At 35.7% G+C, this 72089-nt stretch overlaps 4 protein-coding genes across 12 annotated transcripts; 3 read left to right on the forward strand and 1 right to left on the reverse strand.

Annotated features, from left to right (window-relative positions):
• Nucleotides 1-3328: 3328 nt before the first annotated feature.
• On the reverse strand, nucleotides 3329-8271 carry LOC140832925 (protein tesmin/TSO1-like CXC 2). Of its 5 annotated transcripts, none has more exons than XM_073197231.1 (10): nucleotides 7909-8271; nucleotides 6972-7019; nucleotides 6151-6763; nucleotides 5426-5910; nucleotides 5174-5248; nucleotides 4888-5068; nucleotides 4707-4802; nucleotides 4557-4623; nucleotides 3983-4127; nucleotides 3329-3894 (listed from the first exon to the last, which is right to left on the reverse strand). In XM_073197231.1, exons 1-10 carry the CDS (start codon nucleotides 7911-7913, stop codon nucleotides 3546-3548), a joined length of 2064 nt encoding a protein of 687 aa, XP_073053332.1. In that variant the 5' UTR covers nucleotides 7914-8271; the 3' UTR covers nucleotides 3329-3545. The 5 variants fall into 5 exon arrangements, with proteins under 5 accessions (XP_073053332.1, XP_073053329.1, XP_073053330.1 ...); XM_073197228.1 differs by having other exon boundaries at nucleotides 5426-5907; nucleotides 6859-7019; XM_073197229.1 differs by having other exon boundaries at nucleotides 5174-5242; nucleotides 6859-7019.
• A 5343-nt stretch (nucleotides 8272-13614) lies between these two features.
• On the forward strand, nucleotides 13615-26466 carry LOC140831346 (uncharacterized). The gene is made up of 2 exons (XM_073195099.1): nucleotides 13615-13859; nucleotides 23169-26466. Exons 1-2 carry the CDS (start codon nucleotides 13615-13617, stop codon nucleotides 26464-26466), a joined length of 3543 nt encoding a protein of 1180 aa, XP_073051200.1.
• Nucleotides 26467-43318: 16852 nt separating this feature from the next.
• LOC140832926 (serine/threonine-protein kinase 52-like) lies at nucleotides 43319-47073 on the forward strand. The gene is made up of 7 exons (XM_073197232.1): nucleotides 43319-43662; nucleotides 44016-44404; nucleotides 44949-45070; nucleotides 45420-45625; nucleotides 45700-45874; nucleotides 45969-46103; nucleotides 46645-47073. The coding sequence occupies exons 2-7, from the start codon at nucleotides 44032-44034 to the stop codon at nucleotides 46849-46851; spliced, it is 1218 nt and encodes a 405-aa protein (XP_073053333.1). The 5' UTR covers nucleotides 43319-43662; nucleotides 44016-44031; the 3' UTR covers nucleotides 46852-47073.
• Nucleotides 47074-57665: 10592 nt separating this feature from the next.
• Nucleotides 57666-62536, forward strand: LOC140832927 (type IV inositol polyphosphate 5-phosphatase 7-like). Of its 5 annotated transcripts, none has more exons than XM_073197236.1 (14): nucleotides 57666-58260; nucleotides 58353-58441; nucleotides 58551-58638; nucleotides 59193-59261; nucleotides 59463-59568; nucleotides 59656-59760; nucleotides 59858-60602; nucleotides 60681-60874; nucleotides 61016-61124; nucleotides 61214-61362; nucleotides 61472-61720; nucleotides 61879-61971; nucleotides 62120-62301; nucleotides 62450-62536. In XM_073197236.1, the coding sequence occupies exons 2-11, from the start codon at nucleotides 58412-58414 to the stop codon at nucleotides 61689-61691; spliced, it is 1815 nt and encodes a 604-aa protein (XP_073053337.1). In that variant the 5' UTR covers nucleotides 57666-58260; nucleotides 58353-58411; the 3' UTR covers nucleotides 61692-61720; nucleotides 61879-61971; nucleotides 62120-62301; nucleotides 62450-62536. The 5 variants fall into 5 exon arrangements, with proteins under 5 accessions (XP_073053337.1, XP_073053338.1, XP_073053336.1 ...); XM_073197237.1 differs by having other exon boundaries at nucleotides 58358-58441; XM_073197235.1 differs by having other exon boundaries at nucleotides 57666-58441; nucleotides 62436-62536.
• Nucleotides 62537-72089: the final 9553 nt, after the last annotated feature.

Genomic DNA, 72089 nt, shown 5'->3' on the forward strand with positions numbered 1-72089 from the left:
TCAGACAGTTGAGGAAAGGACCACAGCCTCCCCAAAGGCTTCTGCTCTCAGTACTCCTGCATCTCCAACAAGGCCCATTCCGTCCTCATCGCTACTATCTGTACATGAACTGGCTTCGATCGAAGAAGTCATTGAGTCGATTGTTCCTACAGTCTCTACTACTCTGGAAGTAGCACCGGCTACTTCATTGTCACCTTCTGCTTCTCCGACCCCAGTGCACCATTTAGCAGAACCAGATGCTTCTTCTTTATTGCCAAATTTAAAGATATTTTCTGCTGCTCATCAAGCAGAAATACACATTCTTCTGGATCAGCCTTCTGTACCTTCTACTGAAGAACCATCAGACTCACAGGCTGTTATTGCACCAACGGAAGAAATTTTGGCCTCTGACTTGGCCGTTCCCGCTGAAGAAATTGTTCTTCCACTGGTTGCTGCTGAACCTACTGTCTCTACACTTCCAGAAGAACGCACAGCAGACCCTGGTCCTTCTACTGCCTTGATGGACACTAATCTTGTTTCTACTGCGTTGACTATCTCTCATCCTGTTCTGACTGAAACGAACTCTCGTCTTGCTGAGATTAAGCAACGCATGCTTGCACGAACTCCCTCCCCGGAATCAGATGCATTTAACCTGGAATTTCAGACTGAGTCCCTACAACGGGAACTCAACAACATCTCTGACTTAGTGAAACGAATGTCCTGTGAAAACATTTCAGAATTCAGTGGTGCTCAATCTTTCAGAGAACGAATGGGCAAACACATCTATAACACGGCGGAAACCATGGAAAAGATGTATGCTGAAACCGTCGTTTTCAGACAGGCTATATCGAGAACTCACGGTACCATCATGCTTACTCAAACTGATATACTCAACCGAATCACTGAGCATGATGATCTCTTCCGATCACTTTCTACTTCCGTGGAACTTATGGATGCCAAGATTGACTCTCAAAATCAATCTCTCACTTCACTGGATAATCGCATCTCTTCTCAAACTCCATATCTGGAGATGCTAACCGATGGCATTCAAAACATATCCGGAAGACTGAACGACCTCTTCGCCCATGTAGTTGCGGCTGATGCCAAAAAGGGGGAAGATAGAGGAGATCTAGCAGGAGCCAGACAACCAGAAGATGAAGCTGAACCATCAAACAGAAGACTTCAAGAACCTCAGAATGAAGAAGTCATCTACAGGGACATTGAAACTGATTGATCATTTTCTTTGATACTTTATTGACATTATTTTTTTGTTTAAATGATTATCTGCTTTATTTATCAACTTTCTACTGTTTAGGTTTTGGCATCACCACAAAGGGGGAAATTGTTAGACATGAATTTTATTGTGGCGATGATTAACTAAAACCAGCAGACCAGAACAGTAGACTAACTTATCAGAAGCTACTGGTCTAATAAAACTAAACCAGTAGAAAGGATAGTAATACAAAACCAGTAGAGGAAGTTTCCTAACGTTGCTATCTTTATTGTTACCGTTAAAGAGTTCCTAGTACTAGTATTAATTGCAGCATTAAATACTATACGCAGTCATTTAATGCATTTTACCCAATTAAGTATGAAACAAGACTGATTGTTTTATAGCTTTTCTGCAGGAACTTCTTTTGGTAATAAAGCTGATTGTATCAGTTATCTGGAGACATCCTCTGATTGTGAACGTTGAACTCAGTCGATTATATATACATGGATCAAATCCTTATACGACACGACACTTCACATAATATCATCTTTCAAGGAACAAAGCTATTATCTCTTATCAGACAAATCTCGAAATTCCTTGAGTACTTAAAAGTTCAACACAAAGAAAAGTAGCACACGCTTCATAGCTAATATCTGATCTTTCGAAGATCATCTTGTGCTACTGATTCTTATACTCTTCACAATCTTTACATCACTTATACTTTATCAGGAAGAGTCTGTAATCTGAAAAGAGTCTTTTCAGAACTTTGTGTTTCGCATTTTTGTGAGTTGAGAAACTAAGAGTTTCAGTAGGCCAATGTATAAGTCCTTCTGAAGTGGGTGTGTACAAGAGTTGTACTGTAATATCCAAAGTCTTTTAGTTATACCTTCTGGAAACAGGAGAAGGGGAGACGTAGAAGAGTTTATCTTCGAACTTCCATAAACAACTGCTGCCTACTGTTTTATTGTCTTTCAACTACTTCATCAGATTGTTTCCTCACGTTTTATTGTAATCAGGTGAAAGTATACGCACAAGATAAACTACTATCCCTAACAGGATTTTAGTATCTCATCAGAAAAGAAAGAAAAAAAGAGTAGAGTTTATTCACCCCCCTCTAAACTCAACTTCGATCTTCAACAAATAGCTCTTCCGTTGAATACAATAAAACGAGTCACCTATCATAATTGGGCTAAACAAGAGTTGGTTTGGCCCAACAAAACGCATAATGGAAAGCGACTTCATCGGTCTGACCAACTCATACGGTAAAACTGAGTTAAATATATTTAATTATTTGTTTAAAATAATTTCTTGTCATGATAATTTTTTAGTTTAACTAATTTTTATATGAAAACTTCAAATATTATATTGTTATTAAAAATTGAAAAGTTAATTTTTCATAAGACTTTTATGATAATTAATTAAAATAATTATTTAATTAATATAATTTTTGAAATTTTTAAAATTTATAATATTTTATGAGAAATTTTATTTTTTAAACAATGTGTAATATGATTTTTTTCTTTTAACCGTATCGGTTCCATTTCTATTTATCTCGTGGAATCGATTTCGGTTCCCAAAAAACAGAACTGATCTGCTATTTACAGGGCAATTCTGAGTTGCTCAATATTAATCTCACATTCTCATGTGTTTCCTTCCAATCATCACTCAAGCCAATAGGGTATACAAAAATATTATCAAAGAAACAAGGTTCAATATGCTATGATTGATCAACCAACGATTCAACAATAAACGAGGCTCAATATGCTATGATTGATCAACCAACGATTCAATCGATCAAGCATTATAGATTCACATTGACTCATACTATCATTTTAATTTAACTAATACCATATAATTCAAGTAATTCTACAAATGACGTGCTCAGATCACATCAAACAAATGTTACCCCTCGTATGTTGCTCGATAATAACATATCTTATTATTTTTTAAGGCGGTTGGAGGACGACTGATACAATGCAACAATTATATCTTTTTTAAGATATGAAAACTACATACAAATATCAGGTATGCCTGATAACTAGTACATAAGGTGAAACACATCAAGTATTCTTGCAAGTCTCGAGGAGTAACTATCAAATAAAATCTAATATTAGCAAAGAAATTATAATGCAGGGATATTTGTACACACAGCCAATAACTAATTGATCTCTTGAATTACAAAAATTGCAACTCTTACAAAACTTGCCGGTACACCAAGCAAAACAAAGTAGAAGCTGTTTCTTGAAAAAAAGCAACAACACTACTATACAATACACAAAAAATCAAGCCCACTTCCATAACTATAAGGATAAACGAATCATTTCCTCGATCAATCGGCTAAAAACAGATCATCTCACTGATTAGAGGTGAGACAAGGGAACGAAGGAATGGACTGAAGGACCAGCTTTCGACTACTCCTGAAACCAGGAGAAGACATGTGTACACTGTGAGGAGACAAAACTCTCTTCCGGTTGGGAGATACTGACTTGATACAAGGAATAGACGATGATCCTTCTTGAAGAAACTCGGGAATGTCATCTTCTCTAACCATTTGAAGTCGCTTATCTAAGCGTGATGGGATTTGAAAGAAGTTTGGTCTCCGTAGTATTTGACTGGCGTAAAAGCTAGATGAGGAGCTGTTATAAGGGAAAGATGATGCAGGTGTTTTCTTGTTTGATAAATATGGAAGTTGAACTGATTGCCTGGAATTTTATGCAAGGAATGTGGTGTTTATATAGAGTAATAGTATTGATAAGGGTAGCCAAGATAGTGAGTTGAGTGTTTATGTACCTTACGGCCTGTAAAGACGTTGGAGTTGTGTAACCCAAGTTTTGCTCGAGTTCGGTCTTCTGCAGACTTCTGCCGAGCACACTTTTCTCCATGAGGTTTGTTTCATCTTCTTCAGAATCAGCTTCCATGGTTGATAAACAAGGTCCTGATTTTGAAATGTAACAAATGTTTCAAAGTGATAATAACTTTATTTTGGGGAGATCAAAGTTATAATTCTAAATAGGACATGAATTCCTGTTCTATCATTTTTTTAGTATTCGGAATCGGGGACTCTCTCTAGACTCAAAGACCAAATAAATGGCGTCATTCAGGAGACCAAAAACACAGCTGTTGCTTACACCGAATTTGAGAAACCCTCTAACCGGGAATCCACCCATGGTCTTATGCACACCACGAAGTTAAGACGGAGCATTTGTCGTTGCACAAAGACAATGGCAGATAGTAACAATACGTTTCATATGTTTTAAACTCAACTGAAGTGCTTTGTCTCGATTGTTATGATGTGTATGAGACGCAGAACAATTGCTGATCACACGAAAGCAAACATACCAAAGTAAAATATTAGTGCACTTACCGTCCTTCATACCAAACGTGTTTTTACAACGTTCACATCTGCAATTAATGGAGCATCCAACCCCACCCTAACAAAGTTTCATCGTGTCTCAGTACAAAGTAAAGAAATATACGTAAAGTACTGATCAAATAGGCATAAAACGTAAACTACCTGATAGCATTCACAATATTTCTTGAGGCAACCCGATTTTTTGCAGTTGCATCCTCTTTTATGTCTGGCTGAAGCAGGATTTTTGCTCAGGTCTTCCTGTAACGAACAGTTGGACGAAATATGGTAAGGCATCAAATCACCTAGCGAGAAAGATCGAGACGAGCAAAATTTATTAACTAACCCATGATTCGGGCAGGGAATTCGAGGCCTTGATCACCTTGGGAGCAAAAGCAAGGGGGTTTCTTGTTTCAATCTGCTTTCGGGTTGCAAGGACAGTGTCTGTATGGACAGGTTTGTTGAAGCAATCTATACATGCACATGGCTCCATGCAGAAAATGCCAGCAGCAAAGCATTCACAGTACCTGTGTCGAGAAGATTAATTAAATAAAAATATTGTGAACACAGGGTAATATTCGATTGCAAAATGTTTGCCGTTGGAAGAAATGGAGAATATTTCAAGAACTTACAGTTTTAAGCATTTTGACTTCTTGCAGTTACATCTTTTGCAGGCTTCACCATCTCCTGGTCTTTCCGACCTACACCTGAGAATTTATTTCGTCTTGTGGAAAATCCCAGAAACAAAATTCTCTGAATTTGTGAAAATCTACCAAGAAAAACTTGATATTTTCTAAAAACACAGAATCTCAACTATAACTCGAACGATTCGCTATGCCAGAAAATTTCTAAAAACACATAAATGAACAAACAAGCACGCATACCTTTTCCTCTTTGGACTATTTTGATTGATCTCTTCAGCTGCCATATATCCAGATACCTGGCCATCATCTTCCATAGGCAAAACAACATTTTCGAGAGTATTACTTTCCCGTTTCAACGAGGCAAAATCCGATGTATAAGTTTGAAATTCTTGATCAGCAACCGAGGAATTAAAATTGACAGATAAGCAAGATCCAATCAGTAATCTCCGAGAATCAGAAGCTTCATTCTCGTCAATTTTGTAGTCCTTGTGAGCTGCTGCAAGACCATTTAGGTGCAGGCCCGTGTTACGTAAAATACACCCGGAAGACTCGTTTTCCATATTAATTGATACCAAATGCTGGTCACTTAAGAAAGTACTGCCAGCTGATTGTGGCAACATGGAAGAATCAGAACCACCAATGTCGTCCAAATGGTTCATTTGGCTTTCTGGCGCCCCAAAAATGAGACAGCGTCTTCTCATTCCATGGTAAGAAACGGAAATCTGCTATAAGAATAGGTTAAAGAAATTACATTCTAAAGAGAATATCTTAAATTTTCAAGAAACATGGGTAGGCACATCACATGTCTTATATTCAAGGGAAAACATATTCAAATACATCAGTTACAATGGCCAAGCAACATCAGATGCTTGGAAATGAACCTTCAGAATTGAAACTCATGATACCTGAATCAAAATTTAGTAGAACTAATTTTGAGTCAGAGTTCAAGCACTTAATTCTTTTACCTCGTTATCCTTCTTTTCATTTGAATCGATCCTCGATGAAGTAAATATATCATGGGGCTCAGTTATTTCCAAAACCTCAATTTCTTCATCAGGCAGAGTAGCCATATTCTCTGCTTCACTTCCTTCTCTGAACATTGCTCCTAGATCAGTTGGTTTATTGTGTAACAATTTATGGTTTGGTGATTCAAATTTTAAAAGATGGGGATCATCAAATATCAGATTCTCCCAACCACAAGATACGACTTCTTTATTTTGATCTGTTTGGCATATCTCCTCAAGATTCGCTTCATTTTCACATAAATCCATTCGAGAAGGCTTCTGTATGAATGGGAAAAGTGTTGGTGAATTTGTAGAGCACTCTTCCATTTGTTCGACTTTAATATCACACCTAGGACTGCTGCACTTATAATCAAAACCATGTGCAAATTCTGCACCAATCTTTGATATATCATAAGATGGATCATCATCAATTTCACCAAGAAATATCCTGGAATCCGGATTTTCTTCTTGTTCTCCCAATTTCTCAGAAGTATTCTCAGCCATCCTGTTTGTTAGCACTGTGCTCCCATCATCAGAAGAAAACTCAAACTTTGATGAATCTGAAAGCTGACGCCTGGAAACAAGGAAATGTTTAAACAAGATAGGCTTGCCAGGGACATTATACCAAAGGAGAAAATATGTAATATTATGATCAATAGGACAAATTACCATCGAAGAAATCTAGATCTCGAGAGTGAACCAACATGAGGGGAAGTAAAAATGGACGGAAGAGACGTAAAAGTAAACGGATTGATCGTCTGAGTCATATGTATGGACTTAACTGGCTTGATAGGCGAAAGACTGTTGAGAAAATCGAAAATGGGAGACTCCTGCATGCAATATGGATGTCGGATCATTGCCAAAAAATTGTACCAGACAAAACCATATTGGAAGGCCATTAATATATACATCTCTTTTAATTTGCATTCTTACAACGAATGAAACAACAAAAGCAAGAATATGCTGACAGTAATACATGCAAATCTGAGAAGACATATTTAATCGAATATCACTGTGATTGATGAAGCCAGGAAATCGATTTTTTAATCTTCTAAGCGCCTTAATTATGGACAGTTGAGAGATGTACAAGAATGTAGAATAAGGAATTAAATAATAAGGATCATAAAACAGATCAATCTAAAACCGAGGAAACATAACCAGTTTGCTAAAATATGTCAAGAAAGCTAAAACATTACAATAACTCAGACCAGATTCTCCAAACATATGGAGAAAGCAAACATTATAATCAACTAAAATCCCTATTGCCCAACACCAAGAACTAATGAAAAACACTGCCAAACAAAATAAAAAAAATTCGATTCATAAACTATGCCTGAAAAACATGTCAAAAGAAAGGACTTTCACCAAGCATATGAATTTATTTCTCATAATACTCTTCCATAAGCCGAAATTTGAAAATATGACCAACCAAGATAACATTGCTACACTTGTATTGAAACTCAATCACACAAACTAACCACACAAACAAATAAATAGATAAAAAACATATCGACATAATCTGGGTAACATGCATAACTGATCAAAGACCAAAGAACACCATATTTCCAGGAACAGAAAACAAAAACCTGCCACAAAAATTACTCAAAACCCACTTCAGAATTCCAAATTCAACCGAAGGACAAACCCATCAGCAAAAATGAACCATACGTCCATACCAACAAAAGAAGCAATCTTTAAGACCCAAAAGCAAAATCAAACCTCATATTTGGTATAGCAATTCTTACTCCTCTCTGGAGTGTCCATCGCTATTAACACCCTTCTCCCCTTCACGCTCACTCTGTTCTATGTTCACTATTTCTCAGGTCTCACCACCATGCGCCGAGTTCTTCTGTATATATATACCAGTGTATTGTATATATCTATGTCTATCCCTTTTTTAAGGCCCTGTGTTTAGTTCGCTTCATACCCACACAAAATTAATGCAATAGTCCCTCGCAAGACAGAAAGAAACAAAAAGGGTCAGATCGAAGAGGATCACATTCAAGAAGAAGCGGGAAACAGGCTGAAGAGTGCAGTAACTCTGTAATATCGTAACAGAATTTTTATCGAGAAATGCACGGACACGGGGGAGAAATCCTCTACTACAATTCTGTTCTAAGGGATTATATATTTTACTCAAACAACATCGTTCGCAAAAATTATTAAAAATTGAATACGTTAAATATCATATATGAACAAAAGAAAATTTATTATTGGTTAAAAATTTGATTCATCAATTTTTTTTTAAAGAGTAGTCTCTTGAGACAGTTTCACGAATCTTTATCAGTGAGGACTCACAATAAAAAGTAATATTCTTAGCATAAAAAGTAATATTTTTTCATGGATGACTCAAATAAGAGATCCGTCTCACAAAATACGATCCGTGAAACCGTCTCATATAATTTTTTGTCATTTTAAAAAACAAATCAACAATAAATTGTATCTTAAATACGATAAATGATTAAAATATTGATGATTTTTAAAATTAAAAAATAGATGAATGGAATGTTTTATATGTGATTTATTCTATTTTATTTATGCATGATGTTTAATGCATTCCAAACGAAACTTATTTGAATAAAGAATAATACTGATTTGAAACACTAAATGTAGCATAAAATTTCGTCCCAAGACCCGACCTGATCACCACACACACATTCTACACACTAGTAAAATATACGCACATGTTGCATGTGTTATTATTATTTTTAATTTGATCAAATAATACTAAACAATTTACACAAAATTATTTTCGATTTAGAAGAATTGTTTGATTTTAAAGAGAATTTTTATTTATATTTTTTTCTATGTAAAATATGGAGTGACTTGAGGAGGTTTTTAGTAGGGTGAGAAAGATGATTATAGAATTAAATATATTGGTGTCCTCTAAGATAGTTACTCTAAGGATCTCACACTTAATAATATAGGAGTGTGCCTCATGTGAGACCGTCTCACGGATCTTAATCTGTGAGACGGGTCAATTCTACCCATATTCACAATCAAAAGTAATACTTTTTCATGGATGAACCAAATAGGAGATCCGTTTCACAAATATGACCTGTGAGACCGTCTCACATAAATTTTGCCATAATATAGTATACATAAACCAAAAATTTTAGTTAAACCGCTGAAAGATGGAGATAATACATCATATATATAATCTCTGATCTTTTGAGAGAATTTTATATTCGACTCAGTTAAATACAAAAGAATTGTTATAAACAAAATGAAAAGAGAGAATATCAAAAAAATGTTTTAATTATAACTGAGAACTTTACAAATAGGCATAGCAATAAAATATGATTGAGATATTAATCTTAACCAAAAATTTATTATTATAACCATCTATATTTAACAATAATCAAGTTATTGCACCGACACTAACAAATTTTTCCTTTCATTTCATTACTTAAAATATATATTATATTGTTTCAAAAAATATATGAAATAAAAGTGAAATATCTCTTTTTATAATGTTTGTCTTTTATATTATCAAATTTCAGTTTTAATCTGTTATATTTAATTTTTTACTTTTTTTAAAAAAGAATTATTTTTTTACATGTTGGTGACGCTGATACGACGCCAACATAATTATGATATAAATAATGTCACATCAACATTAACAAGAAAAAATGACTATAAAATTTCCAAAAACAATTGAAACATACAAGATTAATATATCGAAAAATTTGACAATATAAGAAATCAAAATCGGAGAGAGACATACATATATACATACATAATCAAAAGAAACCAAAATCGCAAGGAGAAATTAATTTAGGCTCACATCATCTTAAAAGAATTACCAATCATTTTTATAATATTTGGTGTGTGTCATGGACTAGCATTAAATTGAGCACATATTTTATGCAATTTTAGAGAACCTCCAACCCAATACTTGTGAAGGTTCGCTCGAAACTCAACTACATTAATAAATGAAGACTTCAATTAATTTAATATGGCCAAAATTTCCATAAATAATACGAATCCTCCACACCTAATATAGGCAACCAACATAAATCATATGACTTACACACACAATTTCTTCAATGCATCATCCCAAGTCTCGTGAACTACTTACATAATTCATTTATTGTCACACCACACCTCATTATTAATTACTAACAAAATTTATAATTAAAAAAAATATTAATTTCGGACACCATTTATTATGCTTCATGCATTAAACAATTTTGATGTGATGAAATCTATAATTTACATGAAGAACGTGAATAGATTTCTTGAAATTGTTGTGGTATTTATGGATGCGGATCATATTTTATCTGCTGCGACAATTAGGTTTCAATGTGATAGATATACAGATTATTATATGGCTTATAAAGACTGATAAAAAATCCTATGAGACGGATATCGGATACGACCATTGTATGTATGGACTGAGTCGATCTGTCTCATGGATATAAATTTATGAGATCTTCTATCTCACAAGAGATATATCTAAATCTTTTTTTTTGTTCAATAATTTTTTTATGTAAAAAGTCAAGAGATTATATTAAAATGAAAAACTATATAGATTATTTTTTTGATAGTTTTTATAAAAAAATTGATTAGGTCTCATGTGAGACCGTCTCACGGATCACAATCTGTGAGACGGGTCAACCCTACCCATATTCACAATAAAAAGTAATACTCTTAGCATAAAAAGTAATATTTTTCATGAATTATCCAAATAAAGATCCGTCTCACAAAATACAACCTGTGAGACCGTCTCACACAAGTTTTTACCAAAAAAAATATGGTGTTTCGTAATAAATTTTGGGTGATGAGCGATATGCTCATTAATTTAAAAATAAACTTCATTTGGATAAAGATTGAGATAATTTTATATAATAGTGAATTTATAATTATGTTTCTCACTAAAATTAATTAGTATAGATGTGCATACTTAATAATAATAGTATTGATAATATAGTCACGAGATAGTATGTATATTTGTGTAGGTTTTCCAATCCTACTCATGCAAGCATCACTGCATGACTAGAAATCTCAGCATATATCAGTTTAGATACATTTCAGATCCTGCTCGAGCACTTCATGTTAAATCTGAGTAGGATCTTGATATTCTCAAAAAAACGATATTAAGTTTTTTATACATGTCAAGATCTTGACGTGTAAGTAGTTTTTGTACATATATGATCGAACAAATCGTGAAATTGATCCGATCATGAAGAAACAAGATTAAAGTGTACCTGTGTATTAAGATGTTCGAGTTGCATACATCACCACAATTTCACTTGACATTTATCGTAATGAAAAACGGCTTAGGTAACAGTGCCTGCATTATCATTCATGCCTTCGGTAATATGCGACGAAATCAGAATCTAGAACACTGACTCGATGGAACCAATGGGCTTTATGCACTAAAAAGCCCAAAAAAGAAAACTATTAAATTTTCAAAGGAACAAAGTGTAGAAAAAGATAAAGCAAAGTCAAAGGAGGTAAATTTGTAATTTATTTATAAATAACATTTCTTATCCACTTTCAAGAATATTTTAAATTTCTAAACATATTTATTTATCTTTTCCTTTATTATTAAATTTTTAGACGTTATACAAAACTACTTTTGGTTTCTTGGTGTAAACACCTTTTAAATACAAAAAACACCTCAAAAAATTACTAAAACACTCAATTTTTATGTTATAAAAAAGTATCATAAATGTTAAGATAAAATTAGAATATGAGTTTTGATTATCGCAAAATAAAATGATTTAATTTGGTCAAAATTAATTAATGCAGATATTTGAACAAAACTGAACTAACAAAGACTATCGATAATTCGCCTCAAGCGATATGACCATTAAGCTGACAAAGTGCAGTTAAACTGTGCTGATACAAGATGAAATGGACGGAAAATTCGATGCTGCCCGTGCAGGCACTGCCTGCACGGGCAGATCCAAGGGCCAGAAAATTTCTGGCCCATTTTATTTTATTTTTTTAAAAAAATTTCACCCCCCATGATTGAATCTTGACCCTTGATTGGGTGTGGGGGCACTGCCCCCACACCCAGGATCGACTTTACCGAAATGGACATACATGAATAGACAATTTGAACTATCTAATTTAACCGATATGATGCACATCAATAGTAGTTCAATTCTGAATAAAGTTGTTTGCATTATTCTATAGCAGAACAATCAGTTTGCAAACTGATATAACAACATTCTATAAAGATAACAGACAATTATCTCCAAGTATATTTCTAAGTTATAAATCAAGACAAAACAAAAGACATGTCGGTTACCTATTTCAGCTAGTGTCCAATAAATTTGAATTAATCGTTACTATTTTCAGAAACATGACAAGGAAACGTCGCACCCTCTGCACAACTGTCGGCTACCCAATAAATCTATGAGTACTGTATATATTTATTGAAGTTGGTGACCAACACCAACAAAAAGAAATGCATCAAAATTGAAGAAGACTACTGATTCATCGATTATCATTGACATTCCTCAAATTCTCAGTATCTCTCAAACATGTTTACTTTAAGTTGATTTGTACACACACAAAGTTCCATCAGATCAATTAAGAATCATATTGTGCACACTTTGTTTCTCAAAAGATTTTTTCAGAACATATTGAGTTAAGAGAATAGTTTGCAGGAGTTTTAGCTCAAAGGGTTTGTGAACCAAGCTGAAGTGAGTTTATACTAAGGGTTGCACCAATCAAATCTTCTAGTGGAATTTTTCCGGAAACAGAACAAGGAAAGACGTAAAAACTTAGTCTTAGAATTTCCATAAACAAATCATCGCCTCTATTTATTTTCAGATATTTTATGTGCAGAATAAGTTTTTATCTTAAACGATATGTCGCACTTTAATATATCACATGTACTTGGTACTTTAAGCTATTTCCAAACTTAGTATTTTAGTATCTCGTTTTACTTTGTTTGATTGTAATATTAACTTGAGTTTTTAACACGGTTTAAATTTTGCATTATTTGCTTAACAATTATTCACATCCCCTCTAAAGTGTCACTTTAGATCCTAACAAGTGGTATCCGATAAGTTTTATTTCGATATCTGAATATCTGGTATACTCGCATGGCTTCCTTTAACTAAATCTCTGTGTTTTCTACAGAATATGATGGCGGAAAAATTTGAATGTATGCAAATCTATCATATGATGACATGTGATATGTCATCACAGATAAACCAACAAAGATAATGAAAGCAAACACAATTGTTGTAACAGAATGTGCTCATCAAATTGTAGAAAAGCCAAGGATATTAGCATTGCTGAAGAAAAAAAATCCAAACTGGATAATGTGGCCAAAGATACCTTTATAAAACATTATATAAAAATATGTTTAATAAACTTAAAACAAGTTCAAATACCAAAGAAATCAGGAAAAAACTAACTAAACTTTGTGAAGGAATTAACCAGACTAAGGAAAATAAGTTGATGGTGGGCATTCAAAAGTTCGGTAATATCAAGATGAATGCTGGAGATACGATGAATGAATTTGATGAAAACAACATAGTAATCGAGCTGCAAGCTCTTGTGAAGACCATTGTCATGCGAGAATCAAAAAATCTGAATGAGCTAGAGTTGCATGATCGGTTTACTGATATGAAGGTTTATGAGTTTGAATTGAGAACCAGAAATGAAGAAGAACCATCAACCTCTCATCCAAAAAAGCTCTTGTGGTAGAAAAAGAATCTCCATCAAAGTTTGTTGAGTTGAAAAACTTAGCAACGATGTCTTGTCACTGCTTGTAAAGAAATTTAAAAAAATTATGAGGAAGAATCATACGAACTTTCAAAATTCCTATAAGAAAAATTTTTACAAGAAAGAGTCAGATTCTTCTGATCAAACTTGTTATAATTGTTGAAAAACATACGACTTCATTAATGACTGTACCAAACCGAAGAAGGATGAAAATAAGTCATCTAAAAGGAGGACAACAATTGAGAAGAAATCCTTTGGGGAAAAAAGAGAGCAAAAATTGTTTCCAGCCAAAGAGATCAACATCAAGTGAGCTGGTTCGGATCCGGAGACCACCAGCTCAGAAGATCCATCCAGTGAGATCGATTGATGAGGAGTGAATCAAGTACCTAATGGAAAATGATGACTTTGAATCTAAAAATGATGAGGTATTTGGCTTTACCTTAGAGAGTTCACACAAGATGACTTAATCATTGCACTAAATGAAATTGTCATAGAGTACAGAGCACTTTCGCAGTCGTTTGATGAAGTCAGAGCAGAAAACAAGTGTCTGATAGACAAGTTTGTAAGCTCAAGTTGTGAACAACTTAATAAGCTAAATAGTATTAAGACCGAAATTACTATGCTAATGAGCGAAAATGAAAATATTTTATTTGAATTCCAAGTAATAAAGATTGAAAATTAAATATTGAACAATTTGGTCAACACTTGAACAAAGTTCTCTGTTTCACTTTGAAAACTGCATGAAGGTCAAAAGCAAACTGGTGACAAATCAGTCTTAGGCTTTGATATATGGTAATGGTTACAACACTTCTGAAACAAATACTCAGTTGTGTTTAGAGAAAGACATATCTAAACTCATAGATTTTGTCATATCCAACACAATATATGAACATTTATAGCCATAAAAAATTTTTGTTAGTAAGTTTATCAAAAGAACAAATAAATGTATCGTGGGCTTGGGTATGTAAAACCTAAGAGTTATAAGTCAATTTGGCTCAAAAACTTACTAAGGAAGAATGTATGACCCTCAATCCAAATTAATCTAGTTTGATAAGAGACATATCAAACAGAACTCTATGAAGGTTAAGCATAATCATTACTAAAATAGCAAACTAGTTTAGAAGAGATATATGTTTTCTGATCCGAAGGAAAGGCCTAAATAGGGTCTTGTTAAACATTCACCACACGACATCAATAAGATTTCAACATAAACATACACCATATTGGAGACACACAATGGAAACTATGTTAGGATAATTCAAGCGTGGTTCTGAAAAGACTAATATGATCTGCACTAGAAGAGATATGAGTACCAAAATTTATTTTGATATGTGATTTCAGGTAAGTCTTACTGAGCTATTAAAGAAGTTCATCTGATATTAGACATTGGATGTTCAAGGCACGCGACAGGAAATTGAAAAATGCTATATGAAATCATTGATTATCTAGGTCTCAAAATCACATATGTAGATGATTCAAAGGGTAAATATGTGGGTAAAAGTAAGATTATCCATAATAATATTGCCATTAATGATCTAATTTTGGTTGAAAATATCGATTATAATTTAATTAGAATAAGTCAATTATATGATATTGGATACATTGTGGAATTTCATAAACACACTTGCACTATCAAGAATCTAAATGGTAAAACCATGCTGATAGGTAATAGGACCGGTAATACATGTAAAACAGATTGATATGTTGAAAAACATTTGATCCAACATGCTTTATTGATATTAATACTAGTAAGAATTGGTTATGGTGCAAAAGGTTAAATCATTTGAATTTTAAGATCATCGCTAATTTGAGTAAGAACAACTTAGTATCCAGACTGCCAAAGATTGATTTATCAAACGAAAAGATATGTTCAGCATGTCCGATTAGAAAGCAAGTTAGATCAACCTTCAAAAGCAAAAGATGTACTACATCAGCTCGCTGTTTGTAACTGCTCCATATGAACTTGTTTGGTCATATATAAGTAATGAGCTTAGGGAGAATGAAGTACACCCTGGTGATCATCGATTATTTCTCAAAGATATGTACAAGTTATCTTTTTGAGTTCCACAAATCAGAACAGTTCTCAACTTATAAAGATCCTAAAGCGCTTATATAATGAGAAAACCCTTGTGGTCGACAGAATTAAAATTGATCGAGGAACTGAGTTTACCAACATATTACTTATAATATATATGGAGGAAAATGGAATCAAGCATGAATTCTCTGCTACTAGATCACCTCAGTAGAACGGTGTTGCTGAGAGAAAAAAGATAATACTCAAGGAAGCAGCTCGAACCATGTTAGAATATTCTGGGATATCAAAACACTTTTGGGCTAAAGCCATAAACAACGCATGTTACATGCAAAACTGATGGATGATCAACAAAAAAGCATGGACAGACACTTTATCAAATCTAGAATGTCAATCAACCTGAAATATCATATTTCCCAATATTTGGTTGTAAAGTGTTTTATTCATAACAATGATAAAAAAATCATTTAATTGCTTCTGATGTAAAATCAGATACTGGAGTACTCTTAGGACTCAAATGTTATCGTGTTTTCAATAAAAAGAACTCCAACTGTTGAAGAAACAGATCATGTAATATATGATGAATCATCTGTTGTTCCAAATGCACACAATGCGCTCTTGAACGATATTACAAATAGAATGGAAATAACTAATTTTCAATGTGAAAGTGACGATGATAAACAATTGATAAGATCAAACAATTTGCATCATGAACCTAACATTTCTATCAATCAAGCTGATGAGGACATTTAGATAATACTTGAAAATCAAGGTGAAGAGACAATTGATCAAGATGATAAAGTTCAAAATCAAACTGGGCATGTTCCAGAATCAGTTGATCCAATTCAAAAACGAGATCCTTCTACTAAAAATCCAAATCCTCTTGGACCATGCTATCGGTCGAATAAAAATTACCCAGCTGAGCTGGTCATAAGTAACTTGTAAGCTCGATTAAGAACAAGGAAACAAATAATCGATGAATTTTTGCATGTTGTCTTTATCTCACAATTAGAATCTAAGAAGATTGCTGAAGCTTTAATTGATTCAAATTTGATAGATGTTAAGCAAGAGAAATTAAATCAATATGATATAAACAAAGTAATACATCTAGTTCCCAAAACATCAGATCAATATTTCATAGGTATCATATGGGTTTTTAAAATAAATTAGATGAAAATGGTAATCTAATTACAAACAATGTCAGATTAGTTGCACAAGGATACAAGGAAGAATAAGAAATGTATTTTGATGAATAATTTGTACATGTATTCAGATTAGAAGCTAATATGATATTTTTTGCTTATATTGCTTTTAGAGACTTTAAAGTGTGTAAGATGGATGTTAAAAGTGTATATTTAAATGGATTTTTATAAGAAGATGTGAATGTAGAATAACCTCCTGGATTTGTGAATCATGTATTGCTTAATTATGCGTTTAAAATAGACAAAGCCTTATACGACTTGAGCAAGCTCCTAGAGCTTGGTATGAAACCTTATCCAAATTTTTAATTGATATCGAGTTAACCATCGGAACAGTTGATAAAACTTTATTCAAATTCAATAAAGGAGATCACATTTATCAGTTCAAATTTATGTTGATAATATTAGTTTTGGGTCAATTAACCCCAAACTCTGTGAAAAGGTCTCCAAGCTAATGTAGGAAAAGTTTAAAATGAATTTGATGTGTGAGCTGACATTCTTCTTCGTATTACAAGTAAGAAAGCTTGATAATGGAATTTTCATAAATCAAGCTACATATACCAAAGAACTTTTCAAGAAATTTGGAATGTAGAAATGTTATGTAACTACTACACCTCTGAGATCATCAATCAAACTAGACAACGATGAAAGTGGACTGACATGTTTTCTTACATGCGACCGTATATACGCTCATTTTATTTCATAGACTCTAGTTACTATTTTCTGATCATATTCACCATCAAATTTTCGTATAAAAAATTTATTGGCCTCAAATTTTTCTAACTCTCGAAAAATGTCTTCCTATACCAGCAACGCTCTTCAAATCAACTTTGATGGAGTTTATCAGCTGTTGGATAATAGCATGGTCACCATGTTCAAATCTATGGAGGCTATCGACTGAAAGGATTCCGTGTAGTGCAAACTACCTCTAAGAGGAGGGCTTATCTCAGTTATTAGCTTTACAAGTTCATGGATGAAGCTATAAACTGGACAATAAGTGAGCAGACAATCTCCATCAACCAACATTTCTTCACATAGATCTTTGTTCTACCCACAGAAGGAATTATAGAATTCAATAGTCTTTCAATTGCATTCATTGAATAAATGAAGGTGAAGTTCTCATTGCATGGTGCCCCTCTTATATCTTTCAGCAAGAAGAAATAGATGAAGATCTAGTACAGGCTAGTCAATGATATTGTGGCCAAAGTTGGGTCATTTGATGGTTTCACCATAGAGCGGCTGGAGATGATGATATCTATCACTAAAGAGACAAAAATAAACTGGTCTGCCATTGTGTACAACATTTTGATAGCCATGTTCTCCCTTCCAGGCAAGCAACATCACTCCATCTCCCTCCCTGCACTCTCACTAGGTGCTTACTGAAAATTCCATTGTCGTATAAAAGTCAAATAGCATCAACTCGCATGATGATTTTCTCAAAGTCAATAAGGAAGTGGTCGGAAAGAATAAGAAGAAGAATAGTTAAGCACAAACTGGTGGTTGAAGTCTCTGAATCAGAAAGGATTGATTCAGATCAAGAGAAGCTCTCATTAACAAACGTTTTCTCCCCATCTCTTGAAAAAAAGAAGAGAATTAAGAAAAATAAGATGATGAAAAACTTCTATGAACCCATCAGACTAGCTCTCATTCCAACTGTTCCAATAAGCAAAGTTTTATCCGGTTTCAAATTTTTTGAAACCAACACCACTTTTTTTACCTCATATTGACTCAAAAGAAAAAGGCAAGGGCATTCTAGTAGAACCAGCCAAGCCGTCGTCAGCAGTTCAAACCAAAATCGATTTGGCAATGCAAGAAGTGGAAAACAAAGTACAATCTCAGCTTAATAATTTTGATAAGTGGGTGCCCAAAAGAAAATTTGGAAATTACTCGAAGATCAAAACTCTAGAGAAGTTAGATCAAATGATCACTCAAGAGAATCAAATTTTTGGAATGGATCGAGAATGTGATCCCGGAAACAATAAAAAGAAGATAAATTTTAGCAATGATGCTAATAGAAAGTGGTCTGAGACTACTTTTAACCAAGAAAAGGAAGAACTTCAATCCACATGACCCAACAACTTATGATGATTCTGCAGTCATAAGTCAATTGGAGATGGATGCGCATGGGCTGTCCATGAGAGTGAAACTCATGAGCACAAAACTAAAGTTGTCCCTTCCTATTGAAGAATTTCAAGAAGAAATCCCATCAGAACAGATGGATTTAGAGCAACATACTAAATAGTTAGAACAATCAAAAGAACAAATTTATCATCTCAAGAGCTGATGACTGATTATGTTCCTTCTCAAGTTTCAACGGTTCAACAAATAGCTGTTATATAGATTGAAGAAGCTCTTACAGATCAATCTCCTCCAAGAGATTGGGAACCCCATATATAGATTTAAGAATCTCTTACAGATCAATCTCCTCCAAGAGATTCTGAACCCCAATAGCAATAACAAAATAAAAAGCTCATATTATTTCCATCTCACAACAACCTAAAATTGATCAACAATTTGGTGGAATGAATGTTGAAAAAACTCAAGTGGCTTTTCAATAATCTGAGGCACTTCAGAAGCTCCTTTGACCACAATAGCAAAAGTGCTACCGTCCCTTGACAACAATGATTGCCCCTAAACTAGTTCAAGTCTATGCTCCCCAGATTACAGACTCAACAATTCTCATTACCTTTCCTCTAGGAACAAGTTGTGACAGTAGAGTCCGCATTTGATCCTTCCTCGCCAGTTCCACCACAACAACCAGCAACATAACAAGAAAAAACTTCTCAGCATATACCATCTATTAATGATCTCATATTAAATATGTTTCAAGCTCAACCACTTATTACCACCCATAAGTTACCAGCGGAAGAAGCAGAAAAAAAACTTCTTTATATAAAAGGACACCTCCGTTGAAGAAATCCCTGCTGACCGTGAACCTATATTTGATCCATATTTCAGTTCACAACAGAATTTAATAGAAATCGAGTTGCCTCTAAACTCGTATGTGCAATCACATCCAAAGTTTCAAGAATTTGATCTAGGTGACCCTTTGCAGATGATTATGCTCCACAAAATATGAATTTGGTTAATCAAAATATTTCAAACATTCAGAATGAGATAGCTGGTCGCAGGATAGATCAAGTGGCAACTACTTTAGATATTGAACTCTTCAAGTCCAAGATGAATGCTCATTTTCACTGAAGTCATGAAAGTTTGTGTATCGACACATGATCCAAATATCTGACCTCAAATCATCGAAGATCAAATGATGATATAGTCTGCAGGATTGACAAGCACGAAACTGTGCTGACAGGACACATATAGACTCTTGGCAAGCAGATTTCTGAAGTTGTTCACTACCTTCAAAGAGGGAAGGGGTAATGTCAAAAAGAATAAAACGCCCAAAGAATCAGAAAAATCCAAGTATTGTTCTCGTTGTCTCAACACAAGAAATCACTTGGTTGTGGTCAAGAAAGTTCTGGTCGTGGTGGTCATCACGGTAGCTCAAGTAGAGGATATAGGCCAAACCACTCTTATCATCAAACATTATGCAGAAGATAGATCAAGATACATAAATTTATTTTGTTTATATTTTACTTTTGATTAATCTTGCACAATATTACTTGCATAACAATTTAGTTTTGACATAACCAAAAAGAGAAAATAGTTAAGATAAATTCTGAATTTAAGTTTTGGTGCTCACAAATTAAACTCATATGACTTGGTAAAAATTAATGAATACAAATCTTTGACCAAAACTAAACCGACAAAGACTATCGGTGATATGCCTCAAGCAATCTAACCATCAAGCTAAAAAAGTGCGGTTAAACTACATTAATAAAATATGAAATGGATATGCAAAAACAGACAATTCGAGGTGTCCAACTTAACTGATCTGACGCACATTCACATTAGTTCAAGTCTAAATCATAAATCATGTTGTCCGCATGATTCTATAGCATAACAGATCATATCGCATACTGATTTGACAACATTCTCTGAAGACAATAGATAATTATATCTAAGTATATTTCTATATTTGTCAGGCAAGACAATACAAAAGATCCGTTTGTTACCCCTTTCAGCTAGTGTCCAAGAAATTTGAATTAACTGTTACTATTTTTGGAAACACGTCAAGGACATGTGGTACCTTCTGCACAACTGTCGGCTACCCACTACATCTTTGAGTAACATATATATTTATTGATGTTGGGGACCAACACCTATATAAGAGGATGCATCAGAATTGAAGAAGACTACTGATTCATTGTTTGATTGAAATATTAACTTAAGAAGTTAACACGATTTAAATTTTTTCTTTTTTTTGTTATATTTGCTTAACAATTTATTTACTATTCTTTGTGTGTTTGGTTGAGTGGATTAAATAAGGATAGATTAATAGTCAAATATTTATCGTTAAAATTTTAAGATGTTTTAATAATCATTTTGACCCGATTTAAGATCAAATTTTATTAATCAAATAGTTATCTATAAAATTGGATCTTAAACCGGGTCAAAATGATTATTAAAACACCTTAAAATTTTAACGATAAATATTTGACTATTAATCTATCATTTTTTAATCCACTCAACCAAACACATCCTTACATTTAATCCTAACAATAAGAGTCTATTTTATTAAATTGGTATTATCTATAACTAAATATCTTATCAACTTTCAAAAATATTTTAAATTTTTAAAAGTATTGATTTATTTTTTTATATATTATTAAATTTTTAAATAAAAATAATTAATTTGAAAAAAACAAAACAAAAGTTATTATATTTAGACAATTATTTCTAATTGTGCAAAAAACGCTAGTGTATATAACACAAACAGACAAACACAAAACGAGAGATCGTTGGAAAAGAATAATAACATTCGAGATGCATTTCCAAAATTTACAGAGATAATTTGTCACAACAAGATGTGACCTCAAACATATAGCCTAGGTATGAATTTTCAAAATAATTCGGGTTCGTCTATTTTTTTTTAGTTTTCGGGACAATAATCGTTTCTCCCTCGAGAAATATTTTATATGAGATAAAATGTATGCTTGATTTTATTTGGTCGACTCTCGCAAATCTAAGGTTGATATCAATGACAGTATATTTATTTCATATTTACTCCTCAATAGTTTTTCTTTTAAAATCACATTTATAATTTAATTTGACGGCATAAACTATTTGGAACTCTTACTGCAATATGATCGAACTATCTCATAATGGACAAGTCTAAGGCCTTGAAAGGAATTGTTGATTCCACATTTTATTGATATTTTATTTTTGCATTTCTAGATAACATAAATGATTTGTTTCCTTAGAAATAGATACTCATTTTATGGGATGATTTATAGCATGAGGGAAAATATCTATAGGATAGACCATATCTTGAAAAGAGTTTGATTCCTTTTTAAACACACTTGTTTCCTTGATTGTAGATGGAGATAATCGTGAAAGATCGTGATGCAGATATAAATATGTGAACATCACCAATCAAAAAAGAAGGCAGGGAGAAGAGTGAGGGCGTATACAAAAATCGTCTTGAAGAAATCGTTTCACGATTTTTTTGGAAAAATTTGCAGATGAAGGGAGGAATCGCTCAGACTGGAATGATACTTCCGTTCTGGTGTATTCAGCATATGTTCAGCTGTAGCGTTTAGTTTTGGGTTAAAAGTTTTCATTTGATGTCATCTAATTCCTTGGCGTGTCAAGGAATTTATGTTTCGTTATTTTCACTAGTATCTGTTTTTGTGTAAACGATTTACATAATCTTCTAGTGAATTTGTTGCCTTGAGGCTTCGCACAAGTATTAGTACTTGTGCATAATTGAATCCTGGTCTCTAGTTACTTTACTCAGTTTATAAGTTTGATCAGTCAATTTCCGCTGCTGTGTTGTGTGCCGTGTTGACAACACCGACCACAACACTTAATTCTGACATGCAAGTTTTTAATATTTATTTCCTGACAATTAATGCACAATAATTCTAACAAGTGGTATCAGAGCCATCACTTGATACACTAAGTGTTTGATTCTGGTTTATTGCTATTTGCAGGAAATACACTAATAGCTCAATGGATTCACTAGGGTCTAACACGGTTTTTAGACCACCAGTCCTAGATGGTTCGAACTATGCTCTCTGGAAAGTCAAAATGAGAGTGTACATCAAATCTATAGAAGAAAGGGCATGGCAACGTGTCTTGGATGGATGGTCCCCGCCAAAGATAGTTGATGGTGATGGAGACAGTCGAAGCAAACCTGAAAGTTCCTGGTCCAATGATGAAGTTATAACCTCGAACTTCAACTCCAAGGCGCTAAATGCGATATTCACCTCCGTGGATATTAATATGTTCAGTCTCATCACCAACTGCATTTCCGCCAAAGAAGCCTGGGATATTCTTCAAAAGCACTGCGAAGGATCAGAGAGTGTTCGCAGAACCAAACTCAGGATGTTGACCTCTAAATTTGAAAGTTTAAGGATGGAGGAAAACGAGACTATTATGGAATATGATCGGAGATTGCGTGAGATAGCAAATGAGGCCAGTAGTCTCGGTGATTCTATGTCAAATGAAAGACTGGTTAGCAAGGTCCTGAGATCTCTTCCTGAGCGGTTTAATATCAAAATCTGTGCTATTGACGAATCCAAGGACACTTCTAAGCTTAATCTGGAGGAACTAATCAGCTCTCTCAGAACATTTGAGATGAATTTAGACCTACAGACAAGGAGTAAAGGGAAGGCAATTGCCTTGCAAACCACCGATGATTCTGTAAACAACCTAATTCAAGAGGCAAATGAGTCTAATCTAGGTGAAGAAACAATATCCTTGATCACCAAGAAATTTGGCGACTACTTGAAGCGGATGAGAGACAAAAAGAAATCTGTGTCTACACTGAAACCCTCATTCATCCCCACTGAAAGAAACAAAACTTTTGTTCCTACTCAAGGAAATTTCAAATCAAGGAATGAAACCCCAGGTCGACCGGAAACAAAGAAACTTGACTCAGTCCAATGCCGAGAATGTTCCGGATTTGGCCACTACGCCAATGAGTGTGCCAATCGGCTTCGGAGGAATAAAATCATGACAGCCACACTGAGTGACGAAGACACTGATGAGGAATATGGTTCCAAGGAAGGAGACGATTGTACCTCTTTTTCTGTTGTTCATCATGATATGTATAAATTGCAGGTTAATCCCCTCGGTGTTGCCACTGGTGTTGCAACACCGGGTCGCAACACCACTTCAAGATCACTATGCCTTAATATCAAATCTCTGGGAAATTTAGGATGTGCAGACATCAAGGAAGCTGATCAAGAAGAACTAACTGTGGAAACTGTCCAGATGATGTACGAAGAACTCTATGATGACTGGCTTAAACGAAATGAGACAAATTCCAAACTCACAAAAGAGAATACTGATCTGAAGAGAAACTTGTCACGTCTTGAAACTTTGCTGAGTAGGAAGGACGTTGAACTATGTAAAGTTAGAGATGAGCTCGAAAAGGCATCAAAAACACTTGCAAAATTCAATGCAAGCTCTTCAAAGCTTGAGACAATGCTGAATATGGGATCGGGGAGTAGGTCTGGTCTTGGCTATGTTGAAAGCACGTATGAGCATGGAGAGTCGTCCAACACCCGCTCGAAGACCACAGTATTTGTGAAAGGAGAAGATTATACTGACTCCTTATCAACAGACATGCCTCCAAAAACTGTGCCCACTCCAAAGCCAAGCGCTGAACAAAAACTGAAGTCAGTTGATTCATCCACTTCATCCCCAAAAGCTCACTCCTCAGCAAGGGCGTCACGAATTAAGAAGCGTGCGTCATCAGCAAAACTCAATAAAAGTAAGTGTAATTTTATCTGCCATTACTGTCATAAGCCTGGGCACATCAGACCATTCTGCTACAAACTGAGAATCGATTACTTGTATTGGCATTCAAATGAAGTGTTGCATAAGGTGTTTCCCAACACCAAGTACAATACTGGAATCAAGAAACCCCCTGCAAGGAAAATCTGGGTACCCAAAACTGTAAATCTATGCAATGTTATTTATACCTCATTAAAAACTAACATTTCAGGAGCATGGTACTTTGATAGTGGGTGTTCTCGTCATATGACGGGATCTAAAGAACACCTCATTGATTATCTTGAAGTTGCAAGTGGTCGGGTGACATATGGTGGAGGTGCCAAAGGGAAAATTGTTGGCAAAAGGACTCTGAATATTGACGAGCTTCGCATACTCCACAATGTTCTCCATGTTGAAGGACTTAACTCAAACCTAATAAGCATAAGTCAACTCTGTGATGATAATTTACATGTTAGATTCAATAAAGATAAGTGTGAAGTCATTAATAATGCAAATGTTTGTGTTATGACAGGAACCCGGTCTGCTGACAATTGCTATCTCGTGGGCGAAGGCGACGAGTGCCGTAATGCCAAGGTAAGCAATTTGGACCTATGGCACCAAAAACTAGGTCATGTAAGCTTCAAGACCCTGAAAAATCTGAGTAAGTATGAAGCTGTAAGAGGTATGCCCAATTTAAGTTCAGATAATACTTATGTCTGTGGGTCATGTCAGAAGGGAAAACAAACACGTGTTGCTCACCCGGTGTTGCAACACTTCGGGACAACACGATGCCTTGAAATCTTACACATGGATCTAATGGGACCAATCGAAGTTGAAAGCCTGGGCGGTAAGAAGTACTCATTTGTTTGTGTTGATGATTTTTCGCGCTTCACTTGGGTAAGCTTCCTTAGAGAAAAATCTGAGACCTTCGATGTTTTTAAAAAACTGCATGCAAAAATAACCAACTTGTTTGATTTAAGAGTGGTTAAAATTAGAACTGATCATGGAAAGGAGTTTGAGAATTCTCACTTTTCATCCCTGTGTGACAAAAAGGGAATAACACATGAGTTTTCTGCTCCTAAGACTCCTCAACAAAATGGAATAGCAGAAAGGAAAAATAGAACCCTGCAAGAAATGGCTCTGCAAGAAATGGCTCGGGTTATGCTTAGCTCCAAAAGTGTGTCAAAACGCTTTTGGGTTGAGGCTTTGAATACTGCATGCCATATTTCGAACCGAGTTTTTTTACGAAGGGGATCTACTATGACCTCCTACGAAATTTTGATGGGAAGAAAACCAAACCTTAAATACTTTCATATCTTTGGTTGTGTTGGCTATGTATTGAATGATCGAGATCACCTTGCTAAATTTGACTCCAAGAGCGATAAATGTCTTTTCCTTGGATATTCTGTGAATAGTAAAGCCTATCGTGTCTACAATTTGAGAACTAGAACAACGATGGAGTCAATCAATGTGGTATTTGATGATCTTGCTGATTTGACAGGGAAATGAAAAGAAGATGCACTGAAGGACTGCTGGAAACTAATACTGGTGCTGAGACTGGTGTTGAGTCAAGTCCAGCAACACCAAGCACAACACCATCTCAGGACCCTACCGAATCTGTGGAAAATGAAGAAGGTGAGGATGATGTGATATTGGATGATGTGAAAGATATCCCCAGTAAAATTCAAAAGAATCACCCATTGTCACAAATTATTGGAGAAGTACATGAGGATGTGCAAACGAGGAAAAAGGATAAGGTGGACTATCGAAAGATGATCGGTCTGGTATGTATGAGCTCCACATACTCTCAGGTTAGTCACTCCTGCTTTGTGTCATTAATTGAACCCAAAAATATAACTGAGGCACTTAAAGATGAATTTTGGGTAAATGCAATGCACTAAGAACTTGAGCAATTTGTGCGCAACGATGTGTGGGATTTGGTACCGAGACCCCCAAATACAAATGTTATTGGAACAAAATGGATTTTTAAAAATAAGACCGATGAATCTGGTAACATTGTTAGAAATAAAGCTCGACTGGTAGCTCAAGGGTATACACAGGTTGAGGGGGTGGATTTTGATGAAACCTTCGCACCTGTAGCCCGTATTGAGTCTGTCCGTCTGTTACTCGCCATTGCTTGTCATATGCATATGAAATTGTACCAAATGGATGTTAAAAGCGCATTCTTGAATGTGATCTTAAATGAGGAAGCCTATGTTAGCCAACCAAAAGGATTTGAAGATCCACATTACTTGGACCATGTCTACAAACTGAAAAAGGCTCTTTATGGATTGAAACAAGCTCCTCGAGTATGGTATGGTAGGTTGGCCGACTATTTGATTAACTTGGGCTTCAAACGAGGTGAGGTTGACAAAACTCTCTTTACACAAAAACTCAAGCATGATATTCTGATTTGTAAAATTTATGTGGATGACATTGTATTTGGTGCATCATCGCAACATCTGGTTGATAAATTTGTACATCATATGTCTTCACAGTTTGACATGAGTATGGTAGGGGAGTTAAATTTTTTTCTTGGATTACAGGTTAAGCAATTACATGATGGAATTTTCATATGTGAATCCAAGTATGCCAAAAATCTGGTTAAAAAATTTTCGAATGATTGCTCCAAACACATGAGAACTCCTATGGGGTCAAATGAGAAACTGTCAAAAGATAGTGTTGCAGACGGTGTTGACAACACCATGTACCGCAGCATTATTGGTAGCCTTCTGTACTTAACTGCCACTCGACCCGATATCATGTTCAGTGTTTGTCTATGTGCTAGGTATCAATCTGATCCAAAAATATCTCATCTTAAAGCCGTGAAACGCATACTGAGATACATTGCTGGGACTTTAGAGTTAGGTGTGTGGTACACTAGAGAAACCAACACCAATTTAGTGAGGTTTTCTGATGCAGACTGGGCAGGGGATCTAGATGATAGAAAGAGTACTTCGGGAGGATGTTTTTATCTAGGAAACAATCTAGTGTCATGGTACAGTAAAAAACAGAATTGCGTGTCACTATCCACAGCCGAATCCGAATATGTCGCAGCAGCAAGTTGTAGTTCACAACTTGCTTGGATGAATCAAATGATAGAGGACTATGGCTTCCATAGTGACAGGATGATAGTTTACTGTGACAACTCAAGTGCGATTGACATCTCTAAAAACCCTGTTCAACACTCTCGAACAAAACACATAGATATAAGACATCATTTCATTCGAGATTTGGTTGAAAAAGTAATAATTCGACTAGAGTTTGTTAGAACTGAAAACCAGCTAGCCGATATATTCACAAAACTTTTGGATTTTGAGAGATTTTCCAATCTTCGGAAGTCTCTCAGCATGTGCGTACAATAATCACACACACGTATTGTCGTCTGTGTTGCCAACATCGGTGACAACACCATTTTTGCATGTCTGTTTTTAAGATGCTAGGCATACTGCATTATCATAATCATTCTTTTTAATTGTGTAAAATCTGAACAGTGAAGGCAATTTCTGAAAGGTACCCTCTGAGTATTCATGCTTCCAGTCAAGTGTTGAGGAGTATATTCGGCTCAATCCAAGGCATCGAGCAGTTGAAGATGTTCATTGAAATTGTGATCCTGTCCAATGTGAAAAAGTGACTTGGATTTTGTGAAGCATAAGGAGAAAAACAGAAAAGAGATAAAAAAAAAAATGATTTTTTAGAAGAAAATGGAAAAAGCTACCTAAAAGAGTCTATTGAAGACTGTTCTTCTAGTGTGGGAGCTACCACTTCTAAATAAAAATAATAATGGAAAAAGCTACCTAGGGGAGTCCATTGAAGACCGTTCTTCTAGAGTGGGAGCTACCATTTCTGAATCAAAAGAAAGTTTTGTGGAAGTATGACTAAACTCAGAGGTGTTGCCAAATGGTGTTGCCAACACCAAGCTCAGAGATAGCACCATTTATACATTGCCTGACATTTTGTTACATTCATCTTACCAAGGCATCATTAGGACATGCATATTATTTGTTGGTTCGTGAAGACATCAAAATAAGCTGGAGATCAGATTTGACAGATAACGGTTGTTAAATTTTTTTTAACCAAGATTTTGAGGATTTGATATGTCTTGTCTTCTGTGGGTTACAAATCGAAGTGGGACATCAGTGGTTCCTTTACATTCTGAATTTGAATCCTTGGTGAAATTGTTACCGTTGTCCCAGGGTAAACCGGTTATTTTTTTTTACCGTTACTATTGCGTCCGTTCGATTCAAATTGTTACCGTTGCTGCTAGGGTTTAAATACCATGTTATTTGATTTCTCATGTATTCATCACATTTCTCTGGACACTGTGCTTCACGATCACTCACTGCTCTTCGATATTTCTCTGGGTACTTATTGCTCCAAAGAGATACTGTCATCTCCTCTTCTTGCTTATGGCAGATCATCAATTCGATCCACAAGATATCCGCAGTGAAATGGAGACAAATCGTAGTGTCCCCCGACGGGAGTCAACACCACCTCCAACACCACCGCATGAGAATCCCACTGCCAATCCTCTGCAAATTGTGTCTGTTCTTCCCCAGCCTGCCCCGCTTGAGGAAATTGCCCCAGGCGAACCTGGAAATCCATGGTACCCAGGCATGCCATTCGACTACGAAGCACTAAGACGAGCCTTTCCGCCACAGCACACCACCGTTCTCCGGCGATCTAAAAGGCAGGCAGGATATAGTCCCAATTTTGATGCTCCCAAGAAACCGCGGATGGCCACATATTTCACACTGGACCCAGATTTTTCGTCCGGAGATGATTCGAATGATGACAATTTTGAGTTGGTACATCGGAAACGTTCTGCTCGTGTGAAGAAATCCGCTGCTCCGTCCACATCCTCTGCTCCACAACCTGACAGATCCCCGGAAGTCAGCTTCTCCTCAGAGGACGAACAATCCCTGGCTGACTTCCTTAACAACTTACGGGATGCAAAAAACAAGCGTGCTTCAGTCCCTCATGAGGATGCAGCCCCACCAGAACCATCTGATACCTCCTCATCTGACACTGTCATGGAGTCTGAATTTCAAGAGTCTGGTGAGCACTCTGGCCATTCAGTTGCCGCTGAGGTAGCTGCTGACCATGTTGGCACTGGTGCTGCACCGGGTGTTGACAACACTGTTGACGAGGACTATAACCTGGCCACTTCCTTCGCTCCTCAATTCTATTCAGAGACTGCTGTGGGCCAATGGTACCTGTATGCAAACAGGAATTTTTTTGAAGAACGCAACATTGATTTTGAGGCGTATGGAAGGTACAATCTCACCACATTTCTCAACATCCGCAGGCTAAGTTCCACAGTGAACTCTGTAATGCCTTATGCTAGACGACCTGTTCTTGAATTCTATTGCAATCTGACCACCGGTGTTGGAGATAAGAGGTCAATTGTACGGGCGTGTCTTTGTTCGGGATGTCATATATGATTTTTCTCCGCACATTATCAATGACTTCTATCATACACCTACCTACGATGATCTGGATGACCTTCCACATATTGACTACATCACTTCGGTCATTACCGGGGGTTTGGTCACTCAGTATCCACATCTCCCAGAGCGTCTAGCAGCAGCAAAACTGACATCCTTCTACTCAGTTCTACATAAAACTGCAATACGCAACTGGACCTCATCTAGAAACACTACTGTGGTCACTCGCCTTCATGCTGTCACCCTCTTTACCATCGGCACGGACCGGAATTTCAACTTTGGGGAATTAGTGTTTTCCACTGTTATGCAGTTTGCAGAAGGACAGTTGAGGTCTGTCTCACTCCCGTATCCATCCCTAATTTTTGGTATCCTTGAATCCCAGGGATTTGTGAAAGCGGAGGATGAACCTCTCATCGAAATCGAAGAACCCTTGAAAATTGCCTCCGCTTATTTCAAAGGGACTAGGGTCCTCGATCTTCCCTGGTCTGACGCTGGGGTAAATCCTACTGCTGTTCCTTCAACCCGATCGTTTGCCACTGGGATTGCTCCTGCAATGGTTGCGGACACTAATGTTGGTCCTAGTGCTGGCAACATTTTTTCCTCTTCCTCTACACCAGAAGGGTTTGTCCAGCTCCCAACTTCTATTATCCGTGCCCAAATCGCCTTCGGTGTTCAACAGATTCAGCAGGCTCGTGACACCATTGTTCTTGCCAATCAGCTGATCTCACAATCAAATGCAACCATCTCCTATTTTGAAACACAAATTGCTACTTACAACCTGTTACTAAGGGAAGGCGTGCATTCTATCCAAAAAGGAGGAGTATCCAGGGATGATGATAAGGATGATGATAATAGTAGGGGCCATGATGATACTGCTGGAGCTACTGACTGACAAGGCAGACTACGTTTTTTTCTTCAGACTAAGTTTTTCACTAACAACACATGGCAAATTTAGGGGGAGTTACATGGAGGGGGAGTTGTGCACTGAGGGATCATCCCGTCCTGAAGTTTTGTCCAGAAATACAAAAAAGGGGGAGATTGAAAAGAATTGTTGTTACGCCTTAAACGCATACAAATCTCGAGGATGAGATTAATGTTTTTAATGCTGTAACATATCCCAAAGTTTTTGTTTTGATGATACCAAACTTGGCTTAAAAATGTACTAATGTTTTATATTGAGGCATGCAGGAAACTAAGAACAAAGTTAAGTTCGGAAGATCCGAAGTTGGTTCGGACGTTCCGAAAAGGTGCCGATCAGAAGCAAAGTGGAAGCTGTTCGGAAGCTGCGAGGAGCCAGTTCGGACGGTCCGAAGACGTGATCGGACGTTCCGAACACAAGCAATCAAATCACTTGAATGCGGAGACAAATTGATCTGACTGTTGATTGAGTAAGATTTCGGACGCTACGAAGGACATGATCGGACGCTACGAAGTGTTGAAGATTTCAAATCTCTGGAAACGCGGGAATGTTCGGACGGTACGAACTTGAGTTCGGACCTTCCGAAGCTGGTCATACACTGTCTGAAAGAACCGTTCGGAAGAAACGAAGCTGGATCGGTCCCTCCGAAGCATATGTTCGAACCCTACGAAGTCAAGAACGGACGATCCGAAGTCATCCCAGAATTACGCAAATTGATTTCAATCACATCGGACGTTCCGAATGATAAACAGAAGATCCGAACCTTGGCGTCCAAGACTAGTATAAATAGACCTTTGAGGATGCATTTTCAATCATCCCACTCCACTCTCTCTTGTCTCTTACAAAGCTTTCTACCATCTCTTGTGTGCGTTGATTAAAAGAGTTGTAATATCAAAAGAGTTGTAGAAAAAGAGTGAAAGTAATACTCTCGAGTGGGTTGTAAAATTCGTGGCTATCCTTGGAGCCCTCAAGGCCAAGTAGACGCATCGAGGCGTGGTTGTAAAAGCTAGCTTGGAGCTCCTAAAGCCAAGTCGATATAGTGATACCTCGATCCTCATCGAGAAGGGGAGACGTAGACGATTCTTCGTCGAACTTCCATAAACATCTCTATCCCTCTTTACTTTACGCATTTACTTTACTACGTATTTATTTTACGCACTTACTTTACGCATTCATTTTATTTGTGATTGTCCCTCAAGTCTTCCGCTTGCAATTTTTGCAAACTCGTTTTAAAAACGCTAAAGGGCCTAAAAGAACCTATTCACCCCCCCTTTAGGTTCTTCAAGTGGTATCAGAGCAAGGTTTTTCAAAATCTTTTAAATGGCCAATCTAGCAAGCGAGTATGCCCAAGGACAATCCACAAATCGTCCCCCTCTTTTCAATGGTACTAATTACGGATATTGGAAAAATAGAATATCTCTATACATCCAATCCGTCGATTACGACCTTTGGAAAATAACGGTGAAAGGTCCCTATATCCCCATGAAAACGGTGGATAATAAGGAAATTCCTAAGGGAATGGATGACTTCACCAAGGACGATATGAAACTTATCTCTCAAAATGCTAAAGCTATGAATATTCTTCATTGTTCTCTAGATATGAATGAATACAACCGAATCTCGGCTTGCACCTCCGCCAAAGAGATTTGGGACAAATTGGAGATTTGCCACGAGGGAACCAATCAAGTCAAAGAAACGAAGATAGACCTTCTCCAACTCAAGTACGAGACCTTTGAGATGGAACCCAAGGAGGATATCGACACCATGTTCCGGCGGCTCACCCAAATCATCAATGAGCTTGCCCAACTTGGTGAGAACTACCCAACTAAACAAGTGTGGAGGAGAGCCCTTCGAGCATTACCGGCGGAATGGGATGCAAAGCGCACGGCTATCATTGAATCCAACAAGGGAGATGCGGCATCCTACGACCTTGATCAACTTCATGGGACCCTAAAGACCCATGAACTTGAAGTATCTACCCGGAAGGAGACAAAGAAAGATGACGACAAAGTAAAGGTGAAAGGGATCGCCTTGACCAGTCAACTTGAAGATAGCGACGATGAAGAAATGGCACTCCTCACTAGAAAGTTCAAAAGATTCATGCGGAGTTCCAACTTCAACAAGAAAGACAAAAAGTTTGAGAAGGAAGTGACCTGCTACAACTGTCAACAAAAGGGTCACTATGCAAACGAGTGTCCCTCCAAGAAGAAGGCCGGCAAAGACAAGAAAAAGGCCCTTCTAGCCACGTGGAGCGACAGCGACAACGAAGAGGAGTCTACCCTATGCTTCATGGCGAAGGAAGATCATCTGACCGACTCGGATGACGACGAGGTACCCTCTTACGATGAATTACTCTCCGCTTACACTAGTATGTACAATAAGGCTAAGTCACTTAGAAATGAGAATAAGCAACTTAAAACTGAACTAGAAGCTAGGATGCATGACAACACTAAGCTCAAGACAAACCTAAGAGACTTAGAGAAAGCCTTCAACAAGTTCAATGTGAGTAGCGGTAAACTAGAAAACCTCTTGAGCATGCAAAGGTGTAACTTCGACAAAGGAGGTCTAGGATATGAAAAGAAATCAGTCAACTTCGCTAGTCTTATCGCAAAGGCAAAACCAAGAACACCACCAACATGCACTTACTGTTGTAAGATAGGCCACATAAGACCTAAATGCAAGAAACTTAGACACCAACACAACAAGAATAGTTATTGGAAATGGATCCCCAAATCCCCAACTACTACTAACCCCAAAGGACCCAAAGAAACGGGTACCAACTATCAAACTGTATCTCAACCTTGTAGGGACAAAGGGGAGACAAGTCATCGAGCACTTGGTATCTTGACAGTGGATGCTCTCGACACATGACGGGAGAAAAGAAGCTGCTACAATCCATTCGACCAAAAGAAAAGGGATCGGTGACCTTCGGAGACAACAACAAAGGGATCATAGAAGGCATCGGCTCAATAGGTATATCTAACTCTACTATTATTGATGATGTACTTCTTGTGAAAGGGCTTAAACATAACCTCCTAAGCATTAGTCAATTGTGCGATAGGGGTTATGAAGTCAAATTCACACCACACGATTGCACTGTATCACTCACAACTGACAAAACCATTAGTTTCAAAGTTATAGAAGTGAAAATGTTTACAAGGTCGATTTAAAGATTTCATCTTTTTCAAAAATAAAAAGCCTTGTAACATTAAATGTTGATGACAACATTCTTTGGCATAGACGACTTGGTCATGTTGGGATGAGCACCATAGAAAAACTTTTAAAACTTGACCTAGTTTCCGGAATGCCAAAGCTGAATTTAAAATTAGATTCTTTTTGTGATGCTTGTCAACTTGGTAAACACACAAAGGAATCTTTCAAAAATAAAAATTTTGTATCCACTTCTATGCCCCTTGAATTACTTCACCTAGATTTATGTGGTCCCTCGAGGACAACTAGTCTAGGAGGAAAATCTTATGCTTTTGTCATTGTAGATGATTTTTCACGTTTTACTTGGACATTGTTTTTAGCCCACAAAAATGATGCCTTTGATCATTTCAAAATTTTTGTCAAAAAGGTTGAAAATGAGAAAAATCTTTTGATCAAACAAATCCGTAGTGACCACGGAACGGAATTTCAAAATGAAAATTTTTCAATTTTTTGTCAAAGCAAAGGCATTGGTCACAACTTTTCTTGTCCTAGAACTCCTCAACAAAACGGTGTCGTTGAGAGGAAGAATAGGACCCTAGTAGAGATTGCAAGGACCATGCTATGTGAGCATTCTCTACCAAAATATTTTTGGGCTGAAGCAATGAGTTCTGCTTGTTACATCATCAATCGCGTATCAATAAGGCCAATTCTCAAGAAAACTCCATACGAACTATGGAGAGGGAGAAAGCCTAACATTTCTTACTTCCGCACTTTTGGATCAAAATGCTTCATCCACAACAATGGTAAGGACAACCTGGGTAAGTTCGATGCTAAATCGGACAAAGGTATCTTTCTTGGTTACTCTACTTCTAGCAAAGCATATAGAGTCTTTAATAAACGTACTTTACTAGTTGAAGAATCTATTCATGTCATATTTGATGAAACTAACCCTTGCTTGCCTAGACCTGCTGTTTCTGATGATGATGATATAGATATCCTTGGCGAAAAGTTGGAGTCCACAAGCCTAGATGATGTTCCTAAAGATCAAGAGGACGCACCTCTTCCAAAGGAGTGGACTACGCACAAGGATCATCCCATGGACCTCATCATTGGTAGCCCATCGAAGGGAGTATCTACTCGCTCTTCTAATATGTGCAATTATCTTGCTTTTCTTTCTCACATAGAGCCTAAGAACATAGAAGAAGCTTTACTTGATGATTCTTGGATTATTGCTATGCAAGATGAACTAAATGAATTTAGAAGGAATAAAGTTTGGAATCTTGTACCTAGACCCACTGATAGACCTGTCATAGGAACTAAATGGGTATTTAGGAACAAGTTAGATGAGCATGGTACAATCACTAGAAATAAAGCTAGGCTAGTAGCTAAAGGATATAGTCAAGAAGAGGGAATTGATTATGATGAGACTTATGCCCCTGTTGCTAGACTAGAATCCATTCGCATGCTACTTGCTTTTGCTTGCTCTAGAGACTTTAAATTGTTTCAAATGGATGTTAAAAGTGTTTTTCTTAATGGTGATTTGAAAGAAGAAGTGTATGTTGAGCAACCTATTGGTTTTGAAGATGTGCACTTATCTGATTATGTGTATAAACTTGATAAGGCTTTGTATGGTTTGAAACAAGCTCCTAGAGCTTGGTATGAGAAATTATCTACTTTTTTGCTGTCTAATGGTTTTTGTAGAGGTAAAGTTGATATTACCTTGTTTACCTTGACTAAAGACAATGATTTGCTGATAGTACAAATATATGTAGATGATATTATTTTTTGTGCTACTAATGAACACTTGTGTAGAGATTTTTCTAAGCTTATGCAGGATCACTTTGAGATGAGCATGATGGGCGAGCTCAACTACTTCCTTGGTCTCCAAATCAAGCAATGCAAGGATGGTTTCTTTGTCAACCAAGGGAAGTACATCAAGGAGATGCTCAAAAAGTTTGGGATGGAGTCTTCCAAAGCCTCATCCACACCTATGAGCACGACAGTCAGACTCGACAAAGATGAGGGAGGTAAACCTGTTGACCAAAAGTTATTTCGTAGCATGATTGGCTCCCTACTCTATGCGACTGCTAGTAGACCTGACATTATGTTTAGTGTTTGCTTGTGTGCACGATTTCAATCATGTCCAAAGGAATCACACTTATTCGCCTTAAAACGCATTTTCAAATATCTTTCAAATACTCCAAATCTCGGATTATGGTATTCTAAGAACTCATTTTTCGATTTAAAAGCTTACTGTGATGCCGACTTTGGAGGATATAAGGTGGATAGAAAGAGCACTAGTGGAACTTGTTTCTTTTTGGGAAATTGCTTGGTGTCATGGTTTTCTAAAAAGCAAAACTGTGTTGCACTTTCAACGACCGAGGCCGAGTATATGGCTGCCGGTAGTTGTTGTGCACAAATTCTTTGGATGAAGTATCAATTACTCGACTATGGTGTTACTTTTTCAAAAATTCCAATATTTTGTGATAATACAAGCACCATATGTCTAACAAAGAATCCAGTTCAACATTCTCGTACTAAACATATTGACATTCGACATCATTTCATTCGTGATCACATTGAGCAAAATGATGTTGAACTTCACTATGTTGACACCAAGAATCAAATTGCTGATATTTTTACAAAACCACTAGATGAATCTACTTTTACTCGTTTGCGTGGTGAACTTGGCATGATTGAGTTGTAAACACTAGTCGAATACTCTCGTACATATTTGTTAAATTGAGGGGTAGTATTATTAATGTGAGCATTATAATGTCGGATAATACAAATTAATTGTATTTATCCATAATTATGGCTCAACATTCATTTATGTGCTAAATATTTTAAATTTTAGGTGTTCCTCATCTTGGCTACTTCGGAATCACCGTTCTTTTTCGGATGCTTCGTTTCACTTCGGATCCACCGAACGTGTTCGGATCGTCCGAACCTGACCATAGGTTCCAGAACCTCCGATTCACTCTTCGGACCATCCGAACACACATCGGATCGTCCGAACCTCCTTCCGATGTCATTAAATGTTCGCGCCTTCCCAATGCCTGCCTGTAGGACTTCGGATCCTCCGTTTACTCATCGTAGCCTCCGGTCTTGGATCGGAAAGTCCGAATGTGAATCGGATCGTCCGAAATTCCTGCCAGATAACCGTTCCGTTCAAATTCCGGACCTTCCGAACTCATGTTCGGACCGTCCGAACATGGCCTATAAATAGGCGTTCGGATCGTCTGATTTACTTGCTCATTCACTCATCTCTTTCTTTCCCCACACAAAACACTCACTACTCACTATGCCTCCGCGCCGTAACGCAGCTGGCCGAAATGTTCGCCCTCGTCACGGTGCCTTTCATCATGATCTTACCCAACCACCCAATCCTCGTCCTACCCCACCTGAATTCGAAACCCGTAACATTCTGCCTGGTTGTACCCTTCACACCGAATACCTCCGTGCGAATTCCTTTACGTTGATTACTCTTATTGAGTCTCAACGTTGGGGAAACTTCTTTCTACCTTCCGTACCCGATCTCATCTACCCCTCTCTCATACATCAGTTCTATGCGAACTTTTCCCTAGTTCTTGGTGGTGATGACACTCGTGTTGTTACCATTGTTCAGGGTCGGTTCATTTCTTTTTCTACCGCCGACCTCTCCACTTGGTTCGATCTTCCTCGAGACGGACCGAGTGAGTTCTTTTCTCAGTCTTGGACTGAGAATGACCCTACTTTTGATCGAGTCACTGCCTTGACCACCATCTTCGGTCGTCCGCCTACTCCTGCCGATGACCGTCCTCATGCGAAGGACCTTCCTCCTCAGCTTCAGCTTGTTCTGAAGCTCATCACTTCTTCTATTGTTCCTCGTAGTGGAGACCTCTCCACTTGCAAGTATCTCGATCTGTACATTCTCTATTATTTAGTCTCCCAGCGTCCTTTTAACCTTCCCCGTTTTCTTATGTACGCCATGGAGTACGCGGCTTCTTCTACTCGCGTCTCTTTTCCGTTTGGCCGGTTCATTAACCGGATTCTAGCCCATCTGGGCATTGACTTTACAGATGAAGAATCCGTGTCTATTTCTCCCCGCGAGACTATCGACCATGATACTGTTGTTAAGATGGGACTCTCTTGGAATCCCGTCTTATCCTCTTGGGTCGTCGACAAGGATCGCATCTTTGCGTCCTATCGTCCGACCGACCACTTTCATGTTCCCTTCGGTCTTCTTCCTCCTCACGTTCAGACGAGAGGATTTCCCGCTGGTCCCCCCACTACGGGTACCACTCCTACCTCTTCGTTTGATATTCCCTCTTCATCCCATCAGCGTGTTCCCAACCCTATTAGCACTCCTTTGATGACCATGGATGACCTTCCTCATGGCTTCACTCCGCCTGCTCCCTCTGGACCCTACGATCGGATTTTCGAGTATCTCGAGCGATTGGAGACTCGTTTCGACACTCGTTTCTCCCTTTTGGAGTCTACCTTAGAGCGTCATCATACTGAGACTTCCTCGCGTCTTGATTCCATCGAGGCTGAGATGAGGAGACATAGAGAGTCGCGGGATGCGGATTCTTAGATTATGTTTTTGTTATTTTTGTTTATTTTATCTTATCTTTATGCATCATTGTATAAAAGACTTGCATTTATTAGTGGATATTTTACCTGTTTATTTGTCTCTCTTTATGCTTATGTCTTTTTGCTTATCACAAAAAGGGGGAGAATTTATTTGGTTAAAATTGCTATTAAATGGTTATTAAATAAATTCGCCTTAATTCAACCTCTTAGACTTGTTATTTGATTAAGGGGGAGTTATTTAATAATAATTTAGATTATGTTGATTATTGTTTCTCAATTTTTAACCAAGTTTTGTGATCATCAAAAAGGGGGAGATTGTTACGCCTTAAACGCATACAAATCTCGAGGATGAGATTAATGTTTTTAATGATGTAACATATCCCAAAGTTTTTGTTTTGATGATACCAAAACTTGGCTTAAAAATGTACTAATGTTTTATATTGAGGCATGCAGGAAACTAAGAACAAAGTTAAGTTCGGAAGATCCGAAGTTGGTTCGGACGTTCCGAAAAGGTGCCGATCAGAAGCAAAGTGGAAGCTGTTCGGAAGCTGCGAGGAGCCAGTTCGGACGGTCCGAAGACGTGATCGGACGTTCCGAACACAAGCAATCAAATCACTTGAATGCGGAGACAAATTGATCTGACTGTTGATTGAGTAAGATTTCGGACGCTACGAAGGACATGATCGGACGCTACGAAGTGTTGAAGATTTCAAATCTCTGGAAACGCGGGAATGTTCGGACGGTACGAACTTGAGTTCGGACCTTCCGAAGCTGGTCATACACTGTCTGAAAGAACCGTTCGGAAGAAACGAAGCTGGATCGGTCCCTCCGAAGCATATGTTCGGACCCTACGAAGTCAAGAACGGACGATCCGAAGTCATCCCAGAATTACGCAAATTGATTTCAATCACATCGGACGTTCCGAATGATAAACAGAAGATCCGAACCTTGGCGTCCAAGACTAGTATAAATAGACCTTTGAGGATGCATTTTCAATCATCCCACTCCACTCTCTCTTGTCTCTTACAAAGCTTTCTACCATCTCTTGTGTGCGTTGATTAAAAGAGTTGTAATATCAAAAGAGTTGTAGAAAAAGAGTGAAAGTAATACTCTCGAGTGGGTTGTAAAGTTCGTGGCTATCCTTGGAGCCCTCAAGGCCAAGTAGACGCATCGAGGCGTGGTTGTAAAAGCTAGCTTGGAGCTCCTAAAGCCAAGTCGATAAAGTGATACCTCGATCCTCATCGAGAAGGGGAGACGTAGACGATTCTTCGTCGAACTTCCATAAACATCTCTATCCCTCTTTACTTTACGCATTTACTTTACTACGCATTTATTTTACGCACTTACTTTACGCATTCATTTTATTTGTGATTGTCCCTCAAGTCTTCCGCTTGCAATTTTTGCAAACTCGTTTTAAAAACGCTAAAGGGCCTAAAAGAACCTATTCACCCCCCCTTTAGGTTCTTCAATTGTTGATTCCACATTTTATTGAGATTTTATTTTTGCATTTCTAGATAACATAAATGATTTGTTTCCTTAGAAATAGATACTCATTTTATGGGATGATTTATAGCATCAGGGAAAATATCTATAGGATAGGCCATATCTTGAAAAGAGTTTGATTCCTTTTTAAACACACTTGTTTCCTTGATTGTAGATGGAGAGAATCGTGAAAGATCGTGATGCAGATATAAATATGCGAACATCACCAATCAAAAAAGAAGGCAGGGAGAAGAGTGAGGGCGTATACAAAAATCGTCTTGAAGAAATCGTTTCACGATTTTTTTGGAAAAAGTTGCAGATGAAGGGAGGAATCGCTCAGACTGGAATGATACTTCCGTTCTGGTGTATTCAGCATATGTTCGGCTGTAGCGTCTAGTTTTGGGTTAAAAGTTTTCATTTGATGTCATCTAATTCCTTGGCGTGTCAAGGAATTTATGTTTCGTTATTTTCACTAGTATCTGTTTTTGTGTAAACGATTTTCTAGTGAATTTGTTGCCTTGAGGCTTCGCAAAAGTATTAGTACTTGTGCATAATTGAATCCTGGTCTCTAGTTACTTTACTCAGTTTATAAGTTTGATCAGTCAATTTCCGCTGCTGTGTTGTGTGCCGTGTGGACAACACCGACCACAACACTTAATTCCGACATACAAGTTTTTAATATTTATTTCCTGACAATTAATGCGCAATAATTCTAACAGGCCCCAATAATTCTAATTCGAGATTTGCACTAGACATTTGTTATATAGTAGTATTTTGAATTAAAGGATAGATAAGTCATTCCGTAGCTTAGTCTTTTATTCTCTACTCTCTGTATGAACTGACGTAGAGTATGTCTCTTGTGAAATTATAAAACAGATCTTTATTCATGATACGGGTCAATCATGCTCATATTTACAATAAAAAAAAATATTTTTGGTATAAAAAAATTAATATTTTTTTATGAGTGACCTAAATAAATTACACATATCACAAATTGATTCGTAAAACCACCATCAGAAGAGTTTTTGTGATTAATGTAATTGGTTGTAATAGTCTATAATCGTTTTTTATGACCGCCAATTCTTGTGTTCCCAATTAGATTGTCCTTTCTACTTCACAATCTATTAAGAGCCTCTAATCTTTAAGGATTTTGCTAATATTATATATCACGATAATAGTGCTTTGTAATAAGGGTAAATAAGCCTTTTACAAATTAATATTTTATTTTCTAATGTGTACGACCATTTACCGTTTTACCATAATTATAAGATCGATTTCTCATTTGTAGGATAAACAAATATTTAAACTGAACAATCGTTCAAATGGAACAGTTCAATAGTTATTTTAACAAGGACAATTATTGCAACCCAACAATCATCATCCCAATAAATTACATTTATTACAATATATGTGAATATAACTCGTGACTTTGGTTTTGATACCAATTGTAGGATTGAACGTTCGAAGCTTTACGAAAACTATATCTAGAGATAACAATATAGCTCACATATTTTAAATTTTATATCAGCTCAAGTGTTACAGTTCGATCGTTACCTTAATACAAATGATTATTACACCCCCACAGTCTATGAGAAAAAAATCATGACATCACTCCACCTGCCCGAATACTCGATCGAGTAATGAGGGGAATTTTTTTTCCTTTTGGGTATAAACTACTTCCTATGTGATTTCTTATAATGGTAGTTTATAATTGAATTTTCAAGATCAACCAACTCTCTTATTCCCAATTAGGTTTTCTTCTTTTTTTTTTTCACAGCCTTAACCCTTTGTAACTACAAGAGCGTAAGAACATAGAAAAATGCTAATTTATTACCACTTGAGAATAATGAATGATAAGCACCACCAAATCATTAACCATTAGGTACGACAATTATTAATATATGTAAATCCTAGATTAATTAGGTTGTTGACGAAATAAAACTCCTTAAAAACCGGAAAAAGAAGTAATTTCCGAAATAAAAAAAAATTAATTATGTTTATATTGATTAAATTTATTTAGTCGAAATATATTTTATTTATATTTAGATAGATTAAGTTGATTGTAGGAATTTCGATTAATGGTATTGATGTATCGCTTTTCAGTCTGAAATCTAATCAAGCCAAGTTACGAGCTTTTGGAACCAATTTGAAAAAAAAAAATGATTTACATTGGAAATTATTGAAATCAATTCGAACTCAAACACATACTAGCTCTTTCTGAATCGAACGTGAGCTCCAATTATTTAATTTAATAGTTTGTGAGTCGCTCACAAATTTTAACGTTTCACTAATATAATATAATAATATATTAAATAAATATATTTCACGATTTTTGAGTATTTATATTTGAATAATTATTTGAATAGTTTGCAAACATATTCAAATATTTCGAACTCGAACTCAAGATTTAGTTCGAATCTCTTCAAGTTTTGAATCGAGATATAGCTTGAATATATCTCAATTCAAGGTTTAAAATTTTGTAAAATCGATTCTGAGATAACAACAACAACAATAATAATAATTTATGAGAATTGTATTTCAAAGAAAATTGGATCAATGATTCTAAGATAAAACTTTTACGTGATTCTCTCATAAATTAATTTTATTAGATAATTTTTTATCAAATATGATTTATAAAAATATATTATTTTTTTATATCAAAATTATTATTTTAAAATTCAAATATAAATTGAATTGATAACTTATTCCAACCCCCAAATTAATGATTTTGTACCGGGAACATCGCGCACGTGAAAGTACAAAAGGAGGACGTTTTGGTACATGCGTTCTAGGTGTTACAGGTTATTTAGTTGGAAGGATATGCACGGAACAGTACGTTTTCTGTTTCCAAGGCAAACACAGCTTTATTCTCCTCCCTTCTCTCTCTAAATCTAGTATTTTTTCGATTAATCTCCTTAATTGTAGGCTATTCATTCGCCAGGTTCTCTGTTAAAAACTTCTACCCTTTTTCTCTTCTTCCTTCTCCACCGCACCTTTTTTTTGGTTCTCTCTCTGTGTAGGAGCATAAACATGTAATATATTGGCAAGAAATGTGTTCTTCTGGATCAGAACTTGGATTTTGCGGGAGGATTTTAATGGGTTCTTTTCGGTTTCTTGGATTGTTTTGTTGAGGTATGTTGTTTATTTTCCTCTCTTCTGATCTGGGTTCTGGGTAAAAATATCTGGGTTTGGAATTTTTTTTTGTTAATTTTTCAGTTTAGGGATGGATTGTTTTAGTGGGTATTAGCCTTTGTTGTTTAAAGAATTAATGGGTGTTGGATTTGAATCGGCTATCTTCAGGTTTAATGTGATTTAGGGGGGGTGAGAAGGTTCGAATCTGAAATTTATTGTTTTGTTCTATTTTGTTTTCTTTATTAATGATGAATTGATGATGATGAAATGCCTCTTCAAAAAAAAAAAGCGATGAAATACTGATTTTTACATGTATAGTTTCGCTTATTTTGGTTAAATCCTTGATTTTTGAGGAACAATTGTCGAGATATGGATTCAAAAACTGGCGAAGAAGATCATCTTGTTTCAAAAATGGAGAAATTGGCTAATGAGGGTGGATCCTTGGGGAACTCAAAACTGAAGGGCACCGGGAGTTTAAGTGATAAGTCCGTCAGTAGTGCTGGCAGCATTAGCAGTAAAGATATGATTTTTCGGGCAGATAAAATCGATCTCAAAAGCTTGGATGCTCAACTCGAAAAGCATTTGAGTCGAGTTTGGTCAAGAAGCACAGAATTGCAGGGCAATCAGAGGCCGAAGGAAGTATGGGAGATCGATCCATTGAAGCTGAGGATTCGATATCTTGTTGCTCAGGGGACGTATGGAACCGTTTATCGGGGCGTTTATGATGATCAAGATGTTGCAGGTATAATGGGTACTGGTTTTAAATTTGGAATTTACTTGATTGAGTGAGTAGGATGAGAAATCAAAGTAGAAATTGATACACATTCTATCTTGTCCTGGTAATCTTGTTAACATATTAACGCCAGAATATATGACATCTTTATATGTTTTCTCATCACCTTGTCATCCTTGTCAATCCATTCTTGCTATTTTCCGGATTCGTGTTTATCCTTTGATTGTTTCGTTGGAGTAATAACAAAAGAACGTACAAGGTTGAGGACTGATTTCCTATACTGTATTGGACTATTAGCTCTTTAGTTCTGTAAATTGTGTCACTGTTTTTGATTAGCGATGAGATAGGGATTTGATGCCTCTTATGTATTTGATCAAATGATCCTTTTGTTGCTTCTTGTCCGAGAAACGGACAACATCTAAAAGTCTATTGTGTAGATCATTTAGCCATTTTCATTACAAAGATTCTCGAGTTTGTTTGTATGATCTTTTGTTTTTTTATTCAGTCGTGCTCATTAGAGTTCTTATATGGTACTTCCATTTGTATTTTATAGTGAAGCTGTTGGACTGGGGAGAGGATGGCATGGCCACCACCACTGAAACTGCCGCTCTTCGAGCATCGTTTAAACAAGAGGTGTCTGTTTGGCAGAAGCTCGACCACCCAAATGTGACAAAAGTAAATATCTCAAACCTTTTACACTAGTGTCTGGAACATACACACATGGAAAAAAATATTTGGTATTCAGTATATGCCATTGATTATCTTAATCATAAAGGAATGGGACTCATGTGAGACCTGTACAATCTAACAGTGATCGAGAATTTGGTTAAAGGATAAGACTTCAAATATTTGAGGGCGGGGTTCCATTTTTAGAACAATTAACCAATTAAGGAATTTGATTTTGTTCGAGGGAGGGGACGGTTTTCCTATATTTCTTCATGCTAAGTCTGCCGCTGCCCTTGAACCTTGGCTTTGTTGTAGTTAAGATCTCTTAAATTTTCTTAGCCATGATAAATTACTGCAGTTTGTTGGTGCATCAATGGGAACGTCACAACTTACGATTCCTTCTAAAAACCCTTCGGAAGGTAACACCACTCTTCCACCGAGGGCGTGTTGTGTAGTTGTAGAGTTTCTTCCGGGAGGAACGTTGAAGAACTTCTTGTTCAAGAACTGTACCAAGAAGCTTCCCCTGAAAATTGTGGTCCAACTTGCTTTGGATCTATCAAGGGGGTATGTTTCTGAAGAACTTATATGTACTTGAAAATCATGTCATCTTATTTCTTCCCATTTTATTAAATTCGCAGACTAAGCTATCTACATTCAAAAAAGATCGTGCATCGTGATGTTAAAGCTGAAAACATGCTGTTAGACTCCCAAAGAAGATTGAAAATCGCTGACTTCGGTGTTGCTCGTGTTGAAGCTCAAAATCCTAGAGAGATGACTGGAGAAACCGGAACCCTTGGCTATATGGCTCCAGAGGTGTTCTTGAATTTTCCTTTTTTCCCCTATAAATCAACCAACCCGTGGCTATACTGAAAAGGATACTAATGGCATTCATATAATTTCTATATAGGTACTTGAAGGGAAACCCTATAACCGAAAGTGTGACGTTTATAGCTTTGGTATATGCTTATGGGAAATATATTGCTGTGATTTACCATACTCAAATCTTAGTTTTGCAGATGTTACAACGGCAGTCGTTAAACAGGTAAATTACTTCACCCTCAAATTCCAAATGATGTTACTTAATTTTTGCCCTCTCTGAAAGTACATTAGTTGTATAATTGGTTTTACTTTGACATGGTACGTCAGTTAAAAACTTAGTAGCCTATAACTGTGCAGAAATTTGGCATAACTATATAGAAGTGTGGTCTAAAAATATGTGCTCTATATTAATTAATCGATAGCATGAGTCGAATTCAAGGTATACATATGGATGACGGGCATGTCTGTCTTGTTTTGACTATGCATCATGATAAAAAAAAAATCAGATCTCGTGTTGTGTTTGATTTTATTTCAATGTAAGTTATGAATTTATTATAGGTAGAACTTGATTCTTGCAATCGCCAATTTATTCAAGTGATATTTTTAGCTCTTTCTGCTAGAAAATCGATATACTCTCACAATTGTGATGTAAAACAGAGTATTATTTTTGTGGTTGAAAGTATGCTTATGACAACTCAATGTTTTCTTATCGTCTTTTCCTGCATTGAGGGGAATCTAAACATGGAATGGTCTTATTTATGTAGAATTTACGGCCAGACATTCCCCGGTGTTGCCCGAGTTCTCTCGTAAACATCATGAAAAAGTGTTGGGATGCAAACCCAGAAAAACGGCTCGGGATGGACGAGGTTGTTGGCTTGCTGGAGGCAATCGACACGAGCAAAGGAGGGGGGATGATACCGGAGGATCAAGCTGGGAGATGTTTTTGCTTCGCTCCTACTCGAGGACCATGATTTGATTTATTTTATTTTATGTTAATATGTTTTCTTACCCGAAATTAGGCTGCGTCGAGCCATCGCCTACTCAATGCGCATTCGATTACGATGTTTCTGGGATACCTTTTTATGATAGCAATGTTGAGGAGAAAGGTTGTTCAAAGTCCTCAAATGGTTAAATGGCTAAATGTTCATTGGTTATTGCTTCATTTTAACATGAAAGAATCCTGATTTTGGCTACTGGTTTGTGGAATATTTTGATGGGTCAACTCGTTTTAATTATTTTGGGCCATCCATTTACTTGATCAATTTCGTTTTGGGCCTCGCATTTATCGAATCATTTGTTGAGCCCAAAATGGGACCCGTCTATTTCCATGCCCACTAGGCCCTAGTGAAGCCCATAAATGGATCATACTCCCTCTCAGTCGAGGAATAAGTTCTCATTTTACATGTCAAGCACTTTTGGTTTCTTAACAGATTTTCTTTAAGTGATCGTTGACTTGATCGTTATCGACTATCTTTCTAACGCCTCTAATGTTCGTTCGAGACGTGGTTGAAGAATCATGAAGATTACTTTTTTGGAGTGGTAGAAGTGTGATCTGATTATACTGATTGGCTGACCACCTGAATTGACTAGTTATTCGGATCTCTTTTATTTCGAATAACGATATGTAACTCTAGCTTTAGTTTGGTGCCTTAAGTGGGAAACATTATCTACATATAACACTTACTTCAGTATATGGTGTTCTCGTCTTGACATTATGCGTCAATCCATCGACATCGAAATCTAAAGGTAGTTGATATATGTTCAAATGGTGGCTTCCGTGTATGAGTGCTTTGCTCAATGTTCAAAAGATGACTCGCACACACGTAACATTTCATCTTGTACAGAAATCTCCAAATTTCCTACTATATGATTATGTTATGCTCTAGGTTTAGGCTCAACAAACATGATTCTACACTGAAATTTAAATTTCTGACACACACGCATAAATATATGTGTAAATTTGTCAGAAAATAAGTTATTCATTATTAAAATTAAACTATAGATCTTTATATCAAAAAAATTAATTGTTGTTTAAATAAAAATTCTTCTAAGCCTAAAAATTGAAAAGAAAAAGAATTATCGTGAGGTTATTTTCTCAAGGCAAAAACTTGTGTGAGACGGTCTCACGAGTCTTATTTTGTGAGACAAATATCTTATTTGGGTCATTCATGAAAAAATATTACTTTTTACTATAAGGGTGTGTTTGGTTGGGTAGATTAAATAAGGATATATTAATAGTCCAATATTTATCGTTAAAATTTTAAGATGTTTTAATAATCATTTTGACCCGGTTTAAGATCCAATTTTATTAATCAAATAGTTATCCATAAAATTGGATCTTAAACCGGGTCAAAATGATTATTAAAACAACTTAAAATTTTAACGATAAATATTGGACTATTAATCTATCCTTATTTAATCCACCCAACCAAACACACCCTAAGAGTATTACTTTTTATTATGAATATCGGTAGGATTGACTCGTCTCACAAATAAAGAATCGTGAGACCATCTTACAAGAGACCTACTTTTTTCCCAAAACCTAAGTTCGTTATTTTATACAATAACGCGTTATTGGTTGTTGTATCCAGCAGAAATTCTCCTAGTATTTAAGAAAAAACTCACACACGTCAATCAATTAATGCCACAGCTATAACTACACCGAATTTGTATTGAATCGAGTTTCAGTCACTCATTTCACAATAATTTCCCCCATTTTTTATTTTATTTTAAATTTATTAAAAATAGTTTAAAAATTAACTTATATGTTTTTAAGTTGGGGGTAGAATTTGTTGCAATTAGGTATCAAATTTAAAACGTTGTCTCAATAGTGAGATATTGATGTCAGATGTGCTGTAAAAATACTATCAACAAAAAATCCAGTGCAACAAAAAACGACTATATAATGTTGAACTAGCTCAGGTGTGACCTTAAAAATATTGAAAAATGTGAAATTTGAATATATTTTTCCCGTACGCATAATCGTTTTATTTCCTTCATTCGCTGAATAAATTTTGTTTTTTTTTTAAAAAAAAATCCAGACTCTTCTACAAACGTGTATTTTTTTAATGAAAGAAATATTTTTAAAATACAATTTTATACTTGGATAAAGTGCATGCATTTGCAAAAATAAGAACCACACAAAATTGAGACAACAGCCTCTGTCTCATAAACAAGTATATTTTTAAGCCTCTAATTTGTTCAACCACATTCCCCACCTTTGTTTTTTCATGTCATTTTCAGTCCATCTCATTATTAATGTTTCTCACTCTTATCCCTTCTCATTATTTCATTGAGTTTAATGCCATTTAATACTTCTCAACCATTTTCCTTAATCATTGAGTTTTTTTTGGTACAAATGTACAATAACATAATTTATCATCAATTCTATATCCTCTCACACAAAGCTACATGAGAAAAAAAAAATTACAAACATGGTATTAGAAGTTGGTTTATTTTGAATTTTAGTTTCGTAAGGGATCGGCATTTGATATCAGTATTTTTTTTAGTTTTAATGCTTTTTTGACGAAGAGTTGGTATGATGTACGTCGAAAAAATCAACAAACAATGTTTGATGTCACGACAGTAATTCTAACATCATGTCACTCATGTCGGTCGGTACATGATCAGATTCGAGTTAATGTTAATATTTTGGTGGAAATGACTAAATGTAAATATTTTTTTAAAAAAAAAAACTTTCGTTCGAAGATTGAATTTATGTGTTACTGGTTCAAATCAAAACATGTCAATTTACGAAATGGTTTCGCTAAATTTCCCTTTTACTATACTAGTTTATTTTGGTACAAAATTTGGAACGTGGACGTTTGTTCCGATTTATTATTATATATTTTATGCTGTAAAATATACGTGGACATACTAATGTCAATAAAGCAAAAAATTTACTTACGAAACAGTTTTGGCAAATTAGTTGAGATGTCAAAACGGATAACTGAGACGGGTCGGTTTGTCATTTGGGTGGGTTGGAAAATTCTCAACTCTACCGGCCTATTTGATGGGTAGACTGACCCGTCAAGTTTTAATTATATTTGGCAGGTTGGGGTGGGTTTGTAACTCGTCACAACCAGCCATTTGATCGAGAAATTGTCTTCCCTTCCTGTATTTTGTGAAAAACATTTGTTTATTTGTTATTTTTGCGATAAAAACTAGTAGCTAATTTTAATTATTTGTTAAGATTTAGGATATCCTATCCACAGACGTTGTTTTGATTAATTTAATACTCGACTTGTGCTTTATGTTTGATTGTGTTATTGTTTTTTCTTTGAATTATCAAAACCTAGCTAACTTCTTAAATATATTATATTATGAATGAATTCTAGAGAAGAGCTTTCAATAGGAACGAGTATCATAATCACGAATTTACAATTTGCATGGACATATGAAATCGAATACGCATGATAGTGATAGTCCAATAGATCGAAATTAAAGCTAAATTCCATAAATCGTTCATGCAATTTATTTTTGATAAATAATTGAAAACATAATTATTTCATTTTATTGAATTAGTTTAACGTATATTGAGAGAATGTTAATATGTTACGAAATCTTGTCGAAATATATGCAATTGTGGAGATTAATTAACTAAATCAACAAATGGTAGGTGAACTGAAATTCTCAACAAATTCATTCTCACTTGGTTTAAATATTTTCATTTACTGATGTTGGGTTAAGTGTGTATGAGTAAGAATAATACTGAGATGAATGGCCTTCTAAGAAGTTCTCGTGTGTCAAATTGTTGACGTTACGCCACTTGATCCGGTTAGCTTAGTGGGCCGTAACAGAATGACGCCAGATTTTAACGGATAATACTGACTCTGATGGGATAGGACCGATGATAGGAAAATGGAAAGACTGATCTCTAATAGTTATGAGACAATACTAGCAGAGAAACACGTAACTCCTCGGACTCATGAGACTAATAGCCCGATCCATTAGCACCCAATTAGGTGCACTATACCGTACGATAAGTATAAGAAAATAAAATTGCGCCTTGACTAATATCTGTAGCTTTTGGCATTGCGGTAAACATTTGATCCTAACAATTGGTATTAGAACGAGATCATTGGTTCAAGTCTCCCAAGAAGCATAATTATATACTTTCTGGAGGGGGAATGTTGGGTTAAACATACATTACTGAGAGTAGTACTGATATGGATTACCACATAGGAAGTTGTCGTGCGTCAAGTTACCGACGTTACGCTGTCTGACCTGATTGGCTTGATGGGCCGAAAAAAAATAACGTCAGATCTTAACGGATAATACTCTCTCTGTTTGGGACATGGTCAGACGGTATGAAAGTGATAAGACTGATATTTAATGTATATGAGACATCGCTAGCAGCATAAACGCACCTCTCCTGACTCATCAGCCTAATAGCCCGACCCATTATCACCCAAGTAGGGTGCATTATGTGTTTCCACAAATATAAGGAAGACTAATAGTTATAACTTTTGACCTAATGATAAGCACTTGATCCTAACAAGTGAATTTTATTTTCTCATTAAACTATATTTTTCTTTGAATTCTTAGTAGATAAATAAATTCATTTCAAATCATCGTTGACACATAGTTAAAGAACTAATTTCTGAAAATAACAATTGTGAAATATAGTCTCTGTGGGATGATACTCGTACTCTGTACACTATTTTATAACTTGACTCGTGTACTTACGATTATTTCGAGCAAAAAATTTAACTTTATTTTAGGGATTTTTCAGTGTAAATAGATCAATTTTATAGAATATAATGGGTCATCATTGGTTAAAATTCCAATTATCTAAAAATAATAAAATTAAAAAATAATAATAAATTTCTAGTTATAGTTTAAACAACGTAAGATATAAAGATGTGTTTTTGACTCCACATTTGTTTTTATGATGATGAAACTCACAACTGTTATGCTTCGTTGAGAACTGGATAAACTTTTGGCTGACGCAATAGCTACAACTGACGCAATAGCTACAAACCATGTTATTCAATTAAGCCTCACTAGAAAAAAACTTATACGAATGGTTCATCGAGAAATTTACATAAACAATAAGTTTATCATATGATTACATATGTTTCATGTAAGGTTCAGGAAATTTGATCTACGTAACTTGAATGCATGCACTATATGGTTTTATTTTAAAATATGTGTTTATTGATTTTTACGCATTTAATGCATGATTATTGCATGGATATATATTATTTCATGAGTTATTTTAAAGTTTTATGCATTAGGGTTTTTAGTCGCATTTCGCGCTCGAACGGGGAACAGAGACCGGTGATTAACAGGAAAAATATTTTTTTATTGAATTAATCATTCTTAAGTGTTTTTAAGGTTGTTTTCGAAAATGGTCCTTGGGGGTATTTTTACTCGCTAGGTCGTATTTTTTTAATCGGTACGCGAATTTTATCGAATCGGGCATTTTTTGAGGGCTCGGACAATATTTTCAAAAACTTACCAAAAAGTAATATTTTTCGGGAGTGCTTTTGGGCTTGTTGGGTTTGTTTTAATGTTTAATGGGCTCAACACTTTTATTTTCATCCCTTAATCCTTATTTTTGGCCAATTAATGCATTGTTTAACACTTAAATCTAAACTAATCCTAACTCTAAACCTAAAGCATTCAGCCGCCCACCCCTAACTATTGGCGCCTAGGCGCTGGTGCGGGGGCATTAAACTTTAGTTTTAGCGCGATGGTCTTGATTGAGCTGGTTTTGTGGGTTATAAAAGGGCTGACATAAGTGTTTTAGAGGCTGGTCATGTAGGTTCGAGTCGTGGTTCGATTCGGGAAAATTTGGTTCAGTTTCAGGTTGATTCATGTAAAATTGGGACCCCGATCCAAGTTTTAAAACGAATCGATTAAGTTTTGAAACGAGATCGAGTTTACGTCTAAGAAACGCTTATAAAAATATTTTGGAATATTTTAAGGAGTTTGGTAAGTTTCGGATCAAAGTTTAGATGTCCAGGAGTAAAATGGTCATTTTGGGTTCCCAAGGGCAAAATGGTCATTTTGGGCTTGGATTGGGTCTTTAGTCCTGGTAGCGCCTTGAGCACAAATTTTTCATGTTTTAAATATTTATGTTTCATGTACATGATTTTTATGTAAAATATAAAAAATATGTTGCATAATTTACGTATATGCATGTTTTTATTAAGTGATGAATATGATGACATGTTTTTGAAGGAAGAGAGTTGGTTGTGACTAATACGATGACATGTTAATACGATGATATATAAGGCCAATGCTCAGTGGATGGGTAATATTGTCGCTGATGTCCCCGTCGCCGGGTACCGCTGTTATACGTAGATGGATCCATCGCCTAATACGATGATACGAAAGTCACATCTGGTGAACGAAATTCAAATTAAGAAAACGAACACGTATATTGATATGTTATGAAATGTTTATTCTTTAATAAACCATGATTATGCATACGATCTTGCAAGTTCATGAAATGTATTTTTATTATAATACTTTTCACTGTTGCATGTTATGTATATGTACTTGCTATTAACGTTATAGGTGTGTTGAGTTTTTAGACTCACTAGGTATAAATGATACAGGTGAGCATGTTGATGAGGAGGCTGGAGGTGTCGAATTCTGAGTAGGCAGGGCTGGATGTGCGCACATGACTCGTGGACCATATTTTCCGCACATCACGTTTTTACGAGTTTAGAGTGGATATGAATATTTTTATATGTTGGTATTGACATGTTGATGATTTCCAGAATTTTTACTTATTTATCTTTATGCATATTTATGTTGGCAAATTTTAAACTGCAGTATTTTGATTGTCATTTGATTACGATTATTTTAAAGGCGTATTTTCCAGTAGTCTGGCATGCATGGATAAAAGTAATTTTCGAGCATTAGCTTCTTTTTTTTAAAAAAAAATCGTAGCATTTTGAAATGAGTATATGTTTCATTTAATCTCCTGAACACCCACTTGTGAGCACCTATATAATAAGCGCTGAAGTGACACCCTTTTATTAGATGTGATGAAATATATATCCAATAAAGTAGACGTAACCTCATCGGCAACCACATATGTGCCTACAATGAATGTCCAAAAGATAAATTATATATGTATGCATGCGCGTGTATTACCATATGGATTAGTTGTTGATCTGTCCCTACCATTAATTCAACCTATGCTCCATAGAATTCATTTAATCACCAAGGTTTCTTTAATAAATTTTGTTGGGTCGGATGGGAAGATAGCCTTAAAATTGGCGTGAATTGATTTTATGGGGTCAAATTTATGTTGCATTAGTTATTAATATGTCAATTTGATAAATATGTTAGGCATGTTTTTTTCCTCTCCTCATGCAATTAGAATGAAAAATAAATACATATATTTAATGTATAAATGATCAAACGTTTCACATTTTACAAAATACAACTTATTGTAATATTGCAACTCGAATTTTTTTATATTACATAGCTGCACAAATATCATGTTTCGTCGTTTTTTTAGAACAGACAATTGTTGCTAATAATATTACTTTAATTATAGTGAGTTTTAGAAAGAAAAAAATTAACCAGATTGATCACTGAAACTCACTATAATTAATCTGGTTGATTTTTTATGGAAATTGCATAAAAAATATGGATAAGTGATATAATAAAATCAAATAGAGGTCTCTACTATTACTGCTGGAACTTTATCTTTATTATTATTTGGTTTCTTTAATTGCTTTATTTATTAACTTTGCTTGCAGTTTTGGGCCAATGGAACCAAATTTGCAACTAAATAAATGATAGAAATTAATATTTTGTTTCACCAAAAATTCATGTCGGGGCCGTTGGTGGATCCCAGTTTCGCACAACTTACAATTTTGACAAATATTTAAATCTTTTATTACACAAAATATTTCAATTTTTTGAGTTGCTACAAATGGGAAAGAAAACGATCATGTGATTATTATTATGTTTACCGGTATTTTAGTTTCAAGAATTATTATTAAAGCATGTGTAACTAAAAATTCGAGTCAATTTTGTGAGACAAATAACGACCTTACTCTTAAAAAAATTATTTTTTATGCAAAATATATTACTTTGCGCTCCAATAATAGACCATATCAATATGTTTCACAAATATAAATATATGATGTCGTCTCATATGAAACTTACTCTTAAAAATATCTCTGTTAAGGATTTTAACTATTGATATTAAATATATTATATCATATTATTTGTTTAGTCAATTCAACCTATTTGTGTCACGCCCCGGGACGAGGGTTGGTTGACACCGGCGTTGCTCTCAAATTTACATTCGAAACCAGTCTCAAATTTACATTCGAAAACAACAAGCCTCGGAAGTACGAAATTCAGAAACCAGTCTTTTATTCATAAATACTGAATATTTCAATGTCTGATACAAACTCGAATAATTAATATTTTACAGCGAAAATGTAAAACAAATCAGACATCACAATATCTTACAGACGCAGCGGAAAACAACATAAATAAAACTGAGAATTAACAATCTTCTTCACCAGCCCCAGAACTGGATCTGTTCCTCTTCTTCTAGCCTTTCTTCATCGTTCTTATCTGAGATGTTTTGGTGGGTGAGTGATATGGTTGTCACTCAGTAAGCGGGGGCGGGAATAACTCTCAGTTTTCGAAATCATTTTCATACAGAACAGTAATACGAAGATATACAGAAATTCTTATTTTCATAACAAAAATCAGTGTTCAGAAATCAGTAATCAGTATTCAGTAATCGGAAATCAGAAGTTTATCAAATAAGCACTGAGCACGTTCGTGAATTTCATGGCTAAACTGATATCAGTCCCCTATATGTTCTCTCCTCTAAGGGGTGATGCCAGTAATCAGTAATCAGTAATGTTCAGAATATATATTCCTACCATTAGTTCACTAAGTTTCAGTGCTTCAAAATCAGATATCAGAAATCAAGAGTACTTTGCTTTAAATCAGAAATCATCAAACGAGTTTCAAGACATTTATACATAAGCCCACTTACCGTAATTTGCTAAAAGTGTTTCGGTTGATGTCTGAAATCTGCTTGTTCTTGCTACTGGTTTCTGCTGCTCGAAAATCAGCACTCTCTTAGCTCAAATATTTCAAGTGATAACTCAAGATTTGTGTAACACCAATTCAGAGGCTGAGGGTGCTATTTATAGGCCAAAATCTGTTTGTTAGCCTCCTAAATAAATGGCCATAATCTGTCATTAACTGCCTTTATTCCATGTTAAATGCTTCAGTTACAACTCATAAGCTGAATCAGTAACTGTCTGCTGGAATTCGCTCTTCTGTTGCTGGATTTTGTCTGCTGGATTTTGTCTGCTGGAAAATATCATCTTCTGAAATATGATTTGCTGCTAGAATTGTTAGCTTCTGCTGAAATTGACCAGCTATTGCTAATTGTTAGCTTCTAATGAAATTGACCAGCTGCTGCTACTGCTGGAATTTCAGGTTCTCACAATTTGAATAGGAAAAAATAACAATTTTGATTCCGTTAGTTAAAAAGAGGTCTTAAACAAGTAACTTGACGACTTCTTTAACACTAGTTACTCTGCGTATGCGATGCGTGTGTGTACAATATTTTTTATCATTATCGATGGACTAAAGTGAAATTTGACAAATTATCGAGGGACTAAATTGATATTTGAATGGTTGAAATAAAAATAAAAAGTGTGCTTAAATTTAAAAAAAAAAAACAAAAAACAAAAATGTAATATTAGTATCATATAAGGGTAAAATTAGAAAAAAAAAATTGGTGTCTTCTCTAAGTAGTTATTATCATGTCCTCACACTTAATAATATAATATAGAATAATATAGATTTCAAGATATTTTTCTCATCGGAGTGATGAGGCTATGACCAATATGTCAATAAATATCCAATGTTGTGTAAAAAACATATCACTAATATTTGACATCTCATTAGTATTTCGATAAAAGCATTACTAAAATTGTAAAAGAAGCCAAACTATTACTAATTAATTAAATGATCAAATTCAATTTACATAATATAATATCTTTGCTGTCAAAAATTTCTGTGAGACGGTCTTACGATTCGTATTTTGTGAAACAAATATCTTATTTGGGTCATCCATGAGAAAATATTACTTTTTATGCTAAGAGTATTACTTTTTATTTTGAATACCGGTAGAGTTGATTTGTCTCACAGATAAAGATTTATTGAGAACGTCTAACAAGAGACCTACTAAAGATTTTAGAATCGGACCGATATGTTCGATCGGTAACCAACCTGGACACACCCAGAAACCGTTTTATCGGTCAAACGGGTCAAAACCGATGAATCAGTTAAAATTTGATAGGACCGGTTTACTATTTTTTTAAATTGCTTTTTTAAATTTAATAATTTTTTATAATTAAAACTTAATTTTTTATTTTTGATTATATATATATATATATATATATGATTATTTTGATTTTGAATTTTGTTAAAAATATTATTTTAATAATATTAAAACTTAATTGATTTTTTGTTTTTTTTTTTAAAAAAATATGCTTATATTTGATCTTTTGATTATATTTAAATTAGTGTTTAGTTTTTAAAATTTGGTAAATATATATTTTTATAATTTATTTAAGATTTTTAAAATCTACAATATATATATATATATATATATATATATATATATATATATATATATATATATATATATATATATATAGCTCATGTCCAATCGTTTCGATTGAATCGTTCCTACCGATGAACCACTCTATTCTCAGATAGATTCCTTCGGCGAGTTATGAAAACATTGGAAAATATGTAACCAATTTGGCTAACTCTGGGCAACTGCCCCGGTCGTTATAGCCATGCCCGTTGCCCTTCCATTCTGGGACGACCTTGGGCTTCGGGAAATAAAAGAGAGCCAATAATAACAACTCACAAAAATGTGGGTACGTTCTGTGTGAGAGAGAGTGTTTGCAGTTATGCTTGCACTTTACTGTTTCTCTCTTTAAATCAATATATATACGTACATCTATAAATATATACATTTTGGTCTTCCAAGAATTCTGCTGCTGTGGAAGAGGCTGCGTTTCAAGAAAAGAGAAAAAGGATACCTCAACTCTCACTTTTTCCCCCATATCTCACTTTGATTAACGTATTGATTGGTTCTTGAGTTAGTTTTTGCATCATCTTTTGGTGATTAAAGAATTGGGTTTTCTGGGTTTGGGCTCTTGCTTCTCATGTATCATAGTTGTGTGTGTATTTGTTTGTAGTATTTGTGGATAGCAGAAAAAGGTGGAATCTTGCATTGGGGATGCATGGTGAGATGGACAGAAAGTAGGATGCTTTTAACGAGTATTTGCTGAGATATTTGAAGAAAATTGGAAGTGGATATTTGGGATTTGACCACTTTTTGCATTAGATTTGAGGTGTGGAAGTTGTTAACTATTATTTTATAAAGTTGTGAACTTTGGGGAATTTTTTTTTTCTTTTTGGGACTTTGTTTTATTTTCAAATCAAGATCAGAGTTTGTTGGGAAGAGATTAAGTAGAGAGATCTCATGAAGAAATAGGCGGAACAATGAACAATGGAAATTCCAAGAAAAGCAAGGTTTTGTTTGTTGATTAGTTTTCACCCCTTGTTTATAATTTCTTGAAAGACAGGATTTTTTAATTTGGATTTGTTCGATGAATTTGTTCTTTATTTTTTAATTGTGAAGCTCTCATGGTCCAAGAAATTGATCAGAAAATGGTTCAGCATCAAGTCCAAAAGTGAGGAATTTCAAGCTCATGAAGTTGTATATGGAGGTGAGTATCTACCTCAGAATTTGTTTAATTATCGAAATTTGCTTAAAGTTGGAATCTCTTTTTTTCCCCTTATTATTTCTATTATTTTTGGTTATAGTTAGTGTCTGTTTTCTGGTAATTTGTCAAATTTTGTCCTTTATATCAATAGTTAGTTTTCATGGCGTGGTTGAGGTTTGGCTGGTGAGTAAGTCAATGGAAGACAACAATTTCAAGATTTTTTTGTATTCTATTGGTTTGTTTTTAATGGATTTGTCTTGTTTGTCTCATAGAACAATCTAATCTGGCTGTTTTATTTCTTAATTTTAGACCTTTTTTTAATTCACCAGTTCTGTGCAAATTTTTCTCAATATTGGGACAATATGCTACTTATTGGCTATTGTATTTGAAATTTCATTCGATGTCCTTTCCGTTATCGATTCTTGTTTAATTATGATTGTGATTCTACTTTATGGGATGTAATTCAGGGGTATCCTATCTGCACAAAACATATGAATCAATATGATCACTTGCTATTTGATTTTTAGAAGTTAAATGTTGATAATTAATAATTTAAGGTGTCGATGTGGAATGGAGGAAAAGATTCTCAGAAGGGGAGCCGTCTACTATCAAGAAAATTAATATTGGTCAGTATTTTGCCTATTTTCATTCTTTCAAACTTGTCTCAGGCACCCCCAGAATTTGAATTAACAATGAAATTCTGATCAAAATTATGTGATTTACGATTATGTAACATGGATGTCAAATATTAACTTAGTCCATTTGGATAGTTTTTTTCTTCTTTTTCTATGACGATATCGAAGAGATTGTTCCATTTGGGTTTGCAGAAGAATCAGCAAAGAATATAGAGCATTCCTTTTCGCGATCATCTTCCCATTGGCGAGGGAGCAGCTATCTTGATCATCCTCAGATAATAAATATCCAGAAATATAGGTTAATGTCATATGTATATATTCTTCACTTTCTCTGCTTTATCTATTTTCTGAGAAATTCTTATTTCGTCCACTTATATGGAGACAGCATCTTTGTGTCAACATGGAATGTGGGAGGAAAATCGCCACCAAGCAATATGGACTTGGATAATTGGCTACATTCTGCACCTCCAGTAGACATATATGTGCTCGGGTATTTTTTTGATTCATGATTCATGCCTTGACATAGATCCAACTTTCCGTATTTCCTTAAATGACGTTTTATTAATTTTTTTAACTTTTTTAAATAGATTTCAGGAAATAGTTCCTCTGAATGCTGGTAATATTCTTGGTGCTGAAGACAATGGACCTGCCAAAAAGTGGCTGGCTATTATTAAAAAAACATTGAACAATGCCCCTGGCAATATTGGGGGCAGTGGTTACTATACACCACCACCTATGCCAGATCCCATTGTCGAGTGGAATGCAGATTTTGAGGGATCAGCCAGCCGTAAAGGTTCAAGCTTTTACCATCGTCGGTCTTTTCAGACTCCTCATCATAGGAGAACGGAGAATGACATTTTGGTCCACCAACCTCATTTTGACAGGCGATTAAGTGTTTCTGACGGCGTAATATGTGGACATAGAGCTAGTGACTTCGACCCAACATTGAAATGGGGTTACAGGCCAAGTGACAGTTCATCTAGTCGGAGACTGAGTGATTATTCTTCTGGTCACTATCCCAGTGACTATTCGCCAGCTCCACAACCAGGCAACGAGTATTTGAGTTGCAGGCCAAGTGACTATTCTTGGGGTCAAAGGCCTAGTGATTTCTCTTCCTGGGGTTTAGATGAGGATTTTTTGGTCGAGGATTCACGTACTAATGGTTGGGATGCATGTATAATACCTGAACATTCAAGATACTCTCTAGTTGCAAGTAAGCAAATGGTTGGAATTTTTTTGACCGTTTGGATTCGAAGTGAGTTGAGGGAACACGTTCGGAACATTAAGATTTCTTGTGTTGGCCGAGGATTAATGGGTTATCTCAGAAATAAGGTAGTCCAAATGCACTTGTCTTTTCCAGGTTTTAATGGAAGTTCTTGTAATTGTTGCAGCACTGTGCTTTTGTTGTAGGGATCTATTTCGATCAGCATATTGTTGCATCAGACTAGCCTATGCTTTGTGTGCAGTCACTTGACATCTGGTCAGAAGGATGGTGACGAGCTGCGCAGAAACGCTGATGTTATGGAGATTTTACGGAAAACAAGATTCCCACGAGTTAATAAACTTGATGATGGGAAATCTCCAGAGACAGTTCTTGAACACGAGTAAGACAGCTTAACCAACACAATATTTTTTTAAATTTTTTTCGAAACAACTACAGAAAGAATGAGAATGTGGAGACACATTGTTTTAATTTGAATGAATTTTTCTTGGTTTCATTTACCCAAAAATAAATTTTCATGTAGCCGTATTTTTTGGCTCGGAGATTTGAACTACCGAGTAGCATTGCCATTCCGCTCAGCCAAAGCTCTTATTGAAATGCAGAATTGGAAAGCTTTGTTAGATAAAGATCAAGTATATTATCTATTCTTTTCTATACAATATTGTCTTAATAATTACTTGACATGATGAAAAGCACATCATTTTACATTTCTTCTTGCCAGCTGAGGATAGAGCAGAGAGGAGGTCGAGTTTTTGAGGGTTGGAAAGAAGGAATGATATATTTTCCACCAACGTACAAGTACTCACATAATTCAGACAGCTATGCTGGTGAAGTTACGCACCTGAAGGAGAAACGACGTACACCTGCATGGTAAAGATTATTATGACGAGATTTAGTATATTTCAATACCTGTCAAAAAAATATATATCGCCTCATATGTGAAGTGAAGAGCTGATCTGGGGTACTTTTAAATCCGAAGGTGTGATCGAATTTTGTGGTATGGAAGTGGGCTTCAGCAGTTGTCCTATGTTCGAGGGGAATCTAGGTTTTCTGATCATAGACCAGTTTTGAGTTTGTTTTGGGCTGAAATTGAATCAGTTCCAAACAAGTTAAAGAAAAGCATGAGCTCGAGGCCACGGATTGAGGTGGAGGAACTGTTACCTGACTCACATGGTTATACGGAACTCAGCTTTTTTTGAGGATAGATAGAGTTGACATTTCATGCATGGTACGCACGTATAACATCTGCACGCCGTGATTAATCTTAGAATACCTTAGCTACTTAACTCTTCTTTCTTTTGAAATTGATTCATAGTCTAATTATCATAATTGTCTTGTTTCCCTGTCTGACTTATGCTTTGAAGCTTTTTTTTTATGCAACTTTAGTTGTTGGTCCCGCTGAATCCAGGTGATGATCATTTTCAAGAAACTCAACCTGAAGGATGACAGGGACACTTCGTTGCTCATTAACCAAGAAAGGCGAGCCATTACCTTTTTCACTTTAACAAGCACTTTTGAATGTTCGATTTGACTTCTTTGTTACATTTCTTGTATGTTTGTCAATGCTTGTCACATATAATTTGTCTTATGATACTTTGTCCAATTTTCCCCCTTGTTTTCTGATCAGATGTAAATGTGTATTACTGCAACGGTACAAGAACGATGGAGCTTGATTAATCTTTGACCACCGTTTGCTTCTCAAGCTACAGCATCTTGATTTGGAGTCAAGCTGCTATCTCAAGAACGACGGTTTCCCACCCCAAGGCATCTTCTATCTTCTTTCAAACTCTCGTGGCTCTCCATGGTCAGGTACCATGTTCAATGTACTCGAAATTCTCTATCAAAAAATGTTCTTTATATCAACTAATCCTCCATACAAGAATATCTGAATATGTTAAAAAAGAATAACTTATCTCATCAGACATGACTTCATTAACAAACAGGTATTGTTTCACAGGATGGTACTAAAACATTGAAGTAGCAAGAATGGCAGGTGGGATTTTCCATGAATCGACGCATGATGAACATAATTCCGATATAAAAATATGTTGTGAACATCCTCCTATCAATACAAATGCTCGTGTGTCTGGCCAGTGACTATACTGAAAAGTGGTTTCCTTGGATGTTTTCCATACAATTACTTACGAATTGTCTGAGAACACGCCTTTTCTTTTTCCTCTGGAAATCAGAGAAAATGACTGTTTCCCGCAAATTATTACAAAGTAAAAAAGACGGAATTTTCAGATATTGCCAGGTGATTTGGGAGAGGAGTCATGACTTTAAATTCCTTTTGCATTCATCTTTTTTCTGTTTAAAGCACTTCAATAGTACACAGCATTTTACTATATTAAAATTTCATTTTCGATTTGATCTTTTAAATTGTTGATATAGCTTTATACATTATAGTAGGGATTATTGCTTCAAATTCATTAAATACAGAGGAGATGAATGCAAAATAAACCTGTTAATTAAACAATACAAGGGTTTCTAATTAGCTCTTCAAAAAATTTATAATCAGCTCTTTTTTTTTTAAAAAAATTATTGGTTTACCTTTAAATTTGAATATGCAAGAGGGTTTTAATTTTTTTAAAGAACATTTTATCAAAATTTGAAAGTTACAGGCGTGGTTTCTGCAGTGTACTCCTGTTGTCATGGTAAATTGAAACTTTTTCAGTGGCAAAGAAAGAATATTTTTTAAAAATTGAATAGACTAGCGTGCCACTGCCACAGTGGCAATAGGTAATTGTATTATGCTTGTTCACCTTTGGTTTAAATATTGACTCGCTCCGTTGGAACAGGTTATCGAGTCGAACCTAAATATAAATAACAATATTTTTGTGCAAATAAATTCATTCTAAAAAATAATGCACCAAAATACATTACAAAATCAATATATTTTAAGTATTAACAACTACTCTAGGAGAGATGTTTTTATGCTGTGTAAACGATTTAATAACTATTTTTGTAGCTCCATAATATTTTAGTTTATGTTCTTATCTATTATCTGGATATACCAAGAAAGATGTATGGTTTATTGAGGTTATTATGAAATATTTACTCATGGGTGGGGCAAACTCTTCTATTCTGGTTCATCGTTTCTCTTGGTTATATGGTTTATCCGGATGAGAGATCGACTTCAAGAAATAGTAAATGTTCTTATCAATTCACAAATGTATAACTCCTCATGAATTTCAATCGTGCTCATATTCATTACTGTAGGAATGGGGTTCAAGATTTCCCCAGCTCTTTTTCATCAATAGACTCTTGACGTATACGAATGAGTGGGGTTCGTTCGAGAAATTCCTATATCTATCTATCTCTGAGATGTTTGGATTTTTCAAAGCTCTATGGACATAGAAAAGAGAAATGATATCCCCACTCGAACCAAAAGAGAACTTTGAATTGTTCAAATAACAATAAAAGTGAAGCAGAGTCAGGAACGACAAATCTCTTTATGATAAAAATATTCATTTTTCAAGTTCGTTATCACAGTTAGTTCCTACAAAAGATCGGACTAATGACATATACAATACTTGAATTCTTGATGTAGATGCTACATAGTTGGTTCTCATCCTTCAGAGACTATGAATATAATAAGAGCATCTGTTGACAAAAAGAGCAACCTAAGATGATAATTTCATGGCTATCAAGAACGAATTCAATCAGATGGTTATATTCCTCAATCTTTTTGACTTGCTCCTACAGAACCAAGGTCGAAAAGATTGAAAAAATAAGTCGCTAACAACCACTGGAGAAGGATTCCTCGAAAAAATAAGGATTAGTAATCTTTTTTTAGAAATCTAGTAGATTTGGTCTTAAACATATGCGGGGAAGGTAATCAAAAAAGAAGAACTCTCAAGAGTCGTGTGATATGAAAGTTTCATGCACAATTTGAATGAGAGAAAAAAAACGTGTAATTCTCTTTCCGACTCCGACGCTCCCACTCTAGTCGTTGCTTTTCTTTCTGTTACTTCGAAAGTAGTTGCTTCAGCTACTCGAATTTTCAATATTCATTTTTATTTCTCATAAAACGAATGACATATTTTTATAGAAATCCTAGCTAATTTTAGCATGATAATGGGAAATATCATTGCTATTACTCAAACAAGCATGAAATGTATGCTTGTATATTCGTCCATAGGTCAAATCAATATGTAATTATGGGAATAATTGTAGTAGATTCAAATGATGGATAGACAAGCATGATAACTTATATGTTGTTCTATATCTCCATGAATCTAGGAATAGGGATGGAAATGGGCAGGGCAAGGGCCGAGGCAGGTTTGACATCCACATCCTCGTCCTCGAATTCCATCCTTACCCCCATACCCGCCCCAATTCTTGTTTTTTCGAGTTCGGGGAAAAACCACGGGGATCAAATCCATATACGCGCCCTCATCCTCGTGTCAAAAATATTAATGGAACAAGACGGTAGCGGGTACAGGGTTTCTTCGAACCAAAACTTATTATTGTATATTATTAGTGATAATATTAATATTATTATTAATATTTCAAAGAATAATATTATTATATTATTAATACTAATAATATTTTTATTTTTATTATTAATATTATTTTTGGAGCGGGTTCGAGGATGGGGATAATATCCCTATACCCGCCCCGAACAAACCCAAAAACGAAAAAATCGAGGTTCTCTGTCCTCATTTCGGGTTTTTTTCGTGGGTCCCCAAACCCATGAGGAATATTGTCATCCTTATCTAGGAATTTTGTTTGCATTGTATTATTTGGTCTACGTACGGAACTGAGAATATTCGAGATTATACATGATTATAAACGAAATATCCCTTTTTTGGCTCTCTCTTTAGCCTTATGTCTCTTATCCTCGGGAGATCTTCCTCCACTAGTTTTTCTGGAAAACTCTATTTATTCTATTGTGGATGACAGGCAAGCCTATATTCCTTGGTTTTAATAGGACTCCTTACAAGTGTTGTTTTTATATACTATTATTTAAAAATAATCAAGTTATTAATGACCAGACGAAACCAAGAAATCACTCTCACATGTGAAATTATATATCTCCTCTAAGATCATACAATTCCATCGAATTGAGTATTATTTATATGTGTGATAGCATCTACTATATCGGGAATATCAATGAACCCGATTATCTCAATTTCTCAGGATACCATTTTTTAGCTTTTAGGGTCTATTTCTTAGTTCAAGATCCCTTTTACTAACTGGAATTACAGAATTAGTAGATCTGTTCCAAGCAAAACGAGAATGGGCTAAAGGTTATGAGCTTATAATATGATGATTGAGTCGATTCCATGATTATAAGTTCGTTCCATACTGGACCAGGCCGGAATAAGGTTATATACATTATCAAGGGATCGTTCGAGTGTATCTAAATAGATACTATGTTTACATATAAATCCCCTACGTCGTTCCATTCCATTTGGGACTAGGAGTATGCATAATCGGACCTGTTTTTTTTCCATATCTCTTGTTATTTTAGGGACCCTATTCACCTCGTTGAGCTTCTATTGAATTGAGAAATAAAATGGTTTGATTGGCCATCTTTTTCTTTATATTTGCTATATACATAAGACGTTGCATTCTCCGGATAATCCAAATCGAAGTAATTGTTGTTCAACTAGGCCTATATGACGATCAATAAAAGTACTTCACATTTGTCATATATTTCATACATCACACTAGATAGATATCATATTCATGGAATATGACGCACTTTAATATGTCTTGGTGGTGAAATGGTAGACACACGAGACTCGAAACCCAGTGCTAAAAGAGCGTGGAGATTTGAGTCCTCTTCAAGGCATAGTATTGAGAATGTTGGTTGAATGAGCAATTCAATAAGAGAGCTCAGATCAAATCGGATGGAATAACTTCAACAACGGATCACACAATCTTGGTGATATTCTCTATTTAATGAACATAGAGTCTACTTTAAAATCGTCTGTTCTACACCCACCTCCGAGTATATGCTTCAATAGGAATTACACAAGGTAGATTAAAAACTCTGATAAAATGTCCATCCTCACCCAGTAGATAAAGTACATTATATAGTCCAGGGATTGTCGACTTATCCATCCAGTGATTTTGACACTAGACATTCCAAAAAATGGGTACTATCAGATCAATTCAATAATAGACGCGTGTTGGCACTCCATCATTCCTTCTCCTTTCAGGGCTTATCTGAAAGAGAATACCACACTTTTTGGTCGTGGATATCTGAAACGGTTGTTCACTGTTCAAGAATTCTTTTTTGGACAATTCATACCATCTATACATAGTGTTTTGATCTAAAATTTCAATTCTTCTATGTTTCAGTAGTAACATATTGTTCCATGAAGCTAAGGTCCAAAATACGAAAGGAAGAAAGAGCTTTCCACCACTCTATCACCAAGTCAATTCCGTTCCGTTTAATCACTCTTTCATAGCCACATATCTTTCCGGCTAAGGAATGAGAAATCTTTCTCCTATTACATGAATACAATTTTCATTTCATTTGGGAAAAACAATCTTTTTCTCAAAAATTTCTTTGTCATTTGATCCACTAGTGTTTCTTTAGATATGAACATAGTTGATAAATACTGATAATTCTCGAATATAGTATTAGAACGGAAAGATCTATTAGATAATAAAATATTGGTTCTATGCCATCTTTGACGATTAATCCAATTCAAAGTACTTTTTTTTTGTATTCTTGATAAACCAACGTTTATATATTGATATAGGAGGATCTGTTTGGCAGTAAGAAGCTTCTTTGACATCTCTTCATCTATAAATAATTCAATAATTTCAGCGAAAAAATTTTACTCTATGAAACTTCTTATCGACATTTTCTGTTAATTTGTAAAAAAATAATTGCCCATCCATTTTATCACAGATTGAGATACAATACCATACCCTCATATAGAAACAATTTCGAATTTCATTTTACATATTTTGCTTTTAAAATTTTTCAAGCAAATATATCTAAGCAAAATCATCGGCTCAACAATCAAATTTAATCAAGTCAGATTATTACATATCCAAATTAATTTAATAACACAGTACTTGAAGCATAATTCTTGAAAAACAAACCTATAATTCATTTTAAGTTTATATATTTCATATTTCCAACCTGTAAATAGCTGTAGGTAGACTTGTATAAAACAATTTCTTTTCCCTCTTTCTCATTACGAAAGAATGGATGAATGAATATCTGATTTCCATTCTCTCTCTCTTTGTTACTTCTAATATGGTATCAGAGCATATTCTTTCTGCTAACTTCCATCTCCGATCATTCTGTAAGAGTAGATGTCCTGCAAGCCAACGGTTGGCTAGGGATTTTATTGACTCAAGTGAAATAAACAATCTTTATTTTAATATAATTTAACTTCTTATGGTCTTGTTATACTTTATCTGTATACCTATGCAATTAGCATAGATAAAGTCCTTGATTATGCTTTAATACAAATGAATCGTAATTCGATGTTGAAACTCATTTGTAAACACTGCATATTCTAAATTCGTTCCTAGTCGATTCAGCCGCCTAAAACAGGGATAAAGGCCGCTTGAGCTCGAGACTAGCACCTGTGATGTTGTGTACTGCGTTTCTTGGTAAGGGCATAGAGCTGTCCAAACATACAGATGTGTAGTCATATGATGATTATACCGAACAACCCTCCCTCGGACTTTCCAAGTGGTTATCATTCATCGAGAGGATAAGTCCGTGGTTATGATTGTACACCATTAGTCCTTACGACCCGGGACAACACTGAGGCTCTATATGCTAGGGCTGTTCTTTGACTCGTTTACCGGCTCCAGGAGAGTCATCAGGTGGCGAGGTTGGGTACAATTGCGACACATATAGGAGCCAGTGCATTGTAGTCGGGGATTCACCGCTCACCTATGGGTGTGGATATCCTATGTGATCTAATGAAATAATAGTGCATGGAATCTCTGGCCAGAGTATGAGATGTATGTTGGAGAAGGAGTTCTCTAATAGTACACGCGATGCCACTATTATAGTTATCACATAGTTATCGAATTAATATGCAATCCTCGATGAACCAATGGTTGCAGATTCGATCGGGATATATGAGATGAAGGGACCGTACTATACGTTAATCATAATCGACTGGTTCTTGCAGGCACTATCAGTGATACTTAGGGGATCATGGGGCGATGCTACTAGACGCTCTTACCATGATCCGATGGGTGCTATCAGAAATGAGTTCTGACATTCTTGATCAAGGTGTTGATGAAAAGAATGGGGCTAACTAGGGTAAGCCCGAATAAAGGATTATGTCCTGAATCACAAAGAGTTGTGAACCCACGGCTAGCTGTATCCCTGAACCATTGAGGGTCACACAAGTACTGGATTGTTTGTTCCTGTTGAGAGAATAAATTCAAGAAGTTGAATTTATATTATATAGTAAATTCAAGGAGTTGAATTTATGATAATTAAATTTTGAGAGAATAAATTCAAGTAGTTGAATTTATAAAATTTGAGAATTTAATTTATTAAACTCAATTGTTGGGTTTATTAAATATAAAATGTTGGAGGTGATAAAAATTCAAGGAGTTGAATTTATAATTTAAATAATAAATTCAAATGTTGAATTTGTAATGTATTTAATTTATTAAGCTCAAAAGTTGAGTTGATTAATTAATAAATTAAATATGGTGGGTATTATGTTTAATGGGCTTGTAGGAGTACAAGTCCAACTTAATAAATAATTAAAGTTTTAATAGGGCTTTGATTAATTAATTAAACTATTTGGACTAGCCCAATTAATTAAATCAAGCCCATTAATGTTAATTATGTAATTAGGTTATTATTTTATTATAAATAATACTAAACCTAGCCACCACATGGGAACTTACGTGAGCCTCCCCTCTAAAACAAGAGAAAATTCAGCCACCTTGAATTTTTTAGGGTTTGAGTCGTCTCTCAATTATTTTCTCTCCTACGCAAAATATCTTCCATATTCTCTAGTGCAAATTGGAAGAGGTATAGATCATCCAGTCGTGGACCTAATTAGAAGGAAAGAAAGGAATCTCTTGAAGAAAGTTCGTAGGGATTCATCAAGAGCTAATCCGTTTATACCGGATTAGTTGGAGCCACATGATTAATTCACAAAGGTATAAATTTCTAAACATCCTATGAATGTTTGATTATAAAATCATACGAGTGCCCAAAATATATTTTGATTGTCAAAATAAATAAATTTTTAAAACTTCCGCTGCGTTTGGGCGTGTAGAAACCGAGATCCAACACATTCACCGCTGCAAATCGGAATTATCTCTGATCAATTTTGGTTGCCTCACTGCTGAAAATCGGAAGTATCTCTGATCAAATTTGGTTGCCTCTGCTTTGCCAGTGGAGATTTGTTTTCGTGCGTATCAATGGCTTCACATTCAATTGATCCTCAAATTTCTTCATCTACCAGATCCGCCATTGATGACCCGCTCAGTCCCTACTTCCTTCATCACAGCGACAACCCTGGTATTACACTAGTCTCTCAAAAATTAACAGGTGATAACTATGCATCTTGGAGTCGTGCGATGTTGATCGCATTATCCGTCAAAAACAAGTTAGGATTTATTGATGGTTCGATATCTAAGCCTAATCCATCGAATGTTCCTCTTCTGAATGGCTGGATTAGAAACAATAATGTGGTCATTTCTTGGATCCTCAATTCAGTTACCAAGGAAATCTCGGCCAGCATCATGTTTTCTGAATCCGCACATGATATTTGGCTCGATCTTAAAGAAAGATTTCAACAAAGCAATGGCCCTCGCCTTTTCCAATTGCGACGAGAATTGATTAATCTTACTCAAGGTCAGAATTCAGTAAGTATTTTTTTCACAAAGCTGAAAACATTATGGGATGAATTAAGTAATTTTCGTCCGACTTGCACATGTGGTCTATGCTCTTGTGGGGGTACGAAAGAACTTCATGATTTCTATCATTCTGAATATGTGATGACATTTCTGTTGGGCCTTAATGACACCTATACTCAAATCAGGGGTCAGATCCTCCTATTGGATCCTTTACCCCCCATTAATAAGGTATTTTCTTTGATTCTTCAAGAAGAACGTCAACGCACAATCGGTGCTTCTAGTGTTGTCCCACTTGACATACCCAATAATCTGGCTCTTGCTGTCAAAAATCACAATCCCAAACAGAGTAATCATCACATTGAGGATCTTAACAAGTTGAAGTATAGGAAGAAAGAAAGGCCATACTGCACTCACTGTCAGATCCATGGACATACTGTCGACACATGCTTCAAAATTCATGGTTATCCTCCAGGGTATAAATCAACACCAAAGTATCGCCCTGACCCCATCCCACCAGCTCACAGTGCTAAGGTCAATCAAGTGGCCCAACATTCTTTGCATACCACCACTGCAGCTTCTCCAAATTTTTTCCATTCACTCAATCCTGAGCAATACCAACAGCTGATGCATATGTTTTCTACACATCTAACTACTACTGTCGATCCACCATCAAAGCTAGATATGGCCTCTTCATCTACAATAACAGGTACTTGTCTCTCTGCCCCTTTAGCATCAAATATGCTACATTCTAAGGTCTGGGTTCTGGACTCCGGGGCATCCAGTCACATATGTAATTCATACGAGGCATTTCTGGAGCTGAAACCACTAGACGGCTCTACGGTAACATTGCCAAATCACACCATCATTTCTGTACAATCATATGGTGACATTTACTTAAGCTCTCATATTACCCTGCGGAACGCTCTTTACATTCCAGATTTTAAATTCAACTTACTGTCTGTAAGTGCTCTCACACTTGATTCAAACTTTACCGTTACCTTTCACCAAGCTACTCAACGTCCTCCTCCTGCTCCTCCTGAGCCATCCAACCTGAGGCCTGCCCCGTGGGAATGGGGTGTCCAAGAATAAACAAAACCGAGGACGTGAGCGATAAGAACGCCCAGTACAAAAGTATGAGTATACAAACCTATATGAAATGCACATGCTATGATATGATACCAGGGTAGTCAAGAAACAGGAATCACAAAGGATCTCAAAATGCTCAGTCTAGAGGCGCCAAGTGGATAGTGCCGCGCGGTCCAACCTCTGGGTCACTGCATCCACTACAAGACAGACGTGGACCTAAAATGTCCCGGACCACCGAAGCCCTCCCGACCCGTCGGCCACTGTGTACTCTCGGTGTCCATGCGTCCACAAGACAGGGCTGAGCGGCCCCAAGATATAGCTTATCTCGAAAGAGATACAGCTCAACAGTAAAGGCTATCTCGAAGGAGATACGGCTCAACATGATATGCAATATGCATCATAACTCGTGACATAATAGCATGCATCATATGACATATAACAATGCAGCAAATACTCATGCAACACATATATGAATGTATACTCAACCAGGATATCTCGGATAGTACTTTCGTACCTCTATCACAGCAAGCCTAGCCTTACGCAACACCGCTAATCAGGTTTAGCACAAGCCTACGCATCAAAAGCATACTCAATCAATACTACTATGCTCGACTAGCAAAACCAGTACTCCCTAGTACTACCAAAGGTTTAGGGTTTACCTTCGTCCGTCGACAGCCCTTTGATGTCGATTGTCT

The sequence above is a fragment of the Primulina eburnea genome, chromosome 5 (genome assembly GCF_022965805.1).
Source record: "Primulina eburnea isolate SZY01 chromosome 5, ASM2296580v1, whole genome shotgun sequence".
Lineage (NCBI taxonomy): Eukaryota > Viridiplantae > Streptophyta > Magnoliopsida > Lamiales > Gesneriaceae > Primulina > Primulina eburnea.

What these genes read in the sequence shown, in the direction of transcription:
- LOC140832925 (XM_073197227.1), bottom strand. Translation starts at nt 7,953, where the DNA reads ATGGACACTCCAGAGAGGAGTAAGAATTGCTATACCAAATATGAG. An exon ending in AAGTCAAAATGCTTAAAACT is followed by an intron (nt 5,069 to 5,173) that starts GTAAGTTCTTGA and finishes TTCTCGACACAG; the next exon opens with GTACTGTGAATGCTTTGCTG. An exon ending in ATTCCCTGCCCGAATCATGG is followed by an intron (nt 4,803 to 4,887) that starts GTTAGTTAATAA and finishes TGTTCGTTACAG; the next exon opens with GAAGACCTGAGCAAAAATCC.
- LOC140831346 (XM_073195099.1), top strand. Translation starts at nt 13,615, where the DNA reads ATGGTGGGCATTCAAAAGTTCGGTAATATCAAGATGAATGCTGGAGAT. An exon ending in CATCCAAAAAAGCTCTTGTG is followed by an intron (nt 13,860 to 23,168) that starts GTAGAAAAAGAA and finishes TGCTATTTGCAG; the next exon opens with GAAATACACTAATAGCTCAA.
- LOC140832926 (XM_073197232.1), top strand. Translation starts at nt 44,032, where the DNA reads ATGGATTCAAAAACTGGCGAAGAAGATCATCTTGTTTCAAAAATGGAG. An exon ending in GCTTTGGATCTATCAAGGGG is followed by an intron (nt 45,626 to 45,699) that starts GTATGTTTCTGA and finishes TTAAATTCGCAG; the next exon opens with ACTAAGCTATCTACATTCAA. An exon ending in TTGGCTATATGGCTCCAGAG is followed by an intron (nt 45,875 to 45,968) that starts GTGTTCTTGAAT and finishes ATTTCTATATAG; the next exon opens with GTACTTGAAGGGAAACCCTA.
- LOC140832927 (XM_073197235.1), top strand. Translation starts at nt 58,412, where the DNA reads ATGAACAATGGAAATTCCAAGAAAAGCAAG. An exon ending in TGGGTTATCTCAGAAATAAG is followed by an intron (nt 60,603 to 60,680) that starts GTAGTCCAAATG and finishes CTTTTGTTGTAG; the next exon opens with GGATCTATTTCGATCAGCAT. An exon ending in CTTTGTTAGATAAAGATCAA is followed by an intron (nt 61,125 to 61,213) that starts GTATATTATCTA and finishes TCTTCTTGCCAG; the next exon opens with CTGAGGATAGAGCAGAGAGG.